This window comes from Phodopus roborovskii, unplaced genomic scaffold, assembly GCF_943737965.1.
Source record: "Phodopus roborovskii unplaced genomic scaffold, PHOROB, whole genome shotgun sequence".
In the NCBI taxonomy this organism is placed as follows: domain Eukaryota; kingdom Metazoa; phylum Chordata; class Mammalia; order Rodentia; family Cricetidae; genus Phodopus; species Phodopus roborovskii.
This window is the reverse complement of record NW_026126460.1, coordinates 20635756-20706124: the sequence shown is the minus strand read 5'-3', so window position 1 is coordinate 20706124 and position 70369 is coordinate 20635756. Positions and strand designations below refer to the sequence as shown.

General features: G+C 49.6%; 2 protein-coding genes and 1 long non-coding RNA gene across 3 annotated transcripts; 1 reads left to right on the top strand and 2 right to left on the bottom strand.

Moving 5' to 3' along the window:
* Positions 1–37434: 37434 nt before the first annotated feature.
* Wnt10a (Wnt family member 10A) lies at positions 37435–49489 on the bottom strand. Its single transcript, XM_051190484.1, has 4 exons — positions 48990–49489; positions 47737–47999; positions 40539–40918; positions 37435–38500 (listed from the first exon to the last, which is right to left on the bottom strand). The coding sequence occupies exons 1-4, from the start codon at positions 49100–49102 to the stop codon at positions 38000–38002; spliced, it is 1257 nt and encodes a 418-aa protein (XP_051046441.1). The 5' UTR covers positions 49103–49489; the 3' UTR covers positions 37435–37999.
* Positions 49490–56825: 7336 nt separating this feature from the next.
* Wnt6 (Wnt family member 6) lies at positions 56826–69385 on the bottom strand. The gene is made up of 4 exons (XM_051190483.1): positions 69048–69385; positions 59367–59587; positions 58858–59192; positions 56826–57564 (listed from the first exon to the last, which is right to left on the bottom strand). The coding sequence occupies exons 1-4, from the start codon at positions 69125–69127 to the stop codon at positions 57103–57105; spliced, it is 1098 nt and encodes a 365-aa protein (XP_051046440.1). The 5' UTR covers positions 69128–69385; the 3' UTR covers positions 56826–57102.
* LOC127226447 (uncharacterized) lies at positions 59089–59853 on the top strand. Its single transcript, XR_007834881.1, has 3 exons — positions 59089–59217; positions 59330–59606; positions 59781–59853. It is a non-coding gene; the product is annotated as an uncharacterized LOC127226447 (long non-coding RNA).
* Positions 69386–70369: the final 984 nt, after the last annotated feature.

Below are 70369 nucleotides of genomic sequence, written 5' to 3'. Positions count from 1 at the left end.
GACAAAGCTAAGGAATACCTATGTCTCTCTCTTTGTCTCTGTCTGTCTCTCTGTCTCTGTCTGTCTTTGTCTTTCTGTTACTCTGTCTCTGTCTCTCTGTCTGTCTTTCTCTCTTTCTCCCTCTAACACACACACACACACAGACACACACACACACACACACACACACACACACACACACACGGCCCTCTGCTCAGTCTGCACATTGGTAACTTCACTCTTCCACTCAGCACCTTGAACTCTCAACGGCAGCATCACTCTTGTCTTTTCTACACTATGACTTTTTTCTCCAGCAGTGAGAACCCGGCCCCATCTTCCGCAGTCTATTTGCCCGCCCCATCAATCCCTTTCTATGTCCCCTGTCTTGTGTTGTCCTCACTGTCCTTCCTCAGCCTTTCCACTTGGGTTCTGAAGCTGTGGATTCTTTGACAAAGCCTTTCTCAGCTCTTGGTAGGGTTAACTCTGAGGAGCTAAGGTGCCAATTGGTGGTCATCAAAGCCACCTGAAATCCATGCTTCTCAGCTTGCTGTCTCAAAAAGATTAAGGAAACTTGGACAAGAAGAGTAGACTTATTAAATATGGACTTATTAGAGAAAGGTGGGAATGAACTCCCAAGGGTGGGAGGGGCTATAAGGAAGGAATATTGCCCAGTCGCTTTGTCTAGTTGTCTTTTATGGGTCTTATGATGGGAAGTGGATGAAGACTGAGTAATATCTGTTGGAACTGGTTATATTTTTGTGTAGCTCAGGCTGTCCTGTCTAGACCAGGTTGACCTTGAACTCAGAGACTGCCTGTCTCTGCCTCCCTAGTACTGGATTAAAGGCATGTGCCACCACCACCCAGCATAATTGATCATTTTGTGATACACTGAGGGTGAGCCAGCAGAGTCCACATGTTCTATGCATGCTCTGTAGGCCCAACACAATTATTCATCCACTCAAGGGAGCAGTCATGTGTGCTATGTGGCTATCATGTTCCACCATGACCAGCTATGGCCCCTACACTTATTGCTGAAATGAAACTATCTCCTGTCTCACTGACACCCTGTCTGGGATATGCACAATGTTAAATTCTGTGCTCCTAAAAGAGCTATATACTTTGTGCCATAGAAGGCCACCTCATCTGTACATGCTGTAACCATGTTCCTGGGCCTTGGCAGCCTGAACTGGATCATGTCCAGATAAAACCCTCTGTAGGCTCCTACACCCAGGCCTGGTTACCTTGCTATGCACATGCTCTCCTTGCCCACACTCAGGCTCCAACACCATGTACAGCTGTCCAAATATTAAGTATTATGTCCATAATGAAACTTTCTTAGATTTCCCTGTGATAATTAGGCCCAAGACAAGAATGTTGCTGTCATTGTTATTGCTATCACTGAGATCAGAGCTAAAAATAAAAGACATTAAGATGTAATAGGAGGAAATAAAATTGTTCATTAGTCAGAGACTACATGAGATTTTGTTTAAGGAAAGTAAGAAAAAAAAAGACTGGAGAAAAATCAATAATGAATGCAGCAAGATCACTAGAAACAAGGTCAACATTTTTAAAATCATGTTTTTAAAATACACTACAATAAAATACTTTAACATGTTAATGATATCATTTACATAGCATCAAAATATCCAATACCAGCTAGGTCTGATATTGAGGAAGCTGAGGCAGAAGGCAAGAGAGTCAAAAGTTCAAGGCGAACCCCAGTAATTAGTGAGATCCTGTTTCAAAGTTTATATACAAAGAAAGGAGATGTGTAGACCGGGGACACAGTTTAGAGTGCTTTCCTAGCAAGTATGAGGTTCTAGGCCAATTCTCACTTCCTCACAAAAAGCACAGACCTAGAGATAAATCTAGTAAAATGCATAGAAACACTGTCATCCCCCACCCCTAAAGTTAAAGAAGCCTAAGTAGAAGGAGGGGGGTCACATTAATAGACAATAAGACTAGAGTGACAATTTTCCCCTAAATTTATCAGTAGATTAAATGCTATGCCAAATCAAATCTCAGGGGTTGTTTCAAGGGAAATAAGCTAATTCTAAAATTTTCCTGGAAACCAGAACTGAATTGCAAGGATGATATTGAAGAATAGGAAACTGGATACAGCAATGCACAATTGCAAGGTCAGCTCGAAGGAAGCCTGCCCAAGTAGTACAGCAAGACCCTGTGCCCCACTAAAAATAAAAAGAAGGAAGGAAGGAGAGAGGGAAGAAGAGGAGAGAGAGGGCTGGTTTACCTACCAATTATCAAGACTTGTAAATCAATAAAACATTGATAATGTGGTATTAGTTCAAGCAATAGTAGTGCAATCGAGAATGGAGAGTCCAGAAATAGATTCCAAAATTTGTGGATATTTGGTTTACCGCCTGGTATGTGGCAAATATCTGTAGCACTTGGGAGGCTGAGGCAGAAGGGTTGTAAGTTCATAGTCAACTTAGTCTGCATAGTCAGACAACACAAGGAGCCAGGTAAAGGCACTTGCTGCCACACCTGATGACCTGAGTTTTGTCACCAGAGTCCATACAGTAGATAAAGAGAACTAACTCCTGCAAGGCTGCCTGACTTGCAAACACACATGCCATAGCATCTCCCCCAGATAAATAAATATATGTAACAAAACACTAAAAACTATGCTATTCCAGTGCTCTGAGGATTGTTGTTTAGTTTAGTAATTGTTTTTGCAATGAGTGTTACTGGAGCAATTATAAATTTAATGTCTACCTCATACCATAGGCAAAATCTGTTATAGATGGGTCATAGAGTAAAGCTCGATGCCCCTCCAAGATTGAATCCAGGGCTTCACACTTGCTGAGCATGTGTCCCATCACTGAGCACTATCAGTCTGGAGTGAAACTTCTTTAAGGTAACAAAGGGAGACAGATAGTCTTGTGAAAGAGACAAAGACCTCCTTAATAGAATACAAAATCACTAACTATATGTGATTCGTAAATTTGACTACACACACTGCAACAACTTCCATTTGTCACAAGTCACATCTGAGGGCTGGGTGGGGATGGGAATAATCACGATTCAGGCAGGAAAAAAAGAAATACTTTATACTGACCAAAGGACTCAGTCCAGGAGTCCTATTTTAGGATTATAAAAAGAATGCGTGCCAGGCGTTGGTGGCACACTCCTTTAATCTCAGCACTCGGAGGCAGAGGCAGGCGGATCTCTGTGAGTTCAAGGCCAGCCTGGTCTATGGAGCAAGTTCCAGGATAGGCTCCAAAGCAATACAGAGAAACCCTGTCTTGGAAAGAAAGAAAGAAAGAAAGAAAGGAAGGAAGGAAGGAAGGAAGGAAGGAAGGAAGGAAGGAAGGAAGGAAGGAAGGAAGGAAGAACGAAGGAAGGAAGGAAGGAAGGAAAAAGAAAGAAAGGAAAAGGCACTGTAGGGGCTGGAGAGATGGTTCACTCAGTAAAGCACTTGTCACACAGCATGGACATAAGTTTGGATACCCAGCACCCAAGTAAAGAAGGAAAGAGGGGGTGGAGAGATGAGGCAGAGGTTAAGAGCACTGTCTGTTCTTCCAAAGGTCCTGAGTTCAGGTCCCAGCACCACATGGTGGTTTACAACCATCTGTAATGAGATCTGGTGCTCTCTTCTGGGCTGCCAGTGTGCATGCAGGCAGAACACTGTATACATAATAAATAAATAAGTCTTTAAAAAAGAAAGAAAAGGAAAAGAAAGAATAAATCAGGAAGGGTCAGGAGGTAGTGGTTCATGCCTTTAATCTCAGAACTTGGGAGACAGAAGCAGGTAGATCTCTGTGATTTTTGAGTCCAGCCTGGTCTGTGTAGTATGTTTCAGGATAGCCAGAGCTACATAGTGACACACTGTCTCAAAAATAAAAAATAAAATAAAATAAAATAAAATAAAAAAAAATCAGGAAAACCCAGCCCAACTTTTACAATGGTTAAGGCTTAACTAAATTCTGTATTTTATAAATAGAGGCATCTAAATGGCCATTAAGCTTTTGAAAAAGCACTAACATTTCACTAAACATTAAGGGGAAAAGTCTAAATTAAAACCATGATAAGACTCTACTGTTACCCATAAAAATGGCTAGGATAAAAAAAGGTAGAAAACAGTGCCAGTCAGAATGTGAGCAGAAAGTGAGCAAGAGAATGTCTCTATGCTGCCGGGGAGGGTGTGATCCGACACTGTGGGCACTCTTGAAGTGTTCACTTAGGCACTTCCTGTGACCCAGCATTTTCACACCCAAGTTTATAACCCATGGTTGTGCAAGCATCTTCACTACAAAACACATGTCACTGTGCACTTATATACTCATGTTATGCCTGCATATATGTCTGTGTGAAGGTGTCAGATTCCCCTGGAACTGGAGTTACAGGCAGTTACAAACTGCCATGTGGGTGCTGGGAATTGAACCCAGGTCCTCTGGAAGAGCAGTCAGTGCTCTTAACCACTGAGTCATCTCTCCAGCCCCCAGGCAGTTTTCTTAACTGTTCTTTTACTCTATAATACTATGGTGGTTTGATTGAGATGTCCCCCACAAGTCTATGTATCTAAACAATTCATCCCCAGTTCAAGACTGTTTGGGAAGGATTAGGATTAGGAGATGGTGTAGAGAGATACTCACTTTGTCTGCTTCTGTGGTACTGACCATGCCCGTTGGGTGAAGCCAGAGGTAGAAGTGACCTGTGGAACTAGGTCTGAGGAGGAGCCCGGGAACGCTCTCCTGATAGGCGTGGTCAGTGCCACAGAAGCAGACAAAGTGAATACTACAAGAAGGAACCTGGTTGGAGGAGGTGTGCACTCTCTCTGCCTCCTGCTTACAGATCAAAGATGTGAGCCTTCGGCAGCTGCTCCAGCTGCCTGATGCCATGCCTTTCCTACACTATCATACATTCTATCCTTCTGAACGCAAAAGGCCAATTAAACTCTTTCTTGTATAAGTTGTCTTGATCACAGGGTTTTATCACAATAGTAGAAAAGTAGCTGGAACTAATACTCAGCTTGGTTGTGACTTTACACCTACTGAACACTTACTTAACCAATGTTCACCCTTGCTGTAGACTGTAAATCAGCAAACGTTTGTTCTCTAATATACCCCCGCACCAGGAAAAGTACAGGCAGCAAGAAGTTGCTTTTCTTGAAGAATTGGAAGTGAGTATGTGGAGGACATGTGTGACTGGAGGTGGGCTTGGAGGATTCAAATACCCAAGCCATCTTCCAGTCAGTCCTCTCTGCCTCGTGCTTGTGGGTCAGGATGCAATCTCTCGGCTACTGTCCCAGCAGTATGGCTCCCTACCTGCTGTGGTGCTCCCCACCCAGCTGGTCATGGACTCTAACCTTCTGGAACTGTGAGCCCCGGATTAAATGCTTTCTTTTACAGGTTGCCTTGGTCATGATGTCTTGCAACAAAGACATATCTTGTAACTAAGACAAGATATGAGACCATGTGGCTTGGTTCAGAAAGCTCTCAGCTTTGCAGTCACTCTAGCCAGCCTGGAGCATCTGGATCCTCCTGTGTGAGGACAGTTAACTGTGTGAATTCCACGTTACAAGGCTTGGTTCTAGCAACGCGAGAACCTCTTGCCCTCTTGCTCTCTGACTACAAATAAATATGCCAGGCTTTTATCTTGCTCTCTGATGAGCTTGCACTGAAGGAGGAAGGGAGGGAGGGGGAGGGGTGAAGGAAGAGGAGGAGGAGAAAGAGGAGGAAAAGATGAAGCCACACAGGTGGAATATTGCCAAATCGCATCTCTGAGCAGATACCCTCACATCTGCTCTGCAGCTGGGTTGCCCACAGACATGAGGTGGGGCAGACAGGAGAATTTCTGCAGGCCAAAGGCTTCATATTCTTTTCCAAATTATCCTGGATCCAATTCAGAGGCATCCTCAGACCTTAGACCTATGATGAATCCATGGGACTCTTATCACATATCACAGGAGGCCAGGCAGCACAGAGTTCTAAAAGAAAATATTTCTACTCTCTATCCAGGACCAAGTTTTTCCTACCCTTAATTCTACTTCCTTCCTTCCTTCCTTCCTTCCCTCCTTCCTTCCTCCTTTCTCTCCCTCCCTTTTCCCTTCCCTCCCTCTCTTCCTTTCTTCCTTATTTAATCTGTTGTATTGTTTTTATATATTTGGGAGGATGTTCAGGTAGAGATCAGAGGAAAGTTCTGAAGAATTGGTTCTTTCCCTCCATCTTGTTTTTGAGGCAGCATTTCTTGTTATTTCTGCTACTGTGCTCCACACAAAAGCTTTGGGTCATGCCAGGCAGTGGTGGCACACACCTTTAGTCCCAGCACTCAGGAGGCAGAGGCAGGCAGATCTCTGTGAGTTCTAGTTCCAGGACAGCCTCTAAAACCACAGAGGAAACCCTGTCTTGAAAAACCAGAGAAAGAAGAAGGAGGAGGAGAAGGAAGGAAGAAAGAAAGAAAAAGAAAAAAGAAAAAGAAAGAAAGAAAGAAAGAAAGAAAGAAAGAAAGAAAGAAAGAAAACTTTGGGTCAATTCCCCTGTCTCTGCCTCCCACCTCCCCCCATAGCAGCCCATTTTAAAAAATTATAATAAATAGGCTGAGGAGATGGCTCTGTGGCTAAGAGCACTGTATGCTTTTCCACAGGACCCAGGTTCAATTCCCAGTGCCAACATGGTAGCTCACAACTGTCTGTAACTCCAACTCCAAGGGATTCAACTCCCTCATGCAGACATACATGCAGGTAAAATCACCAATGTACATGAAAAAAAAAAATAGTCTTCACCCCTTACTTTCTTCATTGGTAATTTAGTCTACAAAAACAACTAAGGCAGAACATCCAGCCCAGGCTGACTGCAGAGTCCCTATGTAAGTCCTTCGTAACCCAGGATAAAGCTGAATTTTCCATCATCCTGCCTCGACCCCCAGAATGCTGAAATTGAAAGCTTGTGCCACCATGCCCAGTTTATATGGTACTGGGGCTGGGTCCCAGGGATTTGATGCCACTGAGCTCCATCCCAGCCCCTGAAAAGCAATCCCAGCAGAGTTATATTAGTCCTTGTTTTGTTTTGGTTTGAAGTGGAACGGCTGGTTCACAGTTATATGCAATATGTCTTCTATAGAGGTTGTACCCATTTGTACCCCACCCCCTAAATGTGCTTCAGTCTTCTTTGATACTTTATACGGACTGGAGAAAGTGTGGTGTGCATCTGGGTGGTGTCTGTGTCAGGAAGCAAAGATGAAGGTCCGGAGAAATGGCAGTGGTTAAGAGCGCATAGCACTGTTGCAGAGGGCCCATGTGAGGCAGCTGGCAAGAGCCCCTAACTCCAGCTCCAACATATCTGATGTCCTCTTCCAGCTTCTAATAGCACCACACTCAAATGCATAAACGCCTACACACAGTCACGCATGCGCGAAAATAAAAACTTACATAAAACATAAGATAGAAATAGGCATATATATATATATGTGTGTGTATACACACACACACACACACACACACACACACACACACACACACACACACTATGTATATCAGACTGCCCTTGAACTCACAGAGATCTGCCTGCCTCTGCCTCCTAAGTGCAGGGATTAAAGGCGTGTGCCATCCAGCAGTTTTGTTGCCTTAAAAGATAAAGACAAACAGATCAGTAGTCTATTAACCCAATCACAAGAACTGGTTCCAACATGAGCCTCTTTTATAACAAATCCTGAATCCCGAAGACCCCTGCCTAACTCTGTTGTCTGAGGCTGCTATCTGTACAGCCTCAGTTTCAGAACTTACAAATGGCTGTCCTGCCCATAAACTATTCCCCTCTGTGCGTCTCTTCTCCCCCATCCCACCTTCAGTCTCCTAGTCCTCCCTCAATGCAAATGAAATGCCCCTCCCCCATTGGTAGTACCATGACACTCCCAGAGAGAATTCTCAACCATAGCACCAGCTGCTAGGAACATGATCATTCATTGTGATGGTTAGCCTTCCAAGTCAACTTGATGGGCTATGGAATTAACTAAGAGACACACCATGGGCCAGCCCATGAAGGTGTTTCCAAAGAGAATTAACTTAGTGGGAAAAGCCCCTCCCTCACAGTGGGCGGCTCCTTCCAAGGAATGACCCTTGGATATAAGAAGGTCTGAAGAAAACGCAGTATCACCTGTGAGCCTTTGCTTCTTGCTGGTGTGTCTGCTGCCACTGCCACCCGACGCCACTGAAAGCATTCTCTAGTTTCCTCGGCCTTCTTATGAACACTGAAACCCAGCAACCCTCAGGAAACTTCCAGGCCTTCAGCACTAACCTGGGACTGTGGTGTCATCTGGCTCATGGAATAGGCAGAAGCCATTCACAGGCTCTCCTGGGTGTAGAAGGCTATATATACTTTTGACTACTCAGTCCCTATAGTGGGAGCCATTCTAAGCAAACACACTTTTATAACGTGTGTACATTTTGTCTGTTCTGTTCCTCTGGAGAACCCTGCCTCATCCACCCACAGTGAACTTAAGGATAGACGCCTCTTCCTCTTCCTCTTTGATCCAGTGCCTCTGCACAGTGTGCCTGGCACATGTCTTCCATAGGAAGCTTGCTAAAGAGTGTGGGAAGTACACAGTCGTGTGGTGCCTGCCGGTAAAGCCAGTGCCCTTCTCCTTTCCCAGTGGGCCAAAAATATGACTTTCAGCCGTGGATTCCTTTCAGTATTTGTGGGATTTCTTCTCCCAGACTCTTCTCTGGTAAAAGTGGTGTCCTCAGTGCCTGGGGACAGCAGGTGGTCCCTAAACACACTCCAAAAAAGGGGTTATCTGACCAAAAGATCTTCTATAGCACAGTTGCAAATTACTCCTGCCTGCCAGATGTGGCCAGAGGGTAGTATGTCTTTCTAAAAGCCCCAAGCTTTGGGGTGGGGGTGGGGGGAATCTGGGCATATCCATAAAGTATTATCTAGATTAGGTTAATGGAGGAAGGAAAACCTACCCTAAATGTGAGCTATGCCGGCCGTGGGCTAGCGTCCCAGGCAGAATAAAGATAGCAAGTTGAGCAGCAGCGTTCGTTCGTTGCTCTCCGCTTCCTGACTACGAATGTGATTTGGCATGCTGCATCACCCTGCTGTCACCATGACTACACCAACACGATGGTACCCTCAAACTGTGAGCAAGACAAACCCTTCCTCCCTTAAGTTGCTTTTGTCAAATATATTTCACATCAGGGACAAGAGTTAGTAATGCAGAAGGCATAGTGAGGCATCAATAATCCCAGCACTCAGGAGGCAGAGGCAGAGGCAGAGGCAGTGCAGTGAGTTTGAAGCAAGACAAACTAGTGATTCATAAGGAGATGTTTGTCAAAAGCAAAAAAAAAAAAAAAAAAAAAAAAAAACCACACCTCCCCCCCCAAAAAACTTTTATACTAATAAGCCAAAGAAGGAGAAAAAAGAGAGAGAGAGAGAGAGAGAGAGAGAGAGAGAGAGAGAAGGGGAACAGAGATCAGACAGGACAAATAGAAATACAACACAGTAATGATCAAACTAACCATATTTATAAAATCACATTAAACGTAATTAACTAATTAAATTGATAGAGATTATCAGTTTGCATCCAAGACTCCACTCTATGTTATCTAAAAGAAACATATTTTAAATGTTAAAAAAAAAAAAAAAAAAAAGGAAGACAGTAGGATCACTCAGTGGTTAAAGATGCTTGCCATCAAACCTGATGACCTGAGTTCAATCCTCAGGACCCAGGGAAAAGAAGAGAACAGATCCCCAAAAGTTGTTCTCTGACTAGAGAGCACACATGCACACTCACACACACACACACACACACACACACACACACACACACACACTTTAAGGATTAGAAAATACAAAATAAATAGGATGAAAATGAAAGGAAAACCAGTATGACTATATTTACATCCTACAAAATAGGCTCCCTGGGGGAGGAGGGGCAGTGAGCAAGAACAAAGGAGAACATTTTAGAGGGATGCAAAGGGGCCAGCTCATCAAATGGATGAATGGCACAACTGTTTATGCATCTAACCAGGTTTAAAAAAAAAAAAAAGACCCCAAAAGTAACAGAACTGCAAGGAAAAATAGAGACGCTTATATTCAGATACTTCAGTATCCATTTCTCAACCATGGATTACACAAGCAGGCACAGAGTGGAAGAACTACAGGAGAATATTACCAACTAATTGACCTGATTGACATTTATAGAACACTCCAATCTGCAGCACATACATTCTAAGAGCACGTGGACTCGTTACCAAAGCAGACCATAGTTTGAGCATAAAGCAAATTAAAATTATTCAAGCCATGCCATGCATAGTCTCTAGTCACACTGGAATCACAGTAGACACCATTAACAAAAAGCCTTCTAGAAAACTCCCAAATATTTGGAAGTTAATTAGCAATAGGGTGTTTATAAATAGCTTGTGAGGGAAATAAAAACTTGAAAGGGAAATTAGAAAGTATTTTGAATTGGATAAAAAAATGGAATCATGAACTAGGCATCTGGCACACAGTATAACCATAGCATTCACAAGCCTTATGAAGCAGGAAGACTGTGAGCTCAAGGCCAGCCAGGGCTATAAAGTGAGATTCTGTCTTGAAACAAGTTACCAAACAAGGCGATAAATAAAATATAAAAGAAAACATGAGTCATTAAAACATGTTAGTCATTGCTAGATGCATAGTACTTAGAACCAATTTTTGTTTGTTTTTTGACACAGGGTTTCATGTAGCCTAGGCTAACCCTTTAATTCACTATGTAGCCAAAGATAACCTTGAACGTCCTATCCTATTGCCTCTACTTCCTGTCACCACACTTGGTTTTTTATGGTGTCGGGAATTGATACCAGAACTTCATGCATGTGAGGCAAGCACGCTACCAAGTCAGCTACACCTCAGCTCCAACACATATACTAGAAACTTTAAAAGGTGTCAAATCAATGCTAGCTTCCAGCATAAGATAAAGAACACGTAAAATTGGAAATGAAAGAAAAAGAAATGAAGAACAGAAGGAAAAAAATCAATAAACTTTAAAAATAGAAAAGTGCCCGTTGACATTGGCTTTAATTCAAGAACTCAGGAGGCTGAGGCAGGTGGGTCTCTGTGAGTTCAAGGCCAGCCTGGTCTACAGAGTGAGTTCCAGAACTGCCAGGGCTACATAGTGAGACAGACCCTGCCTTGAAGATAAATTCTATAATAATAATAATAATAATAATGTGAAGATAATAAATGTAGGAAAGATAAGACCTCAATGTAGATGTAATGGACTTAAACAAACTCAAATTCAATAAGAAGAAATTTAAAATAATAGTTAAAAATCAATGAACTGAAAATTGTTTTTTCTTTTGAGAAATATCAATAAACTGATATTTTAAGCAAATAAGCAAAATATCTTGGTTTACTTTCCATTGCTTTGGTAAAGTGCAATAACCAGAAACAACTTGGGGAGGAAAGGATTTATTTGGTTTACAAGTCTGGATCACAGTGCATCATGACGGGAAGTTCTTGGAGGCAGGTACAGAAGTAGAGACCAGGGCGGGATGCTGCTTACTGACTTACTCCCCATGACTTGCTCAGTTTTCTTTCTTATACCCCTCAGACCCACCTGCTCAAGGGTGGCGCCATCCACAAGGGGTTGGGCCTTCCCATATCAATCATTAATTAAGGAAACGCCTGGCCAATGGCATGAAGAGTTGAGGTCCTCCCTTTCCTGGCTTGTGTTGAGTTGACATGAACTAACTGCCTACTAAACTAGTCAGGAGAAATGGATGGGAGACCAGATTACTCACCCTGGAAATACAAGCTGGATTGCCCCAGCACATTCTAATAACCACAATAGTCTCTCAGCAACAGAAACCAGAATAGTTAACACTGTTAAGAAACTGAATGTGTAGCTAAAACTTTCCCATAAAGGAAATTCATTCTCATATGACCTCACTAGTCATCTCTCCCAACATTTAAAGGAAGAAATAGGACCAGTTCCTCAAATTCTTCAGGACAATTGGACACTGGTCACACTAAATGTTCATGACCCAAGTCGGGTTTCCTTTTTATGATTTGTTTTTGCCAGGTGGTGGTGGTGGAGCACACCATAAATCCCAGCACTTGGGAGCCAGAGGTGGGCAGATCTCTGTGAGTTCAACGCCAGCCTGGTCTATGGAGTGAGTTTCAGGACAGGCTCCAAAGCTATAGAGAAACTGCTGAGCCTGCACAGCAGGGGACTGAGGATCTGCAGAGGGTGTTAGGATTAACAACACAAGACTCTTGCTTGATGTTAAGAAGGCTCTTTTCTGTTTATTTTACGGGGGGGGGGGAGAGACTGACTTTTATACCCTGGCCCCAGATGGAAGAGAAGAAGTGGAAGGAGGCAGTTAGTCATCTCAGGTTCCAAGGACTGGTTAGGGCATTTACAGGGGCCTGCCCCAAGGTTGCAGAAAACAAAGGCACATCTTGCCTTAGTAATCCTGTTTTTCTTTTCCTGCTGTTACAGCTGCCTGCCCTGAGGGCAGCAGGAGGAAGTGAATTCTTGGCCAAGGTCTTAATTCCTACAGAAACCACATCTCAAAAAAAAAAATTGTTTTTATTTTATGTGTATAAGGGTTTGCCTATATGTACATCAGTACATATGTGCCTGTGGAGATCAGAGAGGGTGCTTGGTCCCCTGGAACTAGAATTATAAACACTTGTGAGTTTCCTGGTAGGTGCTGGGAACCAAAGCGGGGTTCTCTGCAGTAGCAATACACTAATCTTAACCAGTGAGGACAATGTAGTAACCTGAAACTGTAAGCCAGCCCCAACAAAATGCTCTCTATTATAAGAGTTGCCATGGTCATGGTATCTCTTCCCAGCATTAGGACACTATTAATGAGAACCAATTTTCCAGGGGTAGCAACATTCTCAAATTGTGGCGATGGCTGCAAAATCGAATTTTCTAAATCAAACTATATTTTAAATATGTAAGTTTTATAGTATGGTAATTATATGTCAATAAAGTTGTTATTTAAACTTTGAGGCCAACCTGGTTTACAAAGCATGATCCAGGACAGCCAAAGCTACACAGAATAACCCTGTCTCAAAAACAAACAACAACAAAAGCCCCCAAAATCTAAGGAGATGGGTCCTCAAGATGGTTCAGCAGGTAAAAGCCCTTGTTAACAAGCTTGATGATCTCTAGAACACACATGGTAGCAGGTGAGAACAGTCTCCCAAGATTTCCACTAGAGACAGAGACAAAGAGACAGTTTCCTTCAATTCCCTCCTCTCACCATGTGGGTCCTGGGTACCTATCAATAATAGTTATCAGACTTGGTGGCAAACATCCCCACCCCGAGTCTTTTCCATCCTTGACTGTTCTATCTCTGGTTGGAACTCCAACACCAAAGCAAGGTCTGGCAAATGGTGGTGAGAATAAACAAAATAGTGATTGAAGGAATGTATGCAAAAGCCCCGTGACGGGAAAGAGCCTGGTTCATCTGTTCATCAGAGAAAAGAAAGCTGGGTGCATGGACTGGGAAGACACAGGCAGTCTGCATCCATTTGTTTTCTTCTCAATGTAAAAGCAGTGAGGAGCCACAGAAGGGTTTCAAGTGAAGGTGGATCAGATTTACATTAGAAAAGAACAATGACAGCTGGAGAAAGCTGGTAAAGACTGGACTCTGTAACAAAGGAAAGTTAGAGACCTGGAAAAAAATCAGTCCAGGTGGAGCATGAGACTGACTGGAGCGGGTGGAGTGGGCAAAACTACACTTCTCGAAGCAAGGCCTCTCCTTCCGCCCTGTGTCTCCAGGGAAACAGCCCCAAAATACACTTGGCTTTAAAAGTAACAAAGACATGTTCCTATGCATATTCACGCACAGCCGGCTCCAGGCTCACCGGTCCATTCAGTCTCTTCGAAACTGCTTGCCCAGACAGAGAGAGAGAGGATCCATGGCTGTCAATCTCAGCTCCCACCAGATGCCAGAGGCAGGAGGACAAAGAGAGGCTGTGCCTGTCAGAAACACAACTTGTTCCAGTGTAGTCTTACCTTACTGTGCCTCTCGTTCCAACCATACAACCTAGAACCCAATGTGGGACAAGTAGGGCAGTGGGGGTTTCTGGAATGTGCTTGCCACTGGTGTGATGAAATGTCTGAACTGAGAACTGAAAACATTGGCTACTAGCTCAGCGCTTTCTGTTTGTTTGTTTATTGTTTGTTTTTCCCAGCTACAGGCAAAACCATGAGTAAGCAATGTAACTTCTCTGGGTGTCCATCATCTCAAGAAGATGGACCTGTCCTAGTGAGAGATATCAGCAGGGGTCGACCATGCAAGGAGAGATCTAGATGTCCTGAGGTCAGAACTACAGAATTTTAATGAACTCCTGAAAAAAAAGAAATATAGCTGAGCAGTGGTGGCAAAACACCTATAATCCTGTAAGACCCTCAGAATGAGGAGTCTCCCTGTTCCGGTGGGATCCCCCAAGAACTCAATGTCCAGTCCAGTTGATGCAACAAGCAAGAGGCTTTAATGAACAGAAAGTGTTTGCGCAGATGGGCCCTCTCAGCATGCAGGCTAGAGAGAAGCGTCAATCTCCGGGCACAGGCATTTTTAAAGGCAAAAAGCACAAACTCAGGGACCCTCTGACCTTTGAGTATGTGACCAGAGTCATGGGCTCTAGCATGCTCCTTATCTTTTTGAGGCCAGATGGTCTCACCGGTTAGGTCAGCAGACCTCAGGGTGTGCTAATCAATCTTGCCTAAGCAAACGGAAGTTGCAGCTATCTCTTTGATTCTCACAGACCCTATTTGTCATCTGCTGACACACTAACCAGTGGGGCAGTTTGTTCCCCCTTGAGTTCCCTGGAAGAGGGTGACCATCTGGAAATTCTTGGTATCGGGCTATCTTAGGGCCTTGTAAGGGAGAGGTTAGCAAATTCCAGTAACTGTGGGGAGTGTGTTCATTATGGGTAGGGGTCCTCCGAATGAGATCTCAAAGGGTGTAAGCCCATGTATTGAGGGAGTGTTCCAGACTCGGAACAGTGCCATGGGCAGGAGCTGCACCCAGTCTCTAGTGCCAGTCTCTATGGTCAATTTAGTGAGGGTCTCTTTAATTGTTCTCTTCATTCCTTCTACCTGTCCTGAGCTTTGGGGTCTGAATGCACAATGTAGCTTCCACTTAATCCCCAATGTTTTGGCCACCAACTGACTTACCTGGGAGACAAACTTGGGTCCGTTGTCGGACCCTATTACCTTAGGCAGTCCAAACCGCGGGAAGATTTCTTCTAGTATCTTCTCGAGCACCACTTGGGCGGTCTCACGCTTAGTAGGAAAGGCCTCAGTCCATCCTGAAAAGGTGTCTATGAAAACTAGAAGATACCTGTTCCAGAAACTACCAGGTTTGATCTCCGTGAAATTAACCTCCCAGTTGGTCCCTGGCCGTTCCCCTCTGTCCCTGATTCCCTCAAGCAGCTTGAGTCTCCCGGTGCTCACCTTTGTACAAGGGACACATGCGCTAGTGATCTGCTGGAGGAGGGCATTGAGGTTATGAATATAATAGGTGTGGTCTCGCTATAAGAGGATTTTGAGCTTCTTGCTTCCGAGATGGGTCCATCAATGTAGTTGCGACAAAATTTCTTTAGCCTATATATCTGGGGTAGCAGGATCTTACCTTGGTAGCAGCACACTTTGCTTCTGGATCACAATCAGCCCCCAAGCTCTATAGACTGTTTGTAAATCCTGGTTGGTGTATCCAAATCCCTGTGGTGTATGTGAGGCTGGATCAGAGGTTTTTAAGGGGAGGGTCTTCGGGCCCAAAGCTGCTTTTCTGGCCTCCTCATCAGCCATCCAGTTCCCTTTGGCTATCGGGTCATTTCCTTCCTGGTGTCCAGGGCAGTGCATGATGCTCAGTTTTCGTGGCAGGAAGAGAGACTGCAAAAGGTCCCGATTTCAGTCTTATTCTTGATGTCCTTTCCTGCAGAAGTCAACAGGCCTCGCCTCCGGTAAATTTCTCTGTGTACATGGGCTGTGGCGAAGGCGTTGCGGCTGTCCGGGTAGATGTTAATTCTGTGGCCATCTGCCACCTTGAGGGGTTGGGGTTAGAGCGATGAGCTCCGCTCTTTGGGCTGACATTCTCGGTGGCAAAGCACTGGCCCATATTGTGGTTTGTCCATCTCCCACCGCTGCCCCTGCTCTCCGTATGCCATCTTGCAAGAAACTGCTTCCGTCCGTGAACCAAGTGTATTCGGCTCTGGCCAACAGTTGTTCAGTCAGGTCTTCTCGGGTTCCACAGGTCTCTGCCAGATCTGGTGGCAGTCATGGGGCGGAGCAGTGTCCGTGTCAGCCTCTGGAAGAAGAATGGCCGGGTTTAGGGATGTGGTTGTCCTGAATTGCAGCGTGTATGGATTAAAGAGTAGAGCCTGGTAATGGGTCATCCATGCATTTGAAAGCCATTGATCAGGGGGCTGCCGGATTATAGCCTCGATTGCATGAGGGGCCATTACCGTAAGTGGCTGACCCAGAGTCAGTTTATCTGCGTCATTGATCAAGACTGCTATTGCAGCCACCATCCGAAGGCACAGAGGCCATCCTCTGGCCACATTGTCCAGTTTCTTTGAGAAGTATGCTACGTGTTTTTTCCATGGCCCAAGCTGCTGTGTTAAGACCCCCTTTCTCCATTCCTGCCTTTTCATCCACGTAAAGGGTGAAAGGCTTGTTTATGTTGGGGACACTCAGTGCTGGTGCCGATAGCAAGGCTCTTTTGATTTCATCAAAGGCCTTCTGATGTTCTTCTGTCCATGCAAAAGGGGTGTTAGTCTTGGCTAGGGGGTAGAGCAGGGCTGCTAGCTCCACAAAGCCCAGAATCCAGAGGCGGCAGAACCCTGCGCTGCCTAGGAACTCTGGTACCTCTCGGGGGCTTTTGGGCAGTGGGATCAGGGCTACTGCCTGTTTCCGCCCCTCTGTCAGCCATCTCTTACCTCCCTGGAGCCAGTATCCCAAGTAGGTGACCTGTTCTTTACAGAGTTGAGCCTTCTTTGCTGATGCCCGGTACACCAATTCTCCCAGCGTTTGCAGTAGGGCCCCAGTGCCTTGGAGGCAGTCCTGCTCAGTTTATGTTCCCGAGAAGGTTATCTACATTTGGGGTAAGACTACATTAGGGTTATGGATCCGGAAGTCTGCTTCATCGAAGAGGGTGGGTAAATTCTTAAACCCTTGGGGAAGTAGCATCCATGTGAGTTGGCCAGAAAACCGGGTCCCGGGGTCCTTCCATTCAAATGCAAACAGGGACTGGCTCTGCGGCAAAAGAATGTGTCTTTAAGATCTAATACCATGTACCAGATGTGGCTCGGCGGGCAGCGTGCTCAGCAAATTATAGGGATTGGGTACCATTGGGTGGATATCCTTAGTCCTTCAATTGAAGCCCTGGCCTGTAGTCCCCCGTGCCTGGCTTCTTTACAGGAAGGAGAGGGGTATTCCAAGGGCTGTGACAGGGTCTGAGGATGCCCTGACGTAGTAGCCTGTTAATGTGTGGTCTGATTCCTTCCCTAGCCTCATGGCTCATGGGATATTGTTTGGTGGCCACAGGGGCCACCGAGGGCTTGAGGTTGATTATCAGTGGGGACTGCTTTTTGACCAGTTCCATGCCTGCTGTTTCAGCCCAGGCATGAAGGTATTTTTTCCAACCAACTAGTTTCCGTGGGTGTCAAGGGTGGTGATGGGTCTTCCAGAAGCCTATGTTCATCCTCCAGTCATAGAGTTAGTATCTGGAGGGGCAATCCCTTTTCTCCCATCACCGTGGCCCCATCCTGATGGAAGTGAATGTGGGCTCCTACCTTGGAAAGGAGGTCTCTCCCCAGCAAGGGGTAGGGGCATTCTGGCAGGAGTAGGAAGGAGTGGGTCATGTGTCCAGTGCTCAAACGGACCTTTCGTTCTGTTGTCCATTGGTGTAGCTTTCCTCCGGTGGCACCCTGGACCCAAGCAGTCTGGGAACTCAGCGGTCCATGGGTCTGGGTTAGGACTGAGTGTTGAGCTCCCGTATCTACTAAAAAGGTTACGGGCCGCCCCCCTACATTAAGGGTTACCCTGGGCTCGGGGGAGGGGGGACTGGCCCTGACTGGCCTAATCTCCTTCCAATGAGAGAACGGGGATGGGCTTCCGTCTGGGGTTCTTGGGGCAACCCTTGACCCAATGCCCCTTTTCCTTGCAGTAAGCACACCGGTCTCTCTCCACTCTCATTCTTTTTGTCTCCCAGGATCCCTGTCTGACCTGGTCTAGGTTCTGATTTCTGCACTACCATGGCCAAAATCTTTGTCAGCTCCTGTTTTCACTTTCTATCTCTCTTGTCCTCCCTGTCTTCCTGTAACTTCCGCAATCTTTCTTCCTTCTCCTCTTGAGTTCCTCTCCTGCTAAAAATCTTTTCTGCTTCCTTCACTAGGTCTCAAAGAGTGTATCCTGCAACCCCTCAAGGCGTTGTAGTTTTGTACATATGTCGGGCACCAACTGATGAATGACATGATTACGTCAGCCTCCCTATCTGGGGCCTGGGGGTCAAAAGGGGTGTATATCCTTAGGCCTCCATCAGGCGTTGTAAGAAGCCTGCGGGGGTTTCTTCTGAACCCTGAACTACTGCACGTACCTTAGCCAAATTCGTGGGGTGTCTCCCTGCCCCTTTGAGACAGGCCAACAGAGTCTGGCTATAGAGACGGTGATGCTCCCTACTGGCTGCCATGTTGATGTCCCAATCCTCCGGTCTGGTCAAGGGAAAGACTTCCTCTATTTCACTGGGGAGTTGATTAGGCCTGCCATCCGGTCCCTGCACGTTCTTCCGAGCTTCTAGGAGGACTCGTCTCTCCTCAGTTGTAAGGAGAGCCTGCAAGAGCTGATGGCAATCATGTGGGTTGGTGGGTGATAAGGATGGATTCAATAAGAACTGTCAGGGCTTGAGGGTCCTGCGAGGAGGGGTTATGGGTTTTTCAATTATAAAGATCTGCAGAGGAGAAGGGCCAGTACTGTTAAGTGCCCTCCCCCCATCGACCGGAGAGGGAAGGTCTGGGAGACTCCAGAGCTATCAGGTTCTTCCAGCATTCTATCTCTGCGGGGTCGTAGTCGGGTGGATGGTGGTGACCAGTCCTGAGGGCCTCTGGTGGCCGGCACCAAGGTGGAACTTGGGGACAGGGGTCCCTGGGTGGGCATAGGCGTTGAGGGTTGGGGTGCTGGTGGCTGGGGATTAGGGTATGGGGGAGGAGGTTCTAGAAGGAGATCCTCTTGCATATCCAGGACTGAGGGGGGGGGGGCTTTGGGCCTATGGGTGGGAGTTTGGGACTCCGTCAAGGGGAACAGAGAAGAGGTCGAGGGAGGGGCTGAGGGTGTGGGGATCAGTGGAACATGGGAAGGCAGAGGTGCTGGGCAGGGGCCCGAGGGAGGAGGTGAAAGGTAAGGCTTGACCCAGGACAGCCAAGGCTACACAGAGAAACCCTGTCTCAAAAACCAGAACAAAACAAAATAAAAAGCAGGATCTGGCTATGTCATTCAGGCTAGCTCCCAAATCCTGGGCTCAAGTGATCCTACTCACTTAGCCTTTCAATCACCTGGGACAAATGCATCCCACTGTACTAGCTAAGCTGCACTTTGGGGGGGGGGGTGATGTGCATGTGGGACAGTGTTTCTCTGTGCAGCTTTGGTGCCTGTTCTGGAACTCACTCTGTAGACCAGGCTGGTGTCGAACTCAGAGATTGGCCTGCCTGTGTCTGCCTCCCAAATGCTGGGATTAAGAGCATGCCCACAGTTTAGCTACACATTATTTAATGGACTCTTGTAATATTTGTGTGTGTGTGTGTGTGTGTGTGTGTATCTATGTCAGTGTGAGTGTATGCTACGTGTGCAGACACCCCTGGAAGCCAGAAGAGGACATGGGACTCCCTGGAGCTGGAAGTTAACAGTCAGATGTGAGCTGCCCAGTGTGGACACTGGGAACCAAACTCAGGTCCTTTAGAAGAGCAGGAAATGCTCTTATCATCTGAGCCATCTTTCTAGGCCCCACTTTTAATGACTCTTTAACAACCACAATTTCACATTATTGTCTATGGAGAAAGTAGAAAGCTCACTCAATCTTTCCTCTTGCGAACAATGGACCAGAATGTGTTATTACAGCTGTGCAATAGGCCCTTATTCTTGGGGGATATTCCACAACCCCCAGTGGGTCCTGAAACTGCACGTAGTACCAATCCCTATGTATGCTATGTTTTTCCTATATATACATACCTTTATGAATTTTATTTTGGCTTTTAGAGACAGTCTCTCTGTGTAGCTTTTGGAAGCTGTCCTGGAACTAGCTCTGTAGACCAGGCTGGCCTCTAACTCACATAGATCTGCCTGCCTCTGCCTCCTTAGTGCTGGGAGTAGGGGTGTGCCACCACTGCCCAGGTAGAGATTTTAGTTTTTAAATCAGTCACATGAGGCGGATGAGAGGACCACTTCTCGCTGGGTACCAGGGTAGCAGCTAAGTTAGAGCCCTGTGAGGTGATAAATTACTGTTAAAAATGTCGACAATAAACTATATTATAAGCATTCTCTCTTTCCTTTTAAAAAGCTAAGATGGAGGTTAGGGCAATATATGTCTCTAGGTGATAGTTTTTACACACTTTCCTGGTGTTCCTGTTGTCTTGGACAAAGGACTATCTTCCAAGTTGCCTGGCAGACTGTCTTTATGCCAGCACAAGCAGCTTTGAACACTCCACAGGTACCTTAAGGAAGCTGCATGGAAACCAGCGCTGCTTGCTACTGATGGACATCTCCAGCCCTAGAAGACATGATCCTGTCTGTGACTGCTTCAAAACAGCTTGCACCAGGCTTCTTACAATCATATGCCTTATTAAACTCTAAATGACCCTACAGCCATTTCCACTCAGGCCAGAAGAAAGCATTTGCCCTGGTGGTGTAATCAAAGGATGATGGCTGGTACAAACACATACAGTCCTCTTTTGTAGGAGGGCCTGCTGTCACTGATGCAAATGTGGTCCTGAATTTGGATGATGGACCGCTACAGTTGGAGCAGATAGCCTTGCAATGCTCCCTGTGGTTTGAACCTGAAATGTTCCCCCAAAGACTCATGTGTTTGAGCATCTGGTCCCAGCTGCTGGCACTGTGGTGTAAGGTTGTAGACTCTTCAGGAGCCAGGGCTGGCTGGTGGAAGTGGGTCACAGATGGGTGTGTCTTTGGGAGTTATAGACCAGACGACTTCCAATATCACTCCCTGCTTTGTGGTCGGCAGCCACATGAACAAAGCCTATGTCACAAGCCATTTTGTCACTCTTTCCTGGCTGTAACAGACAAACTCTTTGGAAATCATGAACCAAACTAAATCGCTCCCCTCTGTTTCTATTAGGTATTTAGTCACAATGAGGAGGAAAGTAACTACCAGACCTCTTTCTAGCTACATAAGCAGGCCCTTAGACTAACTTTGTGAGTCACTAGGTAGGCAACTCCCTGTGCTGCCTCTCTGCACCATGCTGTAACACTAGGCCCACTAAACGGCTTCTCTCCAGTGCCCTTTCCTTGCTTACCTTTGATCTCTATAATTGACAGAGTGCGCTGAGCTCCTACCATGGAGAGGATGACAGAAGTATCAACAGAGAGGTGTTAGTGGTCAAAGCAGCTGCAGCAGCAACAGCAGCAGGCACTGTGAGAAGTTAGCTAAAGAGCTGTAGATAATGGTCAGGCCAGAGCTATGGGAAACAGGTGTTGGTGCGGTGTTAAGGGCTGAAAAGAGCTATGGACAGAAAGTCACAGGTCCTCCTCACTAGGGAGCAGCCAAGTTTCAAGGGTAGGATCTGAAACACCCTAGTTCCACAGATGTAACACTGTTACTGTAGATCTTAAGGGTGGTATCACATAAGGCCTGTTCAAGAGCAGCAGCCATTGCCTTCAACTGTTCCCTGCTGCCCATTACTGACTCTCATTGCTGCTGAAGTCAACAGTTTGCAACGGCTGCCAAATGTCAGGGCTTAAAAGCCAGAACATTAAGCTGTGCTCAGATCCATAAATTTCTGGATTCAAATTCTGAAGTATAGGCCCCTAGCTCTCAGGGCTTAGAGCTTTTTGGAGTCCAGCACCTAGCCCTTGAGTGCTTAAAGGCCTGGGATTGCCAGTGCTGGGAATAATGTTTACTCACTGGCTCACAATTTATTCATGTATTTCTTTTGTCTTCCTCCTCCTCTTCTTCTAAGGTTTCATGTAGCCCAGGCTGGCCTCAAATTCACTATGGCTAGCCTTAAACCTCCTGCCTCTACCTCCAAATACTGCAATTATGTATGTCACCAGGCATTTAACTACAATCTCTACCTCAGTAGAGTAAAAGGACCAACAGATGAGTAACATCAACAAGATACTAACAACTTAAAACTCATAAAAGTTATTTAAAACTACAGATTTCTCTCTGGTAAAACAGTGGCATAAACATTACAGGATAATCAACTACTGTCCAATTGGATTTGAGACTCCTTCCACAGGAGGGAAATTTATGGTTGGTACCATAAACCTAGTTAAGCCTATGCCTAGGGAGTCCTATACTCAAGGAGAGAATGTACTGTTGTTATTCTGTGAAATGGTTATGTTGTCAAACTGCCTTCTAAGTATTTGTTTACATCCAGATGCCTTAGGGTTATCATTACTGTGATGAAACACCATGACCAAAGCAGGGGAAGGAAACCTGGCTTATACTTCCATGTCATTGTTCATCACTGAAGGAATTCAGGACAAGACAGGAACCTGGAGGCAGGAGCTGATGCAGAGGCCATGAAGGGGTGCTGCTTACTGGCTTGTTCCCCAAGGCTTGCTCAGCCTGCTCTCTTATAGAACCCAGGACCACCAGCCAGGAGGTATCCCCACCAATCACTTACTGTAACTCCAGTTCTAGAATGTCCAACACCCTTGTAAAGGCAAACATGCACGCAAAGCACCAATACACGTAAAATAAAAATAAACAAAAATTTAAAAAACAGAACCAAAAAGCCCTTATCTTCCCGTCATATCCAATGCTGAACTCTCGAACCCCACCTTAGGGGGAGGCAGCCCATGTACACAAATAAAAAAAAGCTTGCTTTAATTAATTTGCTCATGATGACTTGGGGTGGTCTTTATCCTTGTATCTTTGGGATTAATGATAGCCACTGGTAAAATGACCATAAATTAGTTCATAGCCCATACCATGTACTCGAAGGCAACCCTAATTAAGCTTATTAGGTTTTTTTTTCTTAAATATATGGTAATGGAGAGGTTTGTGAAAGTTTCAGGAAGGGGATAAGGGAGGGGAATAGGGTATATGTGATAAAAATACATTATATACATGAGTCTTAGTATTTTTATTGCTTTGAAAAAAAAAATACAAAACGTCCTGGGGAAGAAAGGGTTTACTTCATTTTATAGCCTGTATCCCAGTGGTTCTCAACCTGCAGGTGGTGACCCTCTTGGGTCAAACTCTTTCAACAGAGGTTGCATACCAGATGTCCTGAATATCAGATATTTACAGTAATGATTCATAACAGTAGCAAAATTAGTTACGAAATAGCAACGAAAATATTTCAGCCTGCTTTCTTACAGCACCTAGAGCCACCAAGCCCCAGTGAGCTGGGCCCTCCCACATCAATCAACAATCAAGAAAATGCATGCACCTTAGGCCAATCCGGTAAGGCCAATTTTCTCAATTGAGGTTTCCTCCTCCGAAATGATTCTAGCTTGTGTCAAGTTAACATAAAAAACAGCCAGTACATGTATAAGGTTGTCAAAGAATTTAAAACAAAATTTACACGACAAACTATTTCTGTAATTTCCTAAGTTTTGGACCACAATCTCCCATGATAACCAAAACACTAAAGAAGAGGTGGGGAAATTTACGAAAATTGCCAGCTTGGGTTGTTATTTCAGGACGGTTCTTTTCTCTAGGACAGCAAGAAATTCCAATGATTTTGTGTAGTAACTACTCTTTTTTGTATTTCGCAATTCTTCTGATGCTGGAATCCGGGGTCTAAAGGACTTCCGGCATATTCAAGTCAGATTTATAATTCTGCGCAGTGTGGACGGATTAGATGCTGCCCCTCCTGGCTACGTCTACTTCGGGAACGCTGGTAATAAATAATGCATATGACGCGAGCTGCACAAATACATCCCACTAAGCTAACAGCCAGCAAACATGACGGGCGTGAGTGTAGCTAAGGCTCCCTGCAGGGCGGCTGAAGCGGCCTGGGTGAAGGAGGATGCAGGAGGCCCTCCCCGCCCAGGCTCTCCACAGGGCAAAGGGCGCGGGTGGGAGGCCCACGGGAGCTGCAGGACCCCAACCCCACGCCCGGGTCTCCGCAGGCCCACCTTCACCCCAGCAAGCGACTGACCCGGCTCCGGCCTCCGCCAGGATCCCGCCAGCTTTCAAGAGAAGCGTGTTCCGCCCGGCCCGCCTCCTCACTTCCGCATTGGGAGTCGGGAATCTCGCTAAATCTCGCGAGAGCGAGTCGAATCGCCCCGCCCGCCGGGGTCAACCCAGGTCACTGTCGCCGCCGCCGTGCAGCCTGCGCTGGGTCCTGGGGTCGCAGCCTCTCCCTGGCTGTATTGTGTGAGCGAGAGCACGGTTCCTAAAACCATTGGTCCATTTCAAAACACAACTGGGCCCTAGAGATTCGCACCAGGAGGCAAGAAGCAAGGTGGCCCCGTGTGGATCTTTGTGTGCACCACACTGGTCTCCATCCTTGTAATTTAGCCCCCACAATAGCCCCTAGAGAAATGCAGAATATATATACTTTTCTTCTACTCTTGTTACGGAACTGGGCAAATTAAGTCTCCCAAGAGCGAAGGAACCTGCCAAGGCCCGCAGACTGTTGCTGGGAAGTGCAACTTTGTCCCACCTCACCTAAGTCTGGTTTCTGTAGCACAGCAATTGTCAATGGGTCTCTCTACCTCTTAGATTTCTAGGGAATGCAGGTGACAGCCTCAGGCACACATGAAAACCCGGACACGTTTTGCTCGACCTTTCTGAGAGTCGTTCTTTCTGTCAATACGTGGAATAATAATAATTTATCATAGAATTATTGGGTTAAATGAACACTCCATGTTCATTGCATAGTAAGCTCTCAATAAATGGAAGCTACAGCTATTAATTCTCCCCCCACCTACCCCCTTACGTGTTGTATTTGGTGTGGGAAGTGCTAAAACCATAGTGAATGAATGGAGGAAGAAAATAGAAATCTGGCCAGACACCAGCTGGTCCTCACCTCCAACCTACTCAGCTCTTACTTCTCAGATATGGTGTTGCTTCAAAGAGCTTGAATAGGATCAAGACTGTCTGCCTTCTTTTACCCAAACGGTTATGTATTAGTGCCACTAAAATTACATACCCGAAATGTATACAAATCTTAAGGGTGTCTATGTTTTCACAAAAATGAACACAGTGTGTACAGCAACACCAATTCCCAGAGCCTCATCATGTTCTTTTCTAGTCATGCCTCCCCCTTCAAAGGTCACCACTGTCTTGCCTTCTAACAAATTTGTTCTGCCTGCTTTTGTAGGATTTTAACTGGAATCCTTTAGTGCGCTCTCTCCTGTAACTTCCAAGGTCTCCCTGTGTGTGTGTCCTGACTTCAGTAGGAAATAGCCCATGGAAGTCCCCTTTCATGTGGCTAGGACTGCTGCTAAGTCCTACCCATTTTAATACCACCCTCTACCTCTCTGAGACTGGCCTGTATTCTATCTCCCCTTCTCCTGACCCAGAGTCTTTGTCTCTAAACGTCTTATTCATAATTCATTTATTGGGGATGTACTAATGATAGCATGGCCATGCCCAGCCTCAAGCGATCCCAAGTAAGGTTCTTCCATATGCCTTAATAATGTCCAGTGCACCCCCCACCCCCGCCCCAGCAAGGCCTCATTCTCCTGTTGACGAGCTGTCTGGGGTGGGTGTGGGGGCTGCTGTTCCTGCCTACAGTCTGATGTTCACCACAGTCTCCCAGTGCACTGTATATGGCTGCTCAATCCAACCCTCTAAATATTCCGCCAAAAGATTCCTGGTACCATGCAGCTTAAAGGACTTGGCTCAAGAGTTCCACCAGGTGGAGGCAGTGTTGCCTGATTTAAAAAAAAAAAAAAAAAAAAAAAAAAAAAAAAAAAAAAAAAAAAAACACAAAACTTTGAAAAGGCATCCTATTACACAGATGTTATTAAACCCATGTGACACTGATGAAAACATTGCTCCTAGAAATGTAATATTTATCCAAGTCATGGTCTTCATAAATATTGAGACCTTAGGAGGCTCGTTTCATACAGACCTGAATGTCCTCATGTAACCAATCAGGAGACTAACAAAGGCCTTTCCATATAACTGATTCTCAAAGAAATTGTTTTGTTTTGTATTTTCTCTTTTCTTTTTCTTGTTTTGTTTTTCGAGACAGGGTTTCTCTGTGTAACTTTGGAGTCTGTCCTGGGACTCGCTCTATAGACCAGGCTGGCCTTGAACTCACAGAGATTCTCCTGCCTCTGCTGGGATTAAAAGTGTATGCCACCACTACCACCACCTAGCCTGAAGGGGATTTTAATCTGAGTATGGTGGCATATGCCTGTAATTCCAGTTTCTCAAAACACCGAGGCAAGAGAATGAAGAGTTTGTGGCCATCCTGGACTACATAGTGACCTTGCTTTTAAAAAGAATTCTTTAAAAAGAAGTGGCTTTAGGTTAAGAGCACTGGCTGCTCCTGCAGAGGATCCAGGTTCAATTCCCAGCATCCCCACAATGGCTTACAATGTCTGTAACTGTAGTTCCAGGGGGTCTTGTGCCCTCTTCTGGCCTACACTGGCACCAGACACTCAAGTGGTGCGTAGACATGTATATGGGCAAAATACCTGTATGCATAAAGTACTTTTAATTTAAAAAACTCTAGGAGAGGGACTAAAGAAATGACTTAGTGGGTAAAAGTGTTTGCTGCCGGTGCAACAACCCTGATGACCTGAGTTTGATGCCCAGAACCTACCTGAAGGTTGAAAGAAAGGATCAACTCCACAAAGTTGTTTTCTGACCTACACACACACACACACACACACACACACACAGAGAGAGAGAGAGAGAGAGAGAGAGAGAGAGAGAGAGAGAGAGAGAGAGATTCTGGGAGATAGGTGATTTTGTTCCGTATAGCAAGTACACATGTAGAAAATTATTTTGTTCCAGGTCACAAGGGTAATGAGAAATAAGATGACTCCAACCCCACCACTCATAGACAGACCACAAAGCCTAGAATCAGCCCAGATTCTCCTGCCTCCTGACAGAGGAGACAATACATCAGTGTGCACTGTGGTTCAGAGGAAGCAGCATTGGAGAAGAGCTGCTGAAGGACCTGAGATGGGAAGGGACAGCTCAGGGAATGACACACAGTTGTGCTTCAGGGGATCATGGTGTTGCAAAGGAGAAAAGGAGTGATACTGGTAGATGGGAGGGGCCCATAGGCATACTCAAGAGGAGTATGGATGAGCAGAGGGGGCTCCGCGTCTGAGCCCGCATTCTGTGCTAGAGAATTCTTAGTGTGACCCTTAGGAAAAATCAGATCCTTGATCCCCTGATCCTTGGCAGGAAGGTCACAGTCAAACCAATGCTGGCTCTCAGGACCCTGGATCTTTACGAAGTGACTCACAGAGTCATCAGACTTTATAACTCACCTCAGAAGCATCCTGTCCTGTGTCAGAGCTTGGTAGCTGATGAGGGGCAGTCCTCAGCCACAGTGGCTGTGACCCCCTACTCAGTTTCTTCCTGGGACAGGACTTGGTTGAAGTTTCAGGGTGCCTGATATTTTTCAGCTCCTGCCTATGTCTCAAGATTGATTTTCTTGTTTGTTTTTGTTTTTAAGACAGAGTCTCATCTATCCCAGGCTAGCCCAGGATCACCTTGAACTTCTGATCCTCCTTCCTCTGCCTCCCAAGCCCTGCCTGGTATTACAGAAGTGCACCAAGGTACACAGTTTTAGGTGATGCTAAGGAGCAAGCCGGGGGCTTCCGGTGTGCCAGACAAGTACTCTACCACCTGAATTACAGCTCCAGCCCACAAGCCTGATTCAAGGCTTCCCGTCAATTCTGGGAGCTACTCAATATCACTCAGGAAATTCTTCCTTATAAGTGATCAGAGTCCGGTTTCTGTTGTCTGCAATGAAGAGCCTTAATTAGTACAAAGATCTGTTGGAAGCGTTAGTGAGAGGAAATGGCATGCACTTTATGGAAGAGGAAAACAGAAAGTTCTGACGGAGATAGTCTGAAGAGGGAGAAAAGAGAGGCATGGAGATCAATGTGTGAGAGGTATGTAGGTCATTGACCTTGAGAGTAGGATAACCATTGATATAAATATGGGAAGGAAAAAAGTAGGAGAGTCCAAGTTGACAGCAATTTTGAGACTGGATAGGTAGGAAGATGTTACAAAGAAAAAAAAGCCATTTACAGAGAACTGGCTTTCATTTATTCAGCAAATATCTAGTGTCTGTTGTATACCAGGGACTGAGAGGCATCAAAAAAAGAAAGGAAGGAAGGAAGAAAGAAATGAAGGAAGGAAAAAGGAAAGAGAAGAAGAAAAGAAAAGAAAGAGAAAAAAAGCAATGTGTAGTGATATTTTTTGATCTAACAAATAAAGCTTGCCTGAAGATCAGAGTGCAAAGCTGGCCACACTAGTTAGCTAGAGGCTAGGCAGTCATGGCACACACCTTTAATCCTAGCAGAGGCAGATGAATCTCTGTAAACGCCGCCCTGAGCTACATAAAATTGATCCAGTTGAAAAGAGAAACAGAGCTCACACAAAGGTGGTCTCAGCTCTTGTCCCACGCCTTTAATCCCAGCACTAGGGAGGACTATAAGGAGGAAGGAGACAGGAGTATTGCAGACTGAGGAGCAATGCAATCTGAGGTTTGGTGGAGAGCAGTGCAGTCTAGAGATGCAGTCTGAGGACAGGATCGCCCTTTCCGTCTGAGCAGTGATAGATGTGAGAACTCTCCAGTGGCTGGCTGCTCTGCTTCTCTGATCTTCAGCTTTAACCCCAATATCTGTATCTGGGGTTTTATTATTAATGCCACTTAGAATTCGTGCTACAGCAGTGGAAAAAAGGCCTCAGTTCTTTGATGAACAGATACACACCTAAACAATGAATCTGCATTAATAAAGTTTGCTTTGGAGTGCTATACACCCCCCACAAGACATCTGGCTGGCAGGTCTTGGGAAGGACAGCTGGGCCAAAGACAAAGATTAGCCATCATTTCCATAGATACTCACTTATTCATTTGCTTATTTAACCATATTTATTGAGCATCTACCGTGTACTCAATTCCACTCCTCAAATTAGAAACACAAAACCTATACACATACATCTCTCTCTCTCTCTCTCTCTCTCTCTCTCTCACACACACACACACACACACAGAGAGAGAGAGAGAGAGAGAGAGGTAGACTTGATGTGAAATGTCAGCAAAACGAAGGCTTCTATAAATCCAGGGATTTTTTTTTTTCAATACAAAGATCTGAAAAAGTGGATGTCACTTACAAAGGAACGGGATTAAGGAATTTTCCTAAAGCTCCAAAAGGGAGTGGAATTGTTTTCAGCCTTTGCCCCGTTTCCTTTTGAATAATTTCATTTAAAAGTCATGAAATAGGTGGGACCAAACGATGTGCAGTATCCATGTTGGTGGGCAAAGGGAGCCATGGAATGGCAGAGGCTCTTGAAGCCCAACATGGAGGAAGACAATGTCTGCAAGGGGGAGCAGATGAAGTGGAGATGACAAGAAAAGAGAAAGAAAAAGAGAAAAAGGAGAAAATGAAGACACACCGCGCTTTGCCAGTAGCTTAAAGGTGAAGCCACGGTTTTCTACACTGACCTGCTGGTCAATGATGATGGATAGATTGTATTGGTGGGTAGATGACAGGTTGACAGACACACAGATGCCTGTTTGTATAATAGAATGTATTTCCTAACACTATCCATGGAGAGATCTGAAGGCAGTGATACCCTGAGAATAATGAGTTATCTAGAACGTAAATAATCAGTTTCAGTTTCCATCAGGACAAGTGGAAGATGCCTGTCAAAGTGACTGGTGTCAGGACTGGAGCAGAGAAAACAGCAGGCCGTAAAATAGGAAGTACTCAATGAATTTACTGAGACAGAAACTAACTTGGAAGCTGGATCAAAACTAGGGAATTTTAAGCACCAGAATAAATAATGGGGCAATGAGGGAAAGATTTAACATCTGCAGTATTGTTGCCAAAGACGCATAACCCACATCTAATCATGAAGAAACAACAGACATGGAAAGTTCTACAATGCGATGGTTCTATCATCTTCTAAATTGTCCCAGTCATGAAAGTAAAGCTTGTAATTATGTCAGATGGAAGGACACTGGAAAGACAAAATTCAGCATGATGAATAATTCTGAATTAGATCCTTTGTCACAAAGGATAGCATTGGCCCAAATGACTAATAACGGATGAGAGTTGGTCAGCATTGGTGCAGCAATGCTAATTTGCTGGTTGGGAGCATCTCATTGGGTTAGAGGGAGAATGTCTATTTGTAGAACACATACATTTCTAAAGCACTAGGGATAATAGGGTTATGTGTGGGTAACTTACCCATATGCTTCATTAAAGGAGAGCCTTCCCCACAGCCGTTCTAACATTTCTGTGCCTTTCAGATGGTTTCCATGTAGCTCAGTAGGAGACCACTTGCCTAGCATCTGTGAAGCTCTGCATTCGATCTCCAGTGTCTGGCGAGTACAGGCAGGCAAAAAGAAGCAGTCACTGAGGCAGAGAAGAGGGAGAGGAAAACCAAGCAGAAGAATGTTCAAAGATGTCATTTCTCGGTCACAAGGAGGGCAGTTGATGCTCATTGGAGCAGAGACCAAGGAAGGTAAAGAACAAGAAGAAAGCATTAGGCTTTTGCCTAGTTTTCTGTGTTGTGCATTGTGGCAGCATCTTCATAACATGTCTTGTGATGGGAAATAATTCCGTCATCCCACTCACTGACAACATTGGGCACATACAGACTCAAGGACTACCTTAGTTAGACTTTCTTGTGTGAAGAGACGCCATGACCATGGCAACTCTTAAAGGAAAACATTTCATTGGAGGCTGGCTTACAGTTCAAGGTTTAGTGCATTATCATCAGGGCCAGAAGCATGACAGTGCTCAGGCAGATGTGGTGGGGGAGAGGAGCTGAGAGTTCCCTATCCAGATCCCCATGCAGCAAGCAAAGAAAGACACTGGAACTGGCTGGAGCTTCTGAGACCTCAAAGCCCACCTGCAGTGCCACACTTCCTCTAACAAGGCCACACCTCCAATAATACCCCTCCCTGTGAGTGGTGGGGACATTTCATTCAAACCACCAGAAGGACCCTTCTAACAACTTATTGATTTCAGTTTCTATGAGATTGGACACCTCTTCCCATTACAAACTATTAGGATTATTTTTTTCTCTTTCAATTTTTGCTGGGCATAATAGAGCACACCTTTAATCCCAGCAGTAGGGAGGCAGAGGCTGATGGATATTTGAGTTCAGAGCCAGCCTGGTCTACAGAGTGAGTTCCAGGACAGCCAAGGATACACAGAGAAACCCTGTCTAAAACACACACACACACACACACACACACACACACACACAAATAAATTTATTCATGGGTATAAGTATTTTGCATGCATGTATGTTGTATGTTCACCATGTGCATGTCTATGGCCCATGTAGGCCAAAACACAGTGTCAGATCCCCTAGAATGGGAGTTACAGATGAACCACTATTCTGGGAACTGAACCCAGATCCTCTCTCTGCAAGAGCAGCCAGTGTTTTTTAAACTGCTGAGCCATCTTTCCAGTCCCACAAACCTCAGGGTTTTAAAAAAGAAAATCCCAATAACATAATCATAATAGTTTCTTGGGTTTTTTGTTTGTTTCTTTCTTTTTCTTTTAATTTTTTTAAAAGATGTACTTCTATTTATGTATACAGTATTCTGTCTGCATGTATCTCTGCAGGCCAGAAGAGGGCACCAGATCTCATTACAAATAGTTGTGAGCCACAATGTGGTTGCTGGGAATTGAACTCAAGACCTCTGGAAGATCAACTAGAATTTTTAGGCACTGAGCCATTTCTTCAGCCCTGTTTTTTTGTTTTTTGGTTTTTTTGTCTGTTTGATTGTTTTTGTTTTGTTTTGTTTTTCAAGATAGGGTTTCTCTATTTAACAAGCATGGCTGTCCTGGAACTCGATTTGTAGATCAGGCTGGCCTTGAACTTTTGCCTATCTCTGCCTCCTGAGCACTTGGATTAAAGGTGTGTGGCACCACTGTAGCCCGGCCAATCATACTAGTTCTTATTAGAAGGTCAGGTCTCCCAATTTCTAGTTTTACAAGGACTCTTTCCAAAATTTGGTATATTTTAATAATACAGTGTGGGACTGAAGAGATAGATAGCTCAGAGGTTATGAGCAAGTACCACTCTTCCGGAGGACCTGGTTTTGAGTCCCAGCACTCCTTTGGGAAGTTCACAACTGCCTCTAACTCCAGCTTCTGGAAATAGATGTCCTTTTCTGTCTCCATGGACCAATGCACATATAGATAATTTTTTTAATGTTAATCCCCCGTTTATTTTTTTAAACAAGGTCTCGCTGTGTAGCCTTGCTTGACCTAGGCTACATAGCTATTTACAACAGCTCATAGTTGTCTAACTGCCTCTGCCTTTAGAGTGTTTTAAACCTTTTCGAAAATTTAATGTGATTCTAAGTTTTGAACCAAAACCTTCAGGATATGGAACCATTGCTATGATCAAGTAAAATAGGCTCATTTAACACAAATGAAAAATGCATAAAGCAGTGAACAAATTTTAAACCACCTATAATCCCTCATCCAAAATAGTTCAGCTCTTGTATGCCTGTCGGATTTTCTTACATTAAAGAGCGACCCTGCCCCCCATGCTATTTTTTGTTAATGTATCTTTCCCCAGTATAGAGAAAATACTAAATATCCTTCAATCGCCTCATTTTAAAGGACACAGAAAGGAATTCCATTGAGCAAATGTGTGGTTATTTATATAACCATGTTCCTAATTTAGGGCTTTTACGTTAAGCACGGAGTGATCGTGGGTCATGGAATGACTTCAGAACCTGAAGACAGAGCTTGTGACCTTGTGAGGTCAGTAGACTGGGTTTTAGGCACACGTGCATGCAAAATAGATGATTAGCATGATCGATCCTGAGAGGCAGAAAACTATGGGCCCTCAGAGTACTATTTTGGAGCTATGCGAGTCAGGAGGTGGGGGTTTTTCCGCAGGCAAAGGACACCGAATGAATGGAACCTGAGACCCACGGATCAGGAGCAAAACCCTGGACCTCAGAGAGGTGCACGATACAGGCCCTGGTGCGTCGCCACTCAGCACCAACAGAGGGCACCGTGTACCCAGTAGTTTGTGGTGGGCGGTTCCCAGCTGCTGGCCAGATGTGAGTAGCCGAACTGCGGGAGGCTCGAAGCTTTACTGGAGCCCCTGCAGACTAACCCGCAGGGAAGAGCAGGAAGGAACGGCAGGGGGCAGGGTGGTGGCAGAAAGCTCCAATGCCGATCCTCTACAGATTCCCAGATTGCTTTTCTCAGCCGGACAGAAAAGGGGAACCCTCTTGCCCAAAGGGGGCGCCGTTTTGTGACTTCCACAAAACATCAGTTACTTGCTGGCGGCTGCCCTGTGGTGGCTCAGCAAGACCAAGCTGGGTCCATCGGTCAGGGCGTGAGGCCAGGAGAGACCCACGCGGCAGCCTGCGGTGGAAAAAAGAATAGGCCTTAAGGGCCTTGAACTTTTTGAGTACACACAGCCTTGGACCTCAGACGTTGCAACACACACTCACACGCACGCACGCGCTAAGCTCCAGATGAGGACCCTGGGGATCAAGGATACTCCCAAGACCCCATCCTCTTGATTTGCCTGCTGTCCCCACTCCCAACCTCTCCCGGGCCTCCGAGGTAAATCTGCTTGTCAAATCTGTAATTGGCAGCAGACTGGGCCAGCCAGAGGCTGGACGGTGGCACAGGGTTGGGCGAGGGGCTTAACTTCAGGGCAGTGGCTAGCAGTATGGACTTCAACGCTACTGGGAGTGGAGTGGAATGGGACAGGTCTTTTAGCTCCACAGGCTCGACATGGAATAGCCAAAAGGGGTTTTTGGTCTGTTATTGGAAGTCCATTCCCTGGAAACAGAGGCCTTGAACCCCAAGAAGAGTGCAGGAGGAGAGGGACACCTCAGAAGAGCTGGAGTAGGGGAGAGCACAGATTCCAAACTCCCCCGCCCCAACCTCAGAAACCCTGGTTCATCTTGTCCGAGACTCCTCCCTTGTTCTGACCATCCCCTGCTCCCCTTTCTGCCGCCCCCGTCACCCCCCTTCTCGTGTCCCCAGGGCGCTCCCACCCTGGGGAAGAATGTGCCCTCCTAGCTCACCCTTGCCATGGTAACGGCACACCCCCACCCCCGCGCACCACAGCAGCAAGGCCTGGCCCCGCAGGCGGTGAGAAGCGCGCGCGCGAGGGGAGGGGTACCTCCCAGGCCCGCGGACACACCTCGGCTGCCCTGGTTGCCACAGCAACCGGGGGAGTTGCGAATGCGCAGTCTCGAAACAGCAAAGGGTTCTCTTCGATACCCCACACTCTTACAATTCACCAGCAAAGGACTCTCTGGACTGGATCCAAAGAGGGATCCTAGAGTGTCCCAGATTCTGTCCTCAGATGCTCAGAAAGAAAAGACAGCCCATGGGTCCAAGAGAGCCTGGCACCTGAAAAAGTTTCTCCCTGTCTCCAACCTGTCCCCCCTCCCTCAGCAGAACCCAAGGCGGGCGCTGGCAGCAGGAAGCTGGGGAAGGACCAAGAGGCACGCAGGCCCCACAGTGGAGCTGTGATTACAGGGACCTGTCCCTCCCGCCCCCGGCTCCCACTCTCATTAAGTCATTTTTTCCCCTGTTGGAAAGTCCCCGTGCCTTGAGCGCAAGGGATGGGGCGACCGCAGGCAGCTGCCGGCAACCACATGAGGGGGGGTAAGGAGGGAGGAGGGGGGCTGAGACTGGGGCTGGCCACTCTCCAGAGTGGTAGGCCCCCTGCCAGAGGCTAGCTGGGGGCGCATTATTTCAGAGAATGGGTAGGGAGGGAGCTCCTGAATGACAGACCGCCTTGACCTTGCTTCTCACCCAGGTACTCTGCAGCTGGCAAGTGATCTTTGAATGCCCTTCCCTTTTAGATCCCCTTGGGCGAGTGAAAAACCAGATGGTTGGGTTCTCATCATACTCCAGTGTGCAGTTTCTCCCTGACCTTTAACCCTAGCGCTGTGTCCATCAGTCTACCAGTCTCATTTGCTGTTAGTTCCCTACCTCCCTCTTTTGAGGACGGTTGACCCCACTCAGTTCTGAAAATCTAATGTTTCTCAGGTCAAAGGTGTACAGGGACAAGGGATATCTTTTCTTCCTTAGAATGATCCCTGGTCACTTCCCGTTCACATTACAAATTTCACCTCTGGTGATTCCCAACTTCTCCAGGCCACCTCCCCCTAAATAAATGAAGTGCATTCATTTCAGCCCATTTCCATGTATTTCTGATCAGCATAGCATTCCCACTACACCCTTCAGCCAGTGTACATAAGCCCAGCAGCCATCTTCCCACCTCCATCACCTTCACACCTCCCCTCAAGGGCCCTTATGGATTCCCAGGACACAGCTTCTGGTCCAGACCAGTGAGGCTGGATGGTAACTTAGGGGAATATAACTTTGTCCCTTTCCCCAACTTTACAGGTAACACTAACATAGATCAGACCACTGACTGCCCACTGGAACTCCCATATAGCTCAGCCTGAAGTCTCCTGCCCCATTCTGCCCTGTTCTCATTTCAGGCAACATGTCCTGCAGTATGCTGCTTCTGCCTTATTTATTCCCAAATTCCATCCCACAATGCTCACTTCCAGTTTCCCCTCCCCAAGCTCTGAAAGGCAGAGGGTGAGCTCAAGGCTGATGCCCTAGTGGATACTGCTGGGCTTGGGACTATCCCTCCATCCTCCAGTTTTCCCAGGACACCTCTGTTCCTCCCTAGGCTGGGAGGGAAGAAGGGGAACCCAGCCCCTACAGTTCTCTCCCAGATGAACAAGAGGAAAGGAATGAAGCAGGTGTGTCATCTGCTCCGGCCTACCCCTCCTTCCCCAGAGACACTCACCCACCTGCCTATGAGGCAATTTGGGGGTGGGCAGTGAGTTGAGAAACCCTGCTCTCCACCAAGGCAGCAGAACTTGGCACTTGAATGGTCCTGATGCCTTAGGCATGCCTAGAGGCTGCTGAGATGTAGCAGCTGAAGGACAGGGAGCTGAGAGCTATCAAGTGGACCCAATCTTCCATCTGGAGGGCCAACAGAGGTGCATGTTTCAGAGTCATCCCCTCAAGGGATAAAGTCAAGGAAATATGGGGGGGGGTCTGTGCAAACTGGCCTTTGGAACAAGACTCTGTCTCTGCTAGGTTTGTCAACATGGATGCCATTGGATGATAAATGGAGGCAACCAACAAGGTTACTAACTGAACAATGGGCCTGGATATGGTAGATAAACTGCTCTGCTGAGATCTTTAGGATCTGTTCTAGAAAGTCATCAGACTTGAGCCAAAGTGAATAAAAGCATGAACCCAAATTCCACCTCAGCAGAGTCCAGGTGGCAGCTTAAAATCAGGGAGGAGTTTTAACCTGCTACCTTGAGTTCTGCCTCTGGGGGCATGGGGGGCTCAGGAAGGCTGCTTACCCACCCCCAGCTTTCCTGCCTGGACTCCAGAGCCCAGCCCCAGACTGTGGAGTCTGCCACCCTCCCCTGCCGCACCTTCTGGCCCCACCTGCTCCCTGGGGCGCTAGGCTGGGTTGAGCTGAGTCTTGCCCAGGATCACTCTTCTCAGAGTGCCTCCTGTCTCTGCTGTCGGTTGCTGCTGGGCACAGCCACTCGTCCTGGCTTGTGGCAAAGGGCTCAGGTACAAAGTGGGCGTTTAGAATTCTGGCATTGAGGCCTCTGGGTTCCTGGATCCCATTCCTTCTAGACAGCTCTACTGCTGTGTTAGTTGTAGTCCCCATAACCTGCGTTCTGTCTGTCATCTTGTCTCCATTTCAGTCAGACCCCTGTACATGTGAGAATCAGAGTACAACTGCGTGCTTCTTCTCTGCAAATTCTTCTTATATAAAACCCAGTTCCTATCCCAGCTGCCCCAACCTCCGATCTCTCCTATCAGCTTTTGATTTCTACTCTCCAAACACAGAGGCTGCTCTGCTACTCCTCCAACAGGAGGAGGTCTCTCCCCCTCGGAGAAGCCTGTCTGGAAAGCCCTTCCCCATCCATAAGGCTCTTTGGTGAGAGGAAATCTTGCACTTCTCAGCTTATAAAGCACAACTCAGAAGTCTCCCTGGCAGGTCGTTTTAGCAAAAGGGGCCCCATTCCCCATAAACCAGTGTATACCCAGTACCCTACTTAGTTTTCCCCATAGCCCATAACATTGCCTGAAATAACCTTGTTTGTGTGTTTACTGGTTTATTGCCCACCTGCCTTAGTAAGCCTGTAAACTCCAGAAGGCCTCTCTTTCCCCAGAGAGCGCCACAAAGAGAGTGCAAAATAAATATCTGTTAAATGAACAATAGGGGCAGAACCCTCTGCAAGAGGGTATCTGGGGCCTTATAGAATCATCACTTCAGCCTGATCGTGCCTATTTCTTCATTTTAGTTTTCTTCCCCCAGTCCATCAGCTTCAGTGCAATGCCTGCCACTCCTGGGGAAGGGGAGAAATATGACAGGAAATAGGCCTGCCAGGCTGGGCTGCTTTGGTGACACGTACTAGGGTGTGGGGCAGTCTCCAACATCACCCCCAGCTGTCTGAGCTAGGAGCTGGAAGAGGGGAACCCACAGAGTGGGTGTCAGTCAGGTCTAGATTGTCTGGTGATTGCAGATCTTAAGAGCAGGAAGAGCCAACTACCTCTCTCAGGAGCTAAGGATGCTTGCTGTCTGGCCCAGATCGCTATCTGCAGAAGCCAGGCACCAGATGGAGATCCTTTCCTGAGACTCAGAGGAGCCTGGGCCCGCTCACTTGCAGACGCTGACCCACTCGGTGATTCGGCATTCTTCGCAGACCACGAAGCAGCACCAGTGGAAACGGCAGTGGCATCGCTCACTGCGCGTCTGGCGCAAGATGTTGTGGCCGCGGCCACAGCACATGCTGCCGCAGCCGTCAGGACCCGAGCTGCTCTTATTGCACAAGCGGCCCACGGTGCCCGCCGAGTCCAGGCGCGGCTCGCGCTCACAGAAGTCGGGAGATTTCTCAAAGTAGATCAGGTCGGAGTGGCTGGCCCTTCGGCGCAGCCCTGAAGTGCCAGGAGCTGGCGAGGGTGCCCCAGCGGCGGGGCCGGGCTCCAGCTGGCCACCGTTGCGGTTGTGCGGCCGGATGAGAGTGGCGCGGTGGAAGCGATTGCGCAGCAGCGCCCCCACTGCACGAAACTCAGGCGTCACCTGCCAGCAAGTCTTGAGCTGGCAACTGCCTGAGGTGCCATGGCACTTGCACTTTCGCCGCATGTTCTCCATCACCGCCTGCAGAGGGAGGCACCGAGAGGGATGAGGCTGGCATCCAGCGTCCCAGCCTTCCTCTGGCCAGAGGCTGGAGACCGGCACCCATTTTACAGAAGCAAATACTGAGGCCTAAATCTGGGGCTCAGAACTTCTGCAGCCTTCCCACCCACCTCCCATCCGGCTAGGCCCTAGGGAAATTCCCTCCTTCACGCTCTTTCCTTCCTTGCCAGCCTTCCCAGCAATTGCAAGGGGCCCTTGGGCCTGGGGGTTCTTGCTTCCTGAGCCCTGGGGGATCCTAAATCTCCAGGGAAATTCCCTCTCCTTTCCCTGGAGCAAGGAGGCGCCTGCTCACCTACATCCCAACCCCAAAGCCTTTGGCCTCCCTCCAGGTGGTGAATGAGAAAGGCCCCCTTCCACAGCCCCCTTCCCAGCTGTGCCCAGCAGCTCTTTGCAGGGAACCAGGTGTGAGGAGACATTCTCCTTCCCACTATACCAACTCGAGCTCACTCTGTTCACAAGGAGGGACAACAGGTGCCAAAGCATTCCCCAGATGTAGAATGAAACCCAGCCGGCTAAACTATCAGCTGTATAGGAGCAGATGAATTTCCAGGTCTGGGGTGGGGGGACCTACTTGTCACTCACTCAGTGCTCAACTTGTTCTGCAATGTCCTCCCAAATAACCCCTTAGTGTTACCCTCGTAGGCACCCCCTTATTGTCCATATCCTCCACCACCCCCACTTCAAATACTCTTCAGGAAAACAAGGATCTGGGGTGTTCAAAACTGCTCAAGAAGGCTATAAGCCAGGGAGCCTACTGCTCTGGGTGTTGAATTGCTGCACAGCCTGCATGTGTAGCCTGTGGTGTCAGCACCACGTGAACCCCCCCCACACACACACACATGCACTCTGCCCCTCCCCAAAGCTTCCCTAGGCCAACAGCTCCAGAACATCTGCTTCCCACAGGCTGCAGCCATTAATTAACCACTTTAACAAGGACAAGGAGGAGGCCCTGCTGGTCTGGACTGGGGTGGTATCAGGAGCTTGGGAAAGGAGCCCCAAGCACAGGGTATGGCTGGGTAGCAGCTGGATGGGACCTGAGGGTAAGCATGCCTCAGTTCACCCTCACCCTAAGCCAAGATGGAAATTGCTGAATCAGCCCTAGAGAGGGAAGATGAACTGGAGTGGACTAAGAGGCCAAGGAGAGAAGAGGGTATAATGAGAGGAAGCAGGAGGCTGGGGACTGGGTTGAGCAGACTGGAAGGGTCAAGAAGGAGACCTAGAAAGGCAATGCCAGGGAAGGAAAAGTGCTAAGATGTGAGTGACTGGGGGATGGAGCCCGCCTCTCTAACACTCTTAGTCATCCTGTGCCTTGGTTTTCATATCTAAGCACATTGCTATTAAGAGTATTGACATTATAGGTAAGTAATAGGTAGGCTGATAGCTCAGGACAAATGCCTAACACATAGTAAGGTTTGATAAATTCAATCTATTATTCTTGTCCTCTCTTCTGTGTTTATGTGTCTGTGTATTGTTATTGGTGGTTATTACTTTTGCAGGAAGGAATTTTAAGGTAGTATGAGCATCCCAGAAAAAAAGAGAAAGAAGTTAGGAAGCTATAACAGAGGCCTTCAGTTGGCAGGAATCCCCTGCTGGGAGACTGAACGTAAAGTCCCAGACTGGTGACCTCAGGCTCCAGGTGCCATAAAACATTTAGAGCTGGGCTACACGATGGGTGATCTTAATCAACGTTCTGGCTCTGCAGCGAAGAAGACTGTGGCATCCCAAGTCTGAATGCCAGCCTACTCCTTTCTCTGTTGGTCATCAGAGAAAATGGGAGCAAGTTCTTCCACATGGGGCTCTTTCAGCCCTCTGTTTCCCAGGCCCACTGCAAAGCTCCAGCGCATAGAACTAAGTCCCCATGGGGCAGTCTTGCTGGCTGAATTAAGAGAGGGTTGTGAGGTTACTGAACTGGGGAAAATTGTGTTATTCCTAGAAGAGGAAGCTACCAGGAGTGAATGCAGAGCCGGCTTAGCAGTGGGAGTGGGACCATGAATCTTACCTGCCTGCCAACACGATTGTTGTGGAGTCTCATGCGCGCGTGGATGTCTCTGTGAGGCTCCCGGGAGTCCAGAAAGTCCTTGGAGAAGCGTTCTCCGAAGCCCACATCCGGGCTGCAGCCACCCCACTCCCAGGAGTCCTGCAGGCCTGGGCTGGCAGGGGGCAAAGCAGGGTGTTCTGGGACCCCGTGGCTCAGGCCCTTACCGCGCTGCAGCGCATCCAGCTGCAGGCGGTGCAACTTCCGACGGAAAGCTTCTTCATCCCCACGCCTGGAGGCGTCGCAACCGCAAGCCTGTAGTTTACCTAGGGCACACGCGTTGGACACTGCGTGCACCACCCCAGCAGCTGCTATGGCATAGGCGAAAGCACTCTCTCGAAAACCTGTGACAAGGGATTGGAGAGATGGTTCAGTGGTTAAGAGCCCTGGCTGCTCTTCTAAAGGACCTGGGTTCAATTCCCAGCACCCACATGCAGTTTGCAACTGTCTTAACTCCAGTTCCTCAGCGATCTGACACCTTCACACAGATGTACATGCAAGCCAAACACGAATGCACATACGATAATAGATCATTAAGGAAAAAGAAAAGCTGTGGCAAGAGACCAGGAAAACATGGTAGAAATAGCTAGGGATATAGTTAGATGCAAATGGCTTCTTACTAGCATGCTGTGAGATTCAAAGGAGATTTAAGGAGATTGGGTGGGGGCAGGAATTATACTCCCTTCTCTTTTTCATTAACACCTCCTTAGCAAGCTTGGAATTTGTATGTCTAGATCTTTCCTCCAGGGCAGAAAGTGCCTGGCAAATACATTCTTTTTCAGATCAAACACTTAATCTATTACCTTTCACGGTGATATTTGCAATTTTAAAATAGCCTGGGGAAAGAGGATGAAGTTTAACCCAAAGAGTAAATTACAAGTGATGGAATTCCAGACCCCAGGAGATGCCAATGGTCAGCAGGCTCTACCCCAGTCTGGAACTCTCCCTCTCTGGTGGTTTTTTTTATCTGGATCCATAGGACATGGCTGGAAACAGTGAGTACCTTTTCAAGTTCTGTCTAGGGTCTGCTGATAACTTCTGAAGGGAGGTGCAGGTGAACCCAGTGGCATCTGGCATGTAGCAAGCAGGGCTGCAAACTGAGTGGGAAGACAGACTCTGCTTCTCATTAGAGGCTGAGGAGGCAAAAGAACTCTCTCTGATTGAGACACTCACAGGGCCCTGGGATGTGCTAACCTGGCCCAGTGCCTGTGTGCACTGTCTCCCTTTTGGGCACCCCAGCCTGAGCCATCTCCTGAGATGGCTTTGGATCTGTACAGGAGAAGCCTACTCAGAGATATGGTCCAGGCTCTCATACCTGCAGGATACTTTCTGTTTATTCTCCATTGAGAAAGTGCTAGCAGGAAGCAACTTTTAGTACAAGTCTGTGGAGTCTGAAGAGGGCAGGCAATGAGAGAAGCCAGAACTGCCTTGACAAAGTGAAGAATTCATCTGTGCCCTAGACCCCTGTGGAAGAAACCCAGAATGAGGCAGGAGGGTGATGGCCTTGGGGGATCCCAGAGGTTTACAAGAAACAGACAGGATCCTCCTACGCCAGAATCAAGGGTTGGGAGGACATGTCCTCAGAGAGGCCATACAGGCTCTAGAGAGCTATCTGGGACTAGACAGAACCCCTAGCCCATTCTTGCCCTAAGCCTCACCCTGCAACATGAACTGTATCCTCTTCTTGCCCAGACAAATGATAATGAAGATTCCATGGTTTTTTTTTTTTGTTTGTTTGTTTGTTTTGTTTTTAATAGCAGCTAAGAGCCAATGTCTGCAGTCATATTGCTAGGGTTTCACATCTTGGCTCTTCTGCTGACTAGTTGCTAATAACTATATGACTTTGGCCAAGAGACTTAACCTCTTTGTGCCTCAGTTTCCTTCTCTGCAAACACATTATTATCTAGCTGGTTGCTGTGCCAAGAACACGAACAAGTTATTAAATTTAAAGTACTTGGAATGGTGTCATACTCATAGAAAGTACTACATAAACATTGCTGTTATTGAGAAGTTCTTCTTGCTGTTTGATCTCGTTCAATTCTGCTACATTTTTTTTTTTTTTTGCATCTTTGTTTTTTTGTTTCACTCTGATCAAAGACAGAGCCTAGCAGCTCATGACCCACGTCTAGAACAAATCATTTGGATTAGTAGAAGCCTACAAAGCAGATGCTCCCTCTTCATCTTCTCTTTCTAGCTCATGACATCCTGGCAACATTTTCCTTTTTTATAAGGAGCATAGCAAGAACCAGACAGGAGGGGATGAAGATTGATCTGCAGCCTTCAAAGGGGATCCTGGAACTTGGCAAAGGCTTCAGGGGAGCAGAAACTGCTATGAGCTGGTGGAGCCTAAGGGTAATGGGTAGACCCAAAACTCTGGGACATGCACCCTACATTTATCCCCTGCCTTTTATCTTTGGCTCTCTAAGTGTGTCTCTTATTGCTGGTAGAGTCATCAACCTGTCTGCTTTAGGACACACGGCAATACTCAGACCTCCAGAGGCAGCCTAAACCGACACTGGACTGGCCCCCTCTGAAACACATACCAACACACACACACACACACACACACACACACACACACACACACACCAATGCAAACTGGGAAATCCCAAGGCCACAGAGGTTATGGAGTTGAGCAAGCTCCCACTTAGCTCTCTTCACCTGGAAGGACATGAACTCCAACCAACTGAGTCTTCCTAAGAAAGAAACCCAGATATCCCGATTTCCAGTTCCTATGACTCTGTACAGACTTGGCATCAAGTCCAGAGGGGTATTCAGAGGCAACTACATCTTCAAGGTTTTAGCATGGTGAAGACTGGCATGGAAGAATCTGGAAAAATGTAACTTAGAGCACCCTACTCCCTCGGCCCCCATGCAACTCGAGATGCTCTCCCACTACCTGTTTCTGACAGCTGTCACAGCCATGTGTGGAGGTGACCAAGGTATGAATGGTCACTCTTTGCTCTAAGCATCCATACTCAGAGAAGTCCTGCCCACTGGGTCTACCCCAGCTCCCATGCAGGGCCCCAGTTTCGGTCTTGGCCCCAACTGTCTGGGCAGATGCAGGAACTATGCCATCTGGCCAGCTGGAGGGGGAAAAGGGTGGGGCCATGGCCAGCTGGGCTGCCCGGAGCAGGGTGGGGGGGACTTGTTAAGATGCACAATTAGCCGCCCTGCCTTTGATCTGGGACAGAGACTGCCAGCATCTAAGTGGAGTCAGCTGCTACTATAGGCTGCAGCCAACGGCCAGGAACAGGGCCGGGGGAGTAGACTTGGAGGACAAGGGAGTATGAAGGGAAGATGATTTAGGGGCCAGTGGGAACAAGGAAGGGCCAGAGAAGCTTAAGCTTTGCCCATTCAAGTCAAAGAGAGAGGAAGGAAGAATAGCAGCCTGGTCCCCATTCACTCCTTGCAAATCATCTATGCATATTCCTAAGCCTGGGGTAGGAGGGAGGGAAGAAGGGAGGAGGGAGAGAGGGAGAGGGGGAGAGGGGAAAAGGAGAGAGAGAGTCCTGTGCATGGGGACCACTTAAGCAGAGTGGGTTGGTTTACACAAACATAGGTGTGTGTACTTCAGTACTTGGAGTACTTGGAGTACACACTCTTTGCTCCAGCTCACCTCTGGGTATGGTGGGACTGGCTTTGTAGTTGTAGTTTGGGATGCAGTATAGGACAGGGTTGGGCAGGGCCTCTAGAGTCAGGTGGACTGCATACAGTCCTGGCTCTCCTGCTTATCTACACACTGTATGACTAACAACATGTTACCCAATCTCTCTTAACTTCACTTGTAAAGATAACAATAGGACCTACCAAGTGGGGACCATTTGAGGACCCTAAAACATGGATATGGTGTTTTACTATGAGTCCCAACACATTCTAAGCGTTTAAGACATGTTTGCTAATCTATTGGGATGTCATCAAAATTCTAGGGCTTTAGATGATCCTGAAATGTGATTATCTGTGCCTGTTTCCCTGAGTGCCACTGCATTCTCCAAACCCTGGATGCCTGCTCTTAAAGTCTTACTAAAACAAAGAAAGAACAGGGCATCGTGGTGCAGGCTCTGGCTACTAAAACTGCTTTTTCCTGGGCTGGGATCCTGGCTTGCTGCAGGATGTCAGGCCTCTTCTTTCCATCCATTCCAAATGTGTCTGGACCCTAGGGCCAGCAGCACCTAACAGCGGCAGCTCCTTGGTGAATCTACCATACCCTCCTCCTCTAGTCTCTCTCTGATCGTTCACTCCTGACACACCAGGACTTAAGCCTAGGCCCCCTCACATCACCTCTTCGTCCTCACCCACTGAGGGACTGCTGGGAGGGTTCTCTGTCCATTCCCTAACAGATGTGATGTCCGGCACCCAGGCAGTCACCAACCAGTACGGGGTCATAGTACAAGACGCTGAGGGTACCAGTCAGTGCCTTTGTCACTTAGTTCATTGTTGCCCTTAGGGCTGGGCAAAGAAGCTGGCATGATTTTGGGCCCTCTCACAGCTTTTTGTCCCCCTGACAGTCCAGTCCCTTGGAGATTCCTGTGCCTGCCCCTATTTCCTCTCTGGTCTGCAGCATCTGTCTTTGGCTAGGCAAAGTCTGGTTATATTCCTGATTATATTGCTGTTCCCCTTCATACCTTTTACCCTCTTTCCTTCCTCTGACCCAGCTGTCCAGCTCAGCCTCTCTTTGTGAAGGTTTCAGGAGGAGAGTGTGGTAGTAACAGCATTGTTGTAGAAAACCCCAAGGAACCCCACTCACCTTCAACAGTCCTTGAAAATAAGCATGGCCAAATATATTTTAAAAGAACCTCCTTGGCAGCCTGGTTCAAAAGGTCAGCCCCTGATAATACACTCTTTGTCGTGTGTGTGTGTGTGTGTGTGTGTGTGTGTGTGTGTGTGCGTGCGCGCGAGCCAGGTTGACAAACTCCACAATGATCACAATGGCATAGAGGAAGGAACCAGGTAGCCGCCTCCACCAACAGTTACCTGGTGGAACTCAAATTTAGTGAGTCCTGAAGAAGGAGACCTAGAAAGGGACAAGGAAATGAGCCCAAAGGAGAGTGGCCCTAGCTAGATATGAGGGCAGGCTCGATGGCAGCGGTGAGGCAAAGTGGGGTGGAAGGATGGCACCCAGAGCCCCCACTAAGGAGGGAGAGGTACAAATGAGGTGTTGCAAGGAATGGGGGGGACAGAAGCCACTGAGGTAGGGCGGGGTTCCTAGGCCTAGGGAAGGAACCCAGCCCCTGGCTGGCGAGTCCTAGAGCCGCAGCCCCGCCCCCTCTCAGCACTAGGTGCCGCCCCACCCTGGCTAGCCCTGGCAAGTCTCCCCCTCCACCCCTAACCTCTCTCCTCCCCCCCCCACGTCCCCCCAGCTCAACTCCCGCTTATTAAACTGCAGATGAACCCAAGAGCACCTGGCCCCGTGCCAGCTCTAAACTCGCCCCTAACCTTCAAAGACCCTAGGTCCTTCACAGGTGTCAGCGGCCTGATAGGGACCCCATCGGGACGCCTAGATTCAAGCCAGAGAGATCAACAGGACTAGTGGAGACCCTGAGGCCGAGGAGAGGACTTCCAGGTTGGCCCTGGCCAACCTCTTTGGTGGTGGCAGGGGACCCTGAAAGCCTGTCTGAGCCACCACTGTGCAGAAGTTGAAGCAGGAGCCCAGGAAGAAACGCAGCTGTGGGGAGCCTGGATGATTTAGCAATCCCAGGGTGGCAGAGGATGGCTCCAAGGCGGTGAGCACCGGCCTGGCCCAGCCGGAGCCTGGAAGATGCTGAGGCCTGTCCGCCACTAGGTGTCAGCGAGCTCGGGCAGTGAGGAGTGGGTGGTGGGGTGGGTGACGTCGTGCTGAGGGAGTGGAGCAGGCCTGAGGGCAGGGGATCACTTGCGGCATCCCTCAAGCTGGCATGAAAGAATGATCTGACTGTGCGGGGATAGAGGGAAGAGAGCGCGCGGGGCAAGGTGTGTATGTGTGCGTGTTGGGGGGAGGGGGTGGCTCTCAGCAGCGCTGGAGCAGTCTGCTGCGGCCCGCGGGGATTAGTTCGCGGCTGCATGCCGCCACACGCGTCGGGCTGGGCTCGGCCGGGTAGAAACAGCGCCCGAGGCGCGCGGGGGAGGCAGGAGGGAGCGCGCAGGGGCGGGGCAGCGGCCTGGGGCTGAGCTGGGGGAGGCAGAGGTGGCCCCTAACTTGGGGGCCCAAGGGGTGCAAGCACAGGTCCTGTCGAGGGGAAGGAGCAAAAAACCTGGTTATGTTCTTTCTGCATTTGGGGCACATTGAAGCCTGGGTCCTGGCAAAAGCTGGAGGCACTGGAGGTATGCCCCTCCTCCTCCACTACCAACTAGAGTCTCTCAAACCCTAAGGAGCCAGGGATACCAGGTCCCTTCATTGTCCTGACAAGCAGCTGAGAAAAGAGCTTTATCCAGTAAGACAAACCCAAGCTGCAATCTTACCCCAGAGACCAGATTCAAGGCCTCAGCTAGGAGGTCAGTGGGAGTTGAAGCAAGTGACAAAACGACCTGCCACCCACAGCTTAACCGTTCTAGGGAGTGTCTAGGTGGGACACTAGGTGGGAAGTAGGGGGTAGAAAGCAGCGCTATGGCCCCCAGGAGCACTGGGGAGGGGGGGACACGGTTGACAAAGCTGTTAGGCTTGCTGGACAGGGGACACTATGCACAAGCAGACACACACCCAGGCCCTGACTTAGAGAAAGTTGAGGGGAGGGTAGTAAGAGTGACAAGCCAAAGTGGACCCTGCCACAGCATGCCATTCACCTGGCCAGGCTTCCTTACTAGCCTTGTGTGACAGGAAGTTCTCACTCTCTCTTTCCCTACCTTTTACCCCTCACTGGCTCTCCAACCCTACTGCAGCCTACTCAGTAAAGGGTAAACTGAGGAAGGTGCTAGGGATATTTCCTGAGCATGAGATATGTAACAGGGGTATAAATCAACAGTCTAGTGGTCAGACATGGCTGTTGCCAGCCTCAGGCAGAGGCGTGTCTGGCCCATGTTTCTGCCCCCCACTCTGGATACTTTTCTGAAATCAGAAAGCAACCTGGCTTGCAAATACAGGGGTCTGATGAGATGCCACCTTGAGAGCTCATTAGCGATAGCTAATAGGTTCTGGGGTACAGGTCCTGAGTGGGAAGGACAGGAGTTTGGAATGAGGAGCAGCTACCTCTACTGAAGATAGGACTCTCGTAGGGGACTTTGTTCCGAGTCTCCAGGCTGGAACAGTTCCAGCGCTGGTCCCGGAACTGATGCTGGCACTCATGGATGGCGATCTGGATGCCCTGGATAGCAGAGGCGGCCACGTCAGGGTGACGCACACACACCTCCATCTGCCGCCGGCTCAGGCCGGGCAATGTCAGGCACACTGTGTTGGCGTTCAGCACAGGCTCTGGGGGTAGGCGGAGGCCCAGGATGTCGTTGGGTGCTGACCTGCAGGCATATGGGGTGGGGTGGATAAGCATTTTGTGGGAGACTGTGAGGGCCTGTTTAATAACACACATTCTGTCCCACAGGCCATAATCACTCTACCCCAACTCCTGGTTCTTAAGGAATACATGCCTCTCCTCATCCACTCCAGCACAATCCACCCAGCTGCACACCCACGAAGGTGCATGCACTCAGTGTTTTACAAGTTTGTCCCCAGGCACAGGCGCTTCAAATGGGTGCCCCAGGAGCCTACCCCAAAACCATGCTTCAGCAACTGGTATTTCTTCCCACATGCTTCTATACCCATAATGGTGGAAGCAGAAACTCAGAGCACTTACCACTTACACACTTCGTCAGTTTTACACATACACACACACACACACACACACACACACGCTTGTCCTAACGTTGGCCCATAAACCCTCATAGTCACACATATATTTATACAAACTGCTGGTTGCCCAACCCAGCTTACTGGAACACACACACACACACACACACACACAGAGAGAGAGAGAGAGAGAGAGAGAGAGAGAGAGAGAGAGAGAGAGAGAGAGAGCCTCTCCGCAGCAGTCTCTCACTTGACCCCCACCTGAGCTGGGGAAACCCCCTCCAACCCCTCTTTCCTGCTCCTGTTCCGGGTGATCCCATCCGAAAAGTGGAAGGAAGCAATTTGAATTTATTCTTGGAGTGGGGGTGCATTGCCCCCAGGGTGGAAAGAACTCCTAACAAGCACTTATTCCCAAATACCCACCTCCCGATCTCGCTACCAACACCCACCTGGCATTGCCCTGTCTCCCTGGACTGCTCACATCCTGTCACCAGTCCAACCTCTTCTTTAGAGGTAGCTCACTATCTTTGATTGGACACCAGCACTTTTCGGTGACCCTGTCTCCCGGCTCTCTCCGTGGTCCTTCCCCCAGCCGGAGCAATGGGAGAGGGCCCCGGGGGTCCTAGTTCTCCAAGAGGGCGGAGCGTGAGGTGAGGGCTCACCTGGGCACAGCGGCAGCCAGCAGCAGTAGGAAGAACAGGAGCGCCCAGAGCTCAGGCCGCGGCTGGGGCCGGGGTGGGAGCCGCAGCCAGGGGCGAGGGTGGGCGCTGCCCATGGCGCGCGGGCCTTGACAGGCCGGGAGTGGGGGGCTCACAGCCCGATGGGACTAGCGAACCAGGGTCGCCGGCGCATGATCGGCAGGGGTGGGGCGGCTGCGACACACAGCTCCTACTCAGGTCACGGCTCCCGCAGCAGACGGCGCCCGCCTCCCCGCTCCATGGGGCAGCGCCCCCGGGCACCGCCCTCGGGGGGGTGGATGGGGAGCGGGCGAACCGGGCACCTCCTGGCACTGGGGTCCAGGGAATTTCCCAAGGCCCCCTTGCGACAACTCCTGGTGCCTCTAGAGGGTTAGGGGGGCCCGGAGGTGCAGCGGGCTGGGGACTCGAGGCTGAGGTGCTGGGGAGCCCCCCCCAAGCGCCGTGCTGCGAGCCTGCGCTTCCGAGGGTGTGCAAGGCGGGCGCGGTGGGGGCGGTACTGTCTGGCCCAGCCCCACCGCCTGGAGAGTGAGTGACTGTCCTGGTTCGGGGAGCTCTGCTCCCCCCCAATACACACACACACACACACACACACACACACACCATGTAGTGTTTAAGGGTTCTACCCCAAGTGACGTCACGACTGGGGTGTCGTGCTCGCGTCCCTGGGGCCACTGAGTCCGCTTAGGACTGGCACGCGGTGTTGTGTTGGGCACGCGGTGGGGGGGGGCGTGCAGAAAGTGAAGGAAGGAAAGGTACTGGCGTCTTGGCTCTTGGCACCCTGCACCCAGAGATGTCGGGTGCTGCTCTGTGTGTTAACCCGAAGTGTATGTGCCTCGCTGAAGTTGAAACACAGCTGCAGGGGAATGTCCCACCCCACTCCAGTACACACCTGCGGGGCTCTAGGGGAGAGGCCAGCCCCTCCGTTTTGCCTTCTCTGCCTCTAGAGGGACTTCCCCCAGCTTGCCTAGAGTCAGGGGTGTGTGTGTGTGTGTGTGTGTGTGTGTGTGTAGGGGTTTGGCCACCTCTGGCTTTTCCCCTGCTTTGCCCTGTTACCTTCCAAAGGCGCTCCTGGAGTCACCCTCTGTCCCTTTATGAAGTGAGTAATGGGGCCCACTTCACACAGTCAGTGAGCTACCCAAGGCAAAAGGGTCGGGATTCTAGTAAATGCTTGTTGGGACCTGGGTGACTTGGGATGATTCTATCTGGGAGCAGGGATTAGGGAACCTTCTAATTCAGAAGTGGGCAGTCTGAACATTGTATTCACCCCCCCTCTTTTTTTTTCAAATTTCACAAGAAAATTCAAAGGCCCAGAGAGGGTCACAACTTATGTAAGTCAAACAGCAAATTAGCCAAAGAGTCGAAATGGATTTAGTTCTTCTGTCTCCCACCACAATGGTGTGTCCTCTACCCTGAGAGCAGCTTGCTGTTGCGGAGGGATGAGTTGAGACGTGCCCTGGTCCTGGCACTGGTTCTACAGGGCCTGTCTGAATAGTCATCTGGGGTCCCTTCCTTCTCTAACACCTCTGGTTGAACACTGGTCCTCTGCTCAGTATAGGGCGCAAGTCTGTGACAAGTACCTGGGAACCATTGGCCCTGGCTCTTGTTCTGGTTCAAACCTGAGTCAGGACAGTTCATGTAACCCCTGCTGTGTCTTACCATGGTCCTCTGTAAAATGGGCACAAGTCTCCTATTCTGCACACCCACATCCCTCAAAATCCATGCCCCCCTCTCTCTGAAAAGAGGTCCTCCTGGCTTAAGAAGAGAACTGCCATTGCCTCTGGGCTCAGAGACAAAGGGGACCCATTCCAGGAACTGACCATCCTTGGAGAATTGCCTTTCTTGCCCCCAGACTGTCAGGTGGTGGGGGCGGCCTGAACAGCAGCAGGCTGATGACACACTCCCCCGCCCATCTCTGCCAGCAGCCATCGCAGCTGTCAGGAATTAAGAGCTTGGGGCTGCTGGGGGTTGGGGTGGGACAATGAAGGAGCAGTCTGGCTGGATAGCAGGAAAACAGCCGGGGGCAGGATGCAGCCTGTGTCGCCAGAGCCTTGTTTGACCCTAGCCACCCCCCTACCCTCGCAACTCTCCCCCACCATGGTGCTACAGGAACAAGCCCCATCACCTGACACGCCTTGGGTCTGATTCAGCACAGGGAAGAGGCACAACCCCAGGGTGGGCATCTGCAGGCATCAAGGCTGCTGGGGAAACTGAGGCCCAGAATAGATTTGGAATAGACCTCACCCCAACCAGGCCATGAGTTCATATTCAAGATGCAGACCTCCTTGCTCCCATCCAGTGCTCACCTTAATGCTTCCCACAGTTGAAGCAGGCTATTGTGGGAATATTCTCCAGCCTAGTCTTTCCCAGCCACAAGGCCTGGGGATCTACATTCATAACCATCTCCCAAGTGCTTAGGGGAGATTGCCTTTGGAAATGCTGTTGGCCTGACAGGGCAGCTGGCTGTTTCTTCTTTTAGCCTCTGCCCGAGGAGGGAGAGGAAGGGCCTCTGCTACAGGACCCATGAAACACAGAAATGCCAGGGGAAAAGAAAGCCCCCCCCTTGGAAACTCTAGAAGGCAAACACCAATGACTGTAGCCCATACCCCCATCCTGGGTCTGGTCCCAAGATCATGATGCCTAGCAATGCCCACATGTGTAAGTGACAGACTTTGACCTATGTGTAGATGAAGCCCAGAGAGAGTGTGCATCTGGGGCCCTAACGTGGATGACCCATGCAGTGGCCAAGCCTCTACCAGCACCAGCAGCCCCCAGTCTCCACCCCAGACCTGCCCTGCGACCTGGCCTTCAGCCCAGCCCAGGCCCCAGCAGCCGCCTGCCAGAGACCACAATTACAGGGGCCACTGGGGGTGGGGGTGGGGAGCTAGGAGGATGAAAGGCTGCGGGAGAATGGTTCCAGCTGTGGCGGCTCCGGGGGAGGTCTCGTGGAGGGAGGGCTGGGGAAGGCAAAGGGTGAGAACAGGTGGGACCCTCGCAGCACCAGCCTAGCCCAGTCTAGTCCTGCTCTGTCTTGATGCTCAGCTGAAGAAGTTGGTTTTGGTGAAGAAGAGAGGGAAGATCTCTAGATGGATAAGGGACCCTCCATCCTGTTGTCCCTGCCTCAGCAAGGTAAGAGGAAGTGGCTCGCTGCTTCCACATCTCCAGATTCCTGGTGTGTGGTTCTCAAAGGGAGAGAGAGAGAGAGAGAGAGAGAGAGAGAGAGAGAGAGAGAGAGAGAGAGAGATGAGTTGGGAGCCCTTGGCCTCAGACTCATTCTAGGTCTTCCACTCAACCTTCTCACCCATCTGCCTATGTCTGCCTTTTCCTGATGCGGTCCCACACACATCTGGGTTCCTCTGTGCTCTTCCCCTTTACCCAAGCTACACTTGTCCCCCACCCCTCAACCAGCAGGGGACATTGCCTGTGCCTGGGGCAGAGCAGCTGGGTGAGCTAGGGGAGAGGATGTCAGGGGGGCACGTCTGAGCTCTGTCTCTCACCCCACCCTCAGGCAGCACAGCACCATCTCTGTATCTACAGAGAGGTCTGGGTGGCTCAGGACCTCCAACCATGCATGCCTCCTGTTCAACACCCTTAAGGTAGGAAGTTCCCAGACCCTTGTGGGACTTGGTTTAGAAGGTGGATCGCTGCTATGTGACTAGCAACTTAAAGACCACAGCAGAGCTGGGTATGGTGGTGCGCATGCCTTTAGTCCCAGCATTTGGGAGGCAGAGACAGGCAGATGTCTGAGTTCGAGGCCAGCCTGGTTTACAGAGCTAGTTTCTGGACAGCCAAGGCTACACAGAGAAACCTTGTCTCGAAACACGCCCTGCTAAAGACTGCAGTCTGCTCTGTGCTCCCACCATGTGCCAAGATGCTCTCAGACAGCCCAGTTTTGGGATGGGGTTACCTAGGCACAGACGGGGTAGCCGCTTAGCTGACTTGATAGGGACTTTTATTTATTTGGGGTAGCCGCTTAGCTGACTTGATAGGGGCTTTTATTTATTTACTTATTTATTTTACTACATCTTACCTTCTTTTCAGCCTACTTGGAGTGGTGTTGATTCATATCACTTGCCTCAGTCTGCTTTTCTGGCATCATAGAGGAAAATACTCAACAAACACATCACCCATCTCAGAACCAACACCCTACCAGCGCCAGTCATAGACTTGAGTCCCAGTCCTAGGTGTGGTCGACCTAGAGGTCCCAGACAGCCTGAAACCCTAGCGGCTTGACCCAAGCTGTGCGTGGGTCTCTGGGCTTCCTTTTAGTCTTACCATTGGGAGGGACTTCCTGCGCTTGAATTCCCAGGCCCTTCTTCCCCTGCTGCTCTGGATCAATAGAGAAGTTGGACTCTGAGGCCCTCTGGTGGTGTTTTTCAGAAGTAAAGAGATTGAGAAAAACACTGGTTTGAGCGGGCGTTGTTAGCGCCTGAGTGACTTGCTGAGCCTGCAGCAGGCTTTGGGTCTACACTGGAGAAGGGAAAGGGGGAGAGGAAGGGAAAGGAAAGGAAAGCGGAAGGAAAACAGGAAAAGGGAGGGGAGAACAGGAGAGGCACAGCAGCAGCGCCCTCCCAAAGCTCTGGGGAAGGCAGATCTGTGATGATAAACTCCATCCCTCCGAGCTTTCCTTTCCTTTGTGTGCCCCTTAAGGCCATTTCTACTCTCCTCGAAAATGTAGATTCTGCTTTGGTGGAGGTTCTGAGTTCAAATTCTCTGTGAGATTGCCCTGCAACCCAGGCTTTTGGTGGAAGAAAGGCAGGAAGGAAACCACAAACTCCCCTTCCTTCTTCCACAGCCGCCATCAGTGTCTGTCCCAAAGTTCCCTTCCTCTGCTCCATTTGAAGAACTCTGTTCCCCCTTTCCCTGTGGTCTCAGGAGTCTGCCAATCTGTCATAGCAGCGTGTTTCCCTGGGGAGTGGTACTGGTTCAGGCTGAACTAGTCAACGTCTTCCTTGGGACTATAATTGCGGAGGCTTTTTAAAATAGACTTACTTTTTTGTGTATTCATGCTTTGCTGTATGTATGTGTGGGCACCATGTGGATGTCTGGTGCCTGCAGAGCCAAAGATGCTGTCTGGTCCTTTGGAGCTGGAGTTAAGGATGGTTGTGTGCTACCATGTGGATGCTGGTAACTGAGCCTGGGTCCTCTGGAAGAGCAACAAGTGCTCTTAAACACTGAGCAATTTCTCCAACCCCAGGATCTCCCCCGCCCTCCTTTAAAAGAAAAAAACATTACTCCTAAGCATGTAGGCCCGAAGCTGTCACATCGAGGAAATGTACAAGGGGAGAGAATGAGGATGGTAGACAGACATGGTGAGCTGAAATGATAGACATAAGGGACAGGGACTGAAGAATAAGAGGGACATAGGGGGTGGAGGAGAGACAGAGAGATCTATAATGGTATCACTTAAGTCTTTGCATTCAACTCAGCTGTGGCTGAATTCAGAGTAAATTCTGCAGTTTCCTTTGGCCTAATATGCAAGTTAGATATCTTCATTTGCAGTCAGAGAGCCCAATACCTGCAAGGCAGTAGCCCTTTATGCTTGTTCTCACAATAACTGCCCTCCATAAAACATTAATTTGACATAATTTGCCAAATGCCATGCTAAGTGTTTTTCGTATCTCAAGAAAAAGAAATCCTCCCAACATCTCTTTAAGGGCCTGGGATGGGTCAAGATGGCTGCAAATTCTTTGTCTTTTGTCCCACTGCTAGGCAATCTGTTTCCCCTCTGTAAATTTGGGCTGGCTCTGTGATCTGTTCCAGCTAAGAGAGAGCCACAGTAATACTTTGCAACTTCCATGGCTGGACTCTCAGGAGACAAAATCTGCCTGGAGGCTTGACATGATGTCTTTTCTTGACGTCTTCCCTATCTTCAGGCCATCATTCTGGAAGAAAGCCCAAGCCAGCCACACAGAGACAAGATCACTGGAGAACCACTTAGTCCTTAGGTGTGGAAACAAAACCCCGAGAGCTCCCTAGACCAGCACATCTTCCAGCAAAATGATCCTAGGCACTCTGCAAGTAGTCTGACCTCTCAACCAAACCCCTGAACTGAGTTCTGAGCATAGCTGTCCAAACAGAATACTGAGCAGTTGTTACTCTGAGGCTGTTGCTATTCATCAATGGATAACTGAAGTAGAGTGAGACTACACAGCTCAAGGGAGAAACAGGCCACATTGGCCTGTACTACACCAGCCTCAAATTCAACCTTCTGAACCAGAAATTCCTACCTTTTCCTGCTTAGCTGCAGGGGGGAGAGTCATCTTCCAATCGCAGCATTCTCACTGGAGTGCATCCCACAGTTGGGCTGTGCACCCTATTCTCTTGGATTGAAGGTGAGGGCACAACCCTCACCTCTAGAGCCCCAAACTCTTCATGTGTCTTTTAACCCCTCACAGTTAGCTTCCTGAGAGTACCAGCTTAAAAAAATTCATGTGGCTGGTGCCACACAAGACCCAGGGACAAACTTGTTTCCTCTGAGTGTGATTAGAAACACTATGCTGGACAGCCTGAACAGTGTGTGTGTGTGTGTGTGAGAGAGAGAGAGAGAGAGACACACACACACATACTCATGCATACATATGGGTGCCAGAAGACAAACTTGAATGTAGCTTTAAAAATTATTACTATATTTACACACATAAACACACCATATATATATATATGTGTGTGTGTGTGTGTATATATTTGTATATGCACACACACACACATATGTAGAGAGAGAGAGACTGGGGACTGTTTTCTCCCTTTATTGTGTTGTTCTGGGAATCAAATTCAAATTCAGGTATTAGGGGAGCATGCACCTTTATCTTTTGAGTCACCTGGAAGTCCCCTCCCTTTGTGAGACAGTTTTTAGAAATCATTAATAAGACAGGCTGGCTAGCTAGCTGGCCCCAGTGATCTTCCTCTCTCCCTCTTCCCAGTGCTGGATTAAAAGTGCACCACCACGTTGGGCTTTTTGTTTTGTTTTGGCTTTTTTCTCTGTGTAGCTGTGGTTGTTCTGGAACTCACTCTACAGACCAGGCTGGCCTTAAACTCAGAGATCTATCTGCCTCTGCCTCTGGATTGCTGGGATTAAAGGCATGCACCACCATCACCAGGCCATAGTGGGCTTTTTAATGTGATGGAACTCAGGGCCAGCCCTGTGCTTGTAAAGCAAGCACTTTACCTGACTGAATGATCTCCCAGCCAGGAAGAGTCTTTTAGAGCTGATGGGATGGCTAGTTTTGATGGTAACAAAAGCAGGTGTTCCTTGAAAGTACTTTGTTTTTTTACAGTTTATAAAGAGCTTTAATCTTATGACTCTAAAACTCTACCCTTGATTTCCTCAGAAGTCACAGAAACAGACATAATACCCAAAAATTAACACAAATATCTGACAACTGAGCATACCACGAGAAGTTTCTGGGCCCTTTACATCCCTTTAAAATGGAATCATTTTCTCAATGGATTCTCAATGGAATCATTGTTCTCAAGATTCAGGAGCCTGATGTGGATAAAACTGAACAAAGGGGTGCCAAAGAAGAGATACATGCTTTCCAGGGGCCCTCCCTCACCCTCTTCTGCCTTGGTGATGGGTGGAATTACAGATTCAGGCTAAAATGCTAGTTCTATCAGGACCACCTTCCTTCCATAACCTGGCCCTCTAGAATTACCTCTCCTCAAACTATGGGTCCTGTCCTATTGGTTTAAATGTCTTTGTTGATACTAAACTCTCCTGTTCACCCCAGTAATTCTGAGGAGTATAATCTCCAGAGGCCAGAGTCTGGCTTTTTTGATTTATTTATTTATTTTTTGTTTGTTTTTATTTTCATCTGGGAGGCCAAGGGGAGGGAGAGCCTGCATAGGTTTCTGCAGAAACTAGCAGAGGACCCTTCTGGGGAATGCTGAAGGAACAGAGTCCTCAGACCTTCGTGGACAAGTGTAAACCTCAAGCTCCCAATCCCCATTGCGTCCCAAGACCTAGATATGTATTTTTCCTAGGGAGCAGCTGGGCCCCAGACAGTGCCCCCTGCTGGAATCCAGTGGTCCTGCAGATTGCCAAGAGGCAGAGGCGTGCAGTTCCGAGGCAGGCGGCGGGTCAGAGGCACAGGCTGAGCTCCTTGCGCACGCGGCAGCGGTGGCACTGCACCACGCAGCACCAGTGGAAGCGGCACAGGCAGTTCTCTTCGAGCTGTACGCTCTCCTGGCGGTGTCCGCGACCGCAGCACAACAGGTCGCAGCCGCTGAGGTCCGGGGCACTGCTGTTGCAGGCGCGGCCGCGGGTGCCAGGCGAGCCGGTGCGCCGGTTGGGGGCGCAGAAGTCGGGCGAGTCGGCTGCATAGAGGAGGTCGGCTCGGCCAGGAGGCTTGAGCGTGCGGACAGCAGGCAGCAGGGCTTTGCCGTCGTTGGTGCCCATAACGCGCGAGGCGCCGTGGAAGCGTTCCAGCAGCCGTGCGCCCACCTCGCGGAACGGAGGCAGCTTCTGCCAGCAGGTGCGCAGCGCACACGAACCCGAAAGCCCGTGACATTTACATTCGGTGCGCGTGTGACTCCGCACCGCCTGGGGGAGCAGAAGGACAGGGTGATGGGTAGGGCGGAGAGAGGCGAGGTGGGGGGACCCACAGAAAGCAAAGGAAGCAGGAGGGAATGGGGGACGAGGAAGAAAGGAGGGAAGGGAGGGAGGGAGGAAGGAAGGAAGGAAGGAAGGAAGGAAGGAAGGAAGAAAGGAAGGAAGGAAGGCAAACAGGCAAGCAAGGAAAGAAGACAGGCAAGCAGGCAGGTAGGCACAAGATTAGGAGAAAATCAAGAAAATGACCGCTCGGAGAGGAGAAGAATGACAAAGATGATTGATTAGTAGTGGAGAGTGGGAAGTGGGAATAGTAGATAGAGCAGAGATTCCAGGGTCCGAAGCCAGGGAGCGGGAGAGAATAGAATGGGCGCAGTGGGGAGATTCTCCATTCTCTCTGGAGTGGGAAGAAGCGGCAGCTGTCGCAGCCTAGCTCTCCTGCCAACCCAGCCTCGTCATTCCTGCCCCTCGCGGCCCCAGGCAGAGCTGAGCAGACACAGCCAGCCGCCTGGGCGTCTGTCTCTGTCACCCCTCCCCAATCCTCGCAACAGGTATGTGGGCCTGTCCGGACATTCCTCTCCTGGGCCCCCTCAGCCTTGGGCTGAACCTTAAAGGACACAGAATGTGTGGAGGGATGTTCCTTAACTAGTCTAGAACTGAGACATACGATGTCTCCACCAAGGAGAACAGGATGGTACTCTTCTCCCTTGCTTGCTGATCTGGGCTGTCCTGGCCTCTCCTGACTTCGCCGGACTCTTGATCCTTCAGTCCTTTCCTAGACAGTTCTAGGCTCTGTTCTAACCCCCACTTTCTCTGCTACCTCCACCAGCAAACCCCAGACCTTTCTGTGGATTCTATTCTTAATTTCATCTCGACCCGACCCTCTGTCTCCGTCTGCTGATGTCACCTCACTTATGACGAATCAGAGGGATGCCCACCCCACCTTGATTCTCTACTGGCCCTCAGTACTATTCTACAATGTTCTTCCCCTACTCTGCTCACTGTCCCTCTCAGCTCCACACCCTCCCTCCAGCCCCCCCCCCAGCCCTCTAGACTGGATATCTCACCTGCCATGCATAACTGTGCCCGGGCCCAAGTTCCAGTCTTCCCAAGTTGCCCAGTTTTGTTCACTCCCATACACATCGACACCCTCCTACACATTCTCATCTTTACTTGTGCCCATGCTACCACGAATATGCTGGCACTCCACACCCACTGGCACACTCTTGCAGACCCACACTGCCACACTCAAGCACACACCGACCTACGGCTCCTGCCCATACGCACCAGCCTGCCTGCCTCATTGTTGTGTAGTTGCACCAGTGCACGGATGTCTCCACGTCCTCGCTTGTGCTGTGCATCCATAAAGAGTCTGGACTTCTCATCTCCGAAGTCCACATCATCTCCACAGCCTCCCCACTCCCAGGCTGCGCTGGCCTCCGGGGAACCTGTCAGCCCTGGAGGTCCAGGAGTGCCCAGAAGGCCAGAGGGTCTTGGCGGTGCTCGCCCGCGGGGTGCCTGGCAACCACATTGCAGGAGCTCGCCCATGGAACAGGCCTGCGTGACCGCGTGGCTGGCACCAGCGGCGGTAATCGCAAACACAAAGGCTGTCTCTCGAATATCTGTGGGAGGACAGAGCCCAGGCCAGTGAGTGCCCAGTATCAAAGATGGGAATAGGGAGTCCCCCTCCCCCAGCCTGTCCTGGGCCAAGGTGGGCAGAGTTCAAGCAGCCTCCCCAAACCTGCTTCCCCCTGGCAAGGAGAAAGCACCTCCCTTCAGGCCTCTCCCACACTAACCCTGCTGCAAGACGCGCCCAAAGGCCTTGCTGTGACTGGAGCAGTTCCAGCGTCGGAAACGGAACTGGAACTGACATTCTCGGACCCCCAGCCTTGCGCCCCGGGCGAGCTCTGCCACCACTTCCGGCTCTGCCTGGCACAGCTCAGCCTGCCGTCCTGCTAGCCGCCTGGCCTTCCTGCAGATGCTGGTAGGATCCATGACCAGGGGGCTACCCACAGCCCTGGGGAGCAGAACAGAAGGTCAGGAGTGTACCTCCCAAAACACAGAAGACCTGGGAAGGGGTGGGGTGAACAAGAGGGAGCTAGCCCACAGCCAGAGACTGCAGGGTCTCCCCACCTGACCCCCAACTGAGACTGGTATTGTCCCTCTGGTTTCCTTTCCTTTCCATGTCTGTGTTTCCCTCTCTACTAAAGTCTAGGCTGAAAACTGCATCATGACAAAAATTCAGTCTTATCCTTCTGTGTGCATCTTCATTAATGACTCCTTAAAGGAACTTCGGGAAAGATGAGAGTAGCTGCCACCACAGAGGCAGAGGTTAAAATTCAATAGGCCTAGCCGAAAAGGGAAACAAGGAAAGACCAAGAAAGCTCTCTCTCTCTCTCTCTCTCTCTCTCTCTCTCTCTCTCTCTCTCTCTCTCTCTCTCTCTGTAACACACACACACACACACACACTTCATAAAAGAAGGTATTCTAAAGAAAAGTAGATGGCTCTGTGTGTGTGTGTGTGTGTGTGTGTGTGTGTGTGTGTGCGCGCGCGCGCGTGTGTGCGCGCACGCCAAGCCTTTAGTCCCAGCCCTTGAGAGGCAGAGGCAGGCAGACCTCTGTGAGTTTGAGGCAAGCCTAGTCTGCAAAGCTAGTTCCAGGACAGGTTCCAAAGCAATACAGAGAAACCCTGTCTCGGAAAAGAGAAAGAAAGAAAAGTATTAAAGAAGGATGTAGACTTACTGAACTGCAACCTTGACAGCCCCAGTACAAAGCAGGGGCCACCTGAAGGACAAAACAGCCATGAGGTATTAGAGTGTCTATGAACAGAGCCTCTGAAAAAAAGCCACAGCCTCTTAGTTCAACCTTTTCTGTAAAAGGAGAAATGAGAAAATTTAGCATAGATGGCTGAGGTGCACCTCCTATTTTGCTCGCCATCCCCCGCCCCAGATTTCCCCAAGCTAGACAGATGGAGGAAGGAGCTGGGAACCTAGCTGCTCAGCATTGTTGGCAAGTAGGTGATGCTGACCCTTCTCTTGCTCCGGGGTAGATGGCTTTCCCAGAGAGAGATGGCACCAAGCCAAGCCCTGTGTGCTGGAATGATATAACCAACGGGTGTGTGTGTGGGGGGGGGGGATGATGTTTGGTTTGGTGTGTAAAGACCTGATGGAAAGTTCTGCACATTGTCAGTAGCCTCTTTACCCTGCCCACCTTCATTCCACCTGAGAGCTGCCACTTGCTTTCCATGGGTTGTCAGCCAGGAATTCACACCTGGGGGGAAACCGCTTGAATCAGATGGCTCCTACTTGAGAGCTCAGGCTTGAAGAGATATGTGGGCAGAGCTAAGGAGGTTAATTTGAGACCATTCAAAAGCCTTCTGCAGAGGGCAGAGAAAGAAAGATTGGGGAGGGGTGCACACCAGAGGCAGTGGGGTATGAAATGTAGAGGAAAATGTCGGCAGAAGGGTGTGAAAGGTCAGGGTGGCCTACTTTTCAGCTTTGCTTCTGTGCATATCCTCCCCACTGTCCCCGTTTACTCCACAAGTACAGGCTGCCCAGGCATGTCCTGAGATGTAATGGTCTTAAATAGCAGCAAGAGGAATTTAGGTCTTAAGGTAAAACTCTCAAGACTGAAGATGAGTGCTCAGAGAGATGTTTGCCGAAAGATGTGAAAATCTTTTAAGGATCTCTCTCTCTCTCTCTCTCTCTCTCTCTCTCTCTCTCTCTCTCTCTGGATGGGTGATTAGAGATACTGTTATCCCTACTCAAATAGTTCAGGGATAGGGATCAAGCATCTCTTCTGGGCAGAAACATGCGGCAAAGGTTCCCTTGTATTGAGCTTGGGCCCAGCCCCTCCTCACCAGCCCCAGAGAAGAAACCAATAGGAGCAATGAGCAGTGAGCCAAGTTAGGACAGCCCAAGCTGGCTGCCAGTGATCAGCCTCTGCCTGCTCACCCACCCACCCATCTGTCCTACCCCAACTGAGGCTGACCTTGTCCCACTTTGTCCATTGTGTGTCAGTGCCCCCGCTTTACTAAACGGCACTACATGAAGAATTCAGTCTTATCTTTCTGTGTGCATCTTCATTAACAAATCTGTCCACTCATCCAACTCATTAAAAAAGGATTTGGAGTGGAGTGGCTTCCAGCATGGCTGTTCAGGGTAGGTGGATAAGCTATGAACTCACTCATTGTTGGGACCGTCTTTTTTCTTCCCTCCTTTTTCTTTCTCTTCCCGGGACACTTTCTGGGTACCTGATTTATACCCCTGCGATGTTTATTCTGACATTTGCATGTCATGAATTCTACATTACAGATGAACAGATATAGGTATATAATGACAAGGGGCACTTAACATATGTTCCTGAGTGAATGAGCCATCAGGTCCCCCTTGAGACCAGGTCTCATTGATGTGGTGTTGTGTCATGACTCCTAGTGTCATATCCTCAAACATTTCTCTCCCCCTGAGATGACAGGAGGGAAGCAGGCCTCTGTGCAGCTGTTCAGTTCCCCTCAACCACCTGCACACTCTAGCTCCTCCTGACTGTGGAAGGCTCTGAAAACGTGCCTTCCCCATCTCCATGGCCCCCACTGCTAAGTTCCCCAGCCCCACCCTACCCCTGCCCTCTGCACACTCCCTAGTTTTCCAAGGTTGAATGGACTTATCTTCCCAAGGTCACCCTGCCCCATCCCTCCCCTCTCCCTCCTCCTGCCTTAGCAAAGCAGGAAAGAGTTTGGGGTGTTCAAGGGAGAACTACGAACCCTCTTGGCCTTGTCAGCTTCCCAGGGGCTAGAGATAGGGAAGGAATCAAGGGGCTATGAAGGGCAGGGCCCCCAGGAGGTGGGGCTGGCCTTTACAGGGTTATGGGACTGGCTGGCTTCCTGGGAACTAGTCTTGTTTACCAGCTGGTCAGGAGGAGGGATGGGCAGTGATAACGCTAGACTCCCAAGGGACCAGCTTGTTCCTTGCCCTCCCTCCTGTCCTCACTCCCATCCTAAAGACATAGGAAATGAAACTCCAGAAAAGACAAACTACCCAGCCCTACCTCTGAAGCTGGTTTTTGTCAGTTCTGGGTGGGCTGAGCCATTCCAGACTGGTCAGTTTCCTCTATGGGCTTCAAAAAACTCATGAGTTGATGCAAGAGGTACTCCAGTCTCAGTGGTAATATTTGATTCCATGTGTAGAACAACTCCCCGCCCTCCTCTCTCATTCCCTCTCATTTACTTTCCTTCCTGCCCTTTTGTTTCCTTACATAATGAGCTGTGCTTTGGGGGAGTCTGGATCAGTGTTGACCTGGGGTCAGCCCAGAGAAGATGCACACTTTCAGAATTTGCATATTTTAAGTCCTGAAATGCATGGTGGTAAGGAATAGATATATACTACATAGGCTCTGGGATTGAATCTTATTGCCACTTCTGGGCACAGAGAACGTGGCTTGCCCTAAAAGAACTCAGTATACAGACAAGAAGGGACAGGCCTACCAGGCCACTCTAACTGTCCTGGCCTGAACTGAGAATTCTCTCTCCAGGACTACAGTTCATGGATCAGTACCCCATTAAAATGGCATTAGAGGCCAGACAGTTCCTACTAGCAATATCTATAGACCTGCGCCCCAGAGACCCAGTATTCTAGTTCAGCTTACTCTTTGCCTCTGGATTCAGAGACTAGAAGAAAATGTTGAAGACTTAGCTCATTCACCTCAGCAACATCATGGTCACACTGATGAGCAAGATGGTAGATCTCTGTGAGTTAAAAGCCAGCCTGCCAGGTCCTTGGGAAGCTGAGGTTAGAGGATTGCAAGTCCAAGGACTGTCTGGGGAACTTAGTAAGACCCTATCTCAAAATAAAAAGTTCACCCCCCCCAAAAAAAAGTTCAGCGGTAGAATCCTTGCCAGAGGCTGTGGGCTCAACCTCCATCACTGTTAAAATAAAATGACAGCTCCCAAAGGAGGACCAGAAGGAAATAGCTACCTGAGCCATGGGTCACCCCAGGTGACCTCTCACAGTTGTACCACACAGCATACCTCTGTTGTCAGGGCTCTGACTCCATCCCAGCCAGGCCACATTTCTGGTCTCAAGGCCACTTCCTCTGTAGTTGGATGCCATCAAGATGCTCTTAACCAACCTCTCTCCAGTTTCACCTCAGCTCCCACTCTCCCTCAGGAGCACCAGCCCTGGCCCGGCTGGTGCTGTATCCTTCTGGTTGTCACTCATTTGAGTGTGTCCTGCCAGCAGCAGGATTGCTTGTTTTGTCTACTCAATGAGGTAGAAGTCTCATTAAAGACAGGCATCTCACAGGTGGATATGATGTCATCAGTGACCCAGGCTTGGGATGGATCTAGACTCTGCCATTTGCTTGTATGATGTGGAGTGAGTCGCTGGCATGTGAAATACACTTAACATTTGTTGGATGGATGATAAAACTTAAACACCAGTTCCTCAGCTGGAAAATGGAAATCATAATCCCTCCCCCATGTAATGGCCTGTACAGAGAGAGGATCCCCACAAGTGCTTGTATTCTCAGGCCCGCTCAATGCAGGGAAAACGTTTGGTAGGGATGGATGTGGGTGGTATGTGTGGAGTCCCAAGAATGTTCTTTCTGTAACAGTCTGTCTTCCCTGTCCGGTGTGGATCCAGGTCTCCTCTATTCAGCTGACCTAGGGACAAAAGCACCCTCTAGGACCCACCTCCTTGCCCAGCTGGATTACTAAGGCCAACTGGACCACACAGACCATGTGACCATGTGAGACTAAGAAAGTCTCACAGCAAGCATGCCAGTCTGTCTACTCCTCCCCCAACTCCTTACCCCCAAGATCCTTCATCTGACCCCACCTCCTAGGATCCAGCAGAGGGAGCTCTGAGCCCTGGGGCTGTGGGTGGGGGTGTGTGGAGGTGGGGGAGGTGGGTGGTGGAAAGGGGGCAGAAAAATGTTGCCTGACTGCTGCTGAGGCTGCCGGGCCTGTGCCCGCCCGCCTGTCCTGTCCTGCTCTGTCTAACTCCTAACTCGGTAATTACTGCTCCCCTCCCCCAGTCCCTACCCCTATCCCAACCACCACATCAAAGCCAGTGATACCCCAGCTCCATTAACCCCTGCCTCTCCACTGCCCACCTGTGGCCCCCACTCACCCTTCCCCCCCTCCAATTTGGTTTCCTGTGTCCTTCCTCACACTTTTGTCTCCATCTTTTTTTTTTTTTTTGGAGAGGCAGGGGCTTTCCCTTCCCAGACAGACTTCACTGTGCAAAAGGGCATCCTGTTTGCCAAAGCTCAGGAGGCAATCCCCTCCACTGGATGCCTGGTAGACAGTTGTCATTCTGCTCTTGCAGAGGGGAGCACCCATCTGAGGGTGGGATGGGGGAGAATGGGCCTGTGAAGGCCTTGTCCCTCATCCTGATTCCTACCCCCCCACGGCACACAAAGGAGAGGGTACCAAAAAAAGACTCACAGCCCCACTCTCAGCCACCTACCATCATACAGGCTTAGCACTGGGCAAGTCCCCTCCTGTCCCTGGACCTTCTACCGTCACCACTGACCATAATAGACTAGGTTACCTCTCAGTCCTTTCTAGATCAAATTTTAGATTACACAGAGGTCTCGGGCTGGTAGAACCAGCCAAAGAAGCCTACTGGCTTGGCTATATTTCCCTTCACACACTCCCAGCTGGCCAGGAAAAAAAAAAAAAAAAACAGTCTAGGGGGCGCTGTCATCAATCTTCAGGGCGCCAGCATCTGGTTCCCTGAGGCCTCCTGCTGGCCGTCGAAGGCTGGCTGCTGGTACTTCCCAATCAAAGTACACATTCTGGAATCCCCCTTGTAGGGCCCTGGTGATGGGGCCTCCCACTGACCTCCAGCCACCAACTCCTGGCTTCAGATCCTAATGGGGCAGGAGGGAGCCTAAACCCCCCCCCCCAAGAAATGTCACAGTGCCAGGACTCTGGTGGGCCCAGGGCATGCTCTGGCCGGGATCAAGCCAGCCTCCTTTTGCCCCTGCCCTTTTCTGCTCACAGCCTCATTGTCTCCCCCGAAGGGAAGCTGCCAAGGCTGAGGCCTGGAAAAGGGACTGGATGGCTACCCCACCCCCAAGCCATCCTTACTCTGGAACTTGATGAGAGCCAGCCAGCATTAGCATTGACCAGAAAGGGTCAGGGGCCCCAGATAAAGACAGGATGGCCTAATGACCAGGACCAGCATGGACACAGAAAAGCAGAGGTCATCGAGAAAACCTGCGTGCCAAGAAGGGTCTGATCCTGCCCTGCTTCCCCGGGAGGTCAGCAGTGAGGCTGGCCTTGACCTTTAGCTCTGGTTCCTTTTCCATGAGGAGGGAAGCAAAATGGGATAGCTGGGGGTAGATTGGGTGGCTTCTTCCTGGTGGAACAGGGGAGAATTCGTTTCTTTCACAGAAAATACAAAACGGTGGGAGGAAAGAGGAAGAGAGAAGAAGGGAGGTTGATTTGGCTCTTCTATGAGAGTGTGCTACTTGCTACCTCCACTGATTGAAGGTATAAAGATGGATCCGACAGCATAGAGAGGGGAGCAGGGAGCAGAGGAGGAGGCCAGGTGACTGGGGGCCTCTTTCCTGCCCTTACTCTCAGGACTGAGTTCTTGGAGGGAGGACAGAGCATAGGTTGAATGGCCTGAAGGCAGGGGATAGACAAGATGACCTCAAGAGGGCCTGGCCAGTGTCCTGGAATCTGGGATTCAGTGATTCACAAAGATATGGTTACACTGGAGAGATACACAGAGGCTGGCGGCGGTGCTTAGAAGGCATGCACTGCTACATAGCAAGACCCTGTCTCAAAACTAAACAAAAAAAATTAAAAATAGAAATCTCACATTGCCTTGGGAGGAGGCGGAGGGGAAAGAAAGGTGGACAAAAAAAGTCTTCGGAACCAGATGGCCTGGCCCCTGAGCTGACTGATCCACTCTCCTCCAGGCCCAGGCCCCTGAGCTGAGGGTCTCCTCCAGGACCCTCTTTTAGTGACTTAGACAGTCCTGTCTCTCAGAGACCCTGGAGTCCTCCCAATCCCTATCCCGACCATGGCTACATTGTGGAAATGGTTGCTGTGGGTCACACTGCTTTTCTGGCCACCCATGGAGTTTCTAGCCTGGCTATCATCCTCTGGGAAGGATGTCTGTTCCTAGACACCAGTCCTGAAGAACCCAGCTCTAGTGAGACTGGGGAGGTAGAGTGTAAAGTGGCAAGAACCTCAGGCTAACAACCCAGCAAGATCTACCCGCAGGCCTGGGAAGGCTATGACAGGACAGGAGCCATGGAAGTCAACCTGAGCTCAGACTACAGGGATTAAGTGTCCGAAACAGGCAGAGAAGGGGCCAGGGCAGGTGGGAGGGGCAGGTCCTCTCTGAGCCACACCTGACAGAAGCATTCGCTGGCCACCTTATCACCCTGGCCCTCACTCTTCACTTAGCCCCCACTGCAGCTGTGGGCATGAAGGCCCCTGTGTTCTCCCACACCCGCCCTCCTCACCTCCTCCCCCACTCCCTGCTTCCCAGCTTCAGGGTCAGTCTCCAGAGGGCCCAGGCCCTTCTGTCCTTGCCTTGGCTCCCACCCAGCAGTCCTTCCTGAACAAAGGAATCTTCACAGATACAAACCCAGGAAGCAACACCCCATAAACCTGGGTCCAGCACCTACACTGTCCTGGGCTTCTAGAACTCCAGAGACACAGCAAAAAAAAAAAAGACCACAGAAAAGACAATTGTCAGTAAAGTACAATAACTGCATACTTGCCCAATGCTCAGAGCATGGTGGGAGCAGGAGGATAGCAATGGGGGGGGGGTCAGACAGAATGTCAGCTTCTTGGAGGAAGTGGTATTTTGGTTATTAGAAAGAACAATTTAGACCAATGGGAAGGAAGAAAGAGATGATAGGGACAGCCCTGTCCTACATCTTGAGAAAGAGTAAAATCAGGAAAGGTGTGTAAGAGGGAGCTCTTTGCCAAGTAATACTTTTGACTCTTTATTCCGAATTTAAAGGAACCCCATTCTTCATCCCCCTCCCTTCATGGGAGTGGCTAGGTGATAAAAAGCTGGATTGGGAAGAGGGCTCCCAATGTCAAGTCATTCCTTGGATCTTCCCACCCAGTCCTCCCGGCCAGCCTGCCAGGTTGAGAGGTTGTTCTTTAAATACAGTTTGTAGGGTAGAGTGGGAACGTGATTCGCTTAAGACCACAGATGTAATGGCTGGGATTAGGTCAGTCTCTCAAAACTGCTAAGTACCGCTTTGCAGCTAAACTAAAGACGCCTGTTCTCTAACCCGAACCTGGGTCTTGTTTCCCCCCCCCTCCCCATTGACACCCGCGAGGATGTCTCTCCCGCATCGCGGAAGGATAGCGGCCAGCAGCTTCCTGTGTGGGCATACTACTCAATCTCAGCCAACGAGAGGGATGGGCCTGCCCCACCCCTGGGTCCTAAGGGGAGGCGGGTGGGAGAGGGCTGAGAGGGTAGGAGTTCAGCCAATCACGTGGCGATATGCAAATGTCAAAGCCCTTGCTTTCTTAGGGTTGGCTAAACTGTCAGCGCTCTTGCCCAAATCCCTCCTCTCTGAACACTGAGCTATTCCGGGCGGGTGTTTGTGGCTCTAAAAACTAAGAGGGAAAAAAGTCGTGAGGATTTGGATCTGAGCTGTCCCGGAGGGCCCCCCGCTTCTCCTCCCCTATCCTGCCCCTCAAGGCTCAAAGCTCTGGAAACCTTCGAAGTCTAGGTGTCTACTCTGGCTAAATCCAATCCCAGAGTCTGAGAATTTCTCCCATCCCTTGGCTGGCCTGGCTCTTACTCGATTCACTAGGACGCTCTCCGGTTCCCACATCTCCGCTACACATTTTAAAAAATCGTTACTTCCCACGTCTGGGAGGGCCGGCCTCCAGGATCTCCTTCCTGTCTTTCTTACTTGCTAGTGGGGAAAGCAGAGAAGAAAGTCAGAGTCCTGACTCAGTTTCCCCATTTACATTCCCTTTTCCTCTACACCGCCCATGCTGAAAGAGCCAGCAATGGAGAGGCCGTAGGTAAGAGGGGCGGGAAAGAGGCAGCTGTTTGACCTTATAGCTTCCCACCTTGTTTCAGTCTTTCCCCCAAATCCAGCTCCAGAGCCCTCCTCGCTCTTTCTCCCGTTCCTACCTAGTCTCTCATTATGAATCTCATGACATCCAGCAGTTTTCCCTACCCACCTGACAATTCCTTGTGATATGAATTGGACACATTTCTTGTGGGGAGAACACAGGGGGAAGAAACACAATGGAATATTCAGGGGTAGGCAGCGTCAAAGTGGCACTTCAGAAATGCTAGGGCAGAGACCAGAAAGGAACTGTCTGCGAGGGTCCCGGTGCAACCGTCCGGGAGCTGGGATCACGGAGTGGGAAGAGCCTGAAGGCAGCAGAATCGCTGTACTGAGTTCCAAGATTGGCTCGGGGTCCCCACCCTCTGGCGTTTGGAGTTGCGTGGGGGGGGACAGTCCCACTCAGCACTCACCACCACAGTCCACCGACGTGCGCAGGGCACAGGAGCAGCAGAAGCAGCAGCCCGAGGCGGGAGGGCACCGGCGGCAGCATAGTAAGCGCTCTACCGCAGTTTAGCTCGGGCCAGGGAATGAGGCTGCGGGGTGAGCCGGGGTGCGCGGCCGCCGGGCTTCAGGGCAAGCGCGGCGACCGAGGCGGCGGCCGAGAGACTAGGACTCCGCCGGCGGCGGCGGTGGCGGCGGGGGGGCCCATCCCGGGCGAGGAGGGCGCGGCGGAGGCGGAGAGCGGACCGAGCAGCCAGCGCCTGTGTCTCCTGCGGAGCTCGCTGGAGAGAAGAAATCAGAGCCGGGGGCGGGGGTGGGAGGGGAGCGGGGCCGGAGCGTGGGCGGGGGAGGGGGACAGGGGGGCCACGGGGGTGGCAGTTGCGACAGTCAGGCGGCGGGACTCCTGGGAGGGAGCCGTGCGCCCCGGGGCGGCGGGCGCAGAGCGCAGCGAAGGGCGGGAGCCGGGTACTGGGGCGGGGCCCGCGCGCGCTCCTGGGTGCGGGACCCGCCCGCCCGTCCCTCTCCTCGCCTCTGCGGGGTTGTCCCCTGCCATCCCGGTGCCCACGGCACAGAGTGGCGGGAAGAATAGTAGAGAAGGGTAAGGTGGGGGGAGGGAAGAATAGGAACTGGGGAAGGGGGGACTGGCTGGGAGAAGTTTGACAGGTTTGTTGACTGTAAAGAGAGAAAACTTCCCAGGAATGAGGGAGTTTGGGGGGGGGGGAGGAAACAGTACGCAGGGAGATACAGATGGGGGCCGGGGAGGAAGTCGGCCCGGGGCGCGGGATGCTTCGTAGAGGGCTGTCCAACTCGACAGCCGGCCCAACGCACTTTGGAGGCGTTACTTTCTTGCGCATAGCCAGCTCCGCGTCGTTTGCCCCTTCTTCAGCCTCTTACCCCAGCAAGGGAGCCAGCCCGAGGTCTGGGTTCTAGCTCCCCAGCCAATGTGTCCAGCCGGTATTCGGGGGCGGACGGTGTGTGAGGGAGATAAGACTGCAAGTGGAGCCTCTCCAGAGCCTGCGCTCCAGCATTCGCTGCCCATAAGTGAGGTGGAGGGCCGAGCTTGCAGACTTCCAAGAGAAGAGGGATCAGCGCTTGCTATAGCGGGGGTCTCGCTTGTCCGCGGGTCCCTGCTTCGAGTTTCTCCCCCAACTTGGCCCGGGCAGAAGGGGTGGGAGAGCCAGCTGCAGGTGAGATGGTTTATCTGATTCTCTAATGCCACAAAAATGTCTTTGATGCCCCTGACCCCCTCCCCACGCGGGGGAGATCAAAGGCCTCGTGGGGAGGAGGGACA

Bases quoted from the DNA above. Each gene is read 5' to 3' on its own strand.
- Wnt10a (XM_051190484.1), bottom strand. From the start codon at position 49,102: ATGGGCAGCGCCCACCCTCGCCCCTGGCTGCGGCTCCCACCCCGGCCC. The intron at 48,000-48,989 runs GTGAGCCCTCAC...ATATGCCTGCAG, and splicing joins CTGGCTGCCGCTGTGCCCAG to GTCAGCACCCAACGACATCC. The intron at 38,501-40,538 runs GTAAGATTCATG...CTCCCTCTGCAG, and splicing joins ACAATCGTGTTGGCAGGCAG to GCGGTGATGGAGAACATGCG.
- Wnt6 (XM_051190483.1), bottom strand. From the start codon at position 69,127: ATGCTGCCGCCGGTGCCCTCCCGCCTCGGGCTGCTGCTTCTGCTGCTC. The intron at 59,588-69,047 runs GTGAGTGCTGAG...TCTGCTCCCCAG, and splicing joins CACGTCGGTGGACTGTGGTG to GGCTGTGGGTAGCCCCCTGG. The intron at 57,565-58,857 runs GTGCGTATGGGC...CTGCTCCCCCAG, and splicing joins ACAATGAGGCAGGCAGGCTG to GCGGTGCGGAGTCACACGCG.